We start from the raw sequence: 68,989 nt of genomic DNA on the forward strand, positions 1-68,989 counted from the left end.
CCAGAGAAGTGTTCAACTGGTGCTTTTAGCGTGACAGTCCAGAGACAGTGTTCAACTGGTGCTTTTAGCGTGACAGTCCAGAGACAGTGTTCAACTGGTGCTTTTAGCGTGATAGTCCAGAGACAGTGTTCAACTGGTGCTTTTAGCGTGACAGTCCAGAGACAGTGTTCAACTTGTGCTTTTAGCGTGACAGTCCAGAGACAGTGTTCAACTGGTGCTTTTAGCGTGACAGTCCAGAGACAGTGTTCAACTAATGCTTTTAGCGTGACAGTCCAATGACAATATTCAGCTGGTGCTTTTAGCGTGACAGTCCAATGACAGTATTCAACTGGTGCTTTTAGCGTGATAGTCCAAAAACAGTATTCAGCTGGTGTTTTTAGCGTGACAGTCCAGAGACAGCATTCAACTGGTGCTTTTGGCGTGACAGTCCAGAGACAGTGTTAAATTGGTGCTTTTAGCGTGACAGTCCAGAGACAGTGTTCAACTGTGCTTTTAGCGTGACAGTCCAGAGATACCATTCAACTGGTGCTTTTAGCGTGACAACCCAGAGACAGTGTTCAACTGGTGCTTTTAGCGTGACAGTCCAGAGACATTGTTCAACTGGTGCTTTTAGTGTGACAGTCCAGAGACAGTATTCAAATTGTGCTTTTAGCGTGACAGTCCAATGACAGTATTCAGCTGGTGCTTTTAGCGTGACAGTCCAGAGACAGTATTCAACTGATGCTTTTAGCGTGACAGTACAAAGACAGTATTCAAATTGTGCTTTTAGCGTGACAGTCCAATGACAGTATTCAGCTGGTGCTTTTAGCGTGACAGTACAAAGACAGTATTCAGCTGGTGATTTTAGCGTGACAGTCCAGAGACAGCATTCAACTGTGCTTTTAGCGTGACAGTCAAGAAACAGTGTTCAACTGGTGCTCTTAGCGTGACAGTCCATAGACAGTGTTCAACTGTGCTCTTAGCGTCTATTAGTCCAGAGAGAGAGAGAGAAAAAGAGAGTGTTCAAATGCGCTCTTAGCGTGACAGTCCAGAGAGAGAGAGAGAGAAAGAGACTGTTTAACTGGTGCTTTTAGCGTGACAGTCCAGAGACAGTGTTCAACTGTGCTCTTAGCGTCTATTAGTCCAGAGAGAGAGAGAGAGAGAAAGAGAGTGTTCAAATGCGCTCTTAGCGTGACAGTCCAGAGAGAGAGAGAGAGAGAGAAAGAGAGTGTTCAAATGTGCTCTTAGCGTGACAGTCTAGAGAGAGAGAGAGAGTGTTCAAATGTGCTCTTAGCGTGACAGTCCAGAGAGAGAGAGAGAGAAAGAGAGTGTTCAAATGTGCTCTTAGCGTGACAGTCCAGAGAGAGAGAGAGAGAAAGAGAGTGTTCAAATGTGCTCTTAGCGTGACAGTCCAGAGAGAGTGTTTAACTTTGCTATTATCGTCTCAGTCTCTTAGCGTGTCAGTATCTAGGTCTAGGTCAAAGGGGAGTCTAAGATATAGCCTCAGACAGGTGTCAATGTATGTTTTAACAGCGGGAGGGCTTGGAGCATCATTTGTTGGAGCAGGAGGGATGGGGGGGGGGATTGAGCCGATTGTTTAGATCTACAGTGGGGAGACGGTTCTGAAATGTCACTTGCATTAGCCATTCTGATGTCCCCCCAGTGTTACACAGCATGTCTCAAGGGCTACAACTCTTGCTTATACTAGTGTGGTAGGGATGTAAATGACCACACACTCACACACACACTCACACACACACACATACACACACTCACATAAATGTAACAGTTGGGGAAGAAGGCACAATTTGCTACACATCGTGTCCAAGTTTAACCCACTCGTGTCATTGCATTTGTCATGTGGCACTGGCGTCTGACAGTGATCTGGCACAGAGCCCAGACACGTAACGTACATGCATGACAATAAACAAGAAACCCCAGGCGGAAACACATACACAAATAGACTGTGTCAACATCTCTGGTCAACTTTGCACTCCAGGCCTGGTGAAGTTTTCAAGCGAAGAAACTCCTCGAATCATGTCTGGCGTATCTCGAATCCTGTTATGTCTTGCGTAGACAGTTCTGAACGCGATCCATTCAATACAGTGAAACCTAAAGCTTAATACGCAATTTTATCAACCTTCGACCGAGAAGAACATTGTGAATGTATAAAGTCCAGATACTAATGACAAGTATGACATCCCACGTGTGTTATTGTTAGAGCATTGCTTGATGAACAAACACAACAACAATAATAAAACAAAGAATAATTTAATTATATCAGAGAATGAAGGGGCTTTGCTGCGTATTACAAATTAGTAACTGCTTGATTAAACAATAGATATAGATATTCACACGAAAGTAAATGGAGATGGTTAGAACCATTTTATGAATGTTATTGTGTTCCTCTGTGATGTGACATTAAATGTCTTGCTTCTAATAGGCAGCAGTAAATGATTACATACGTATCGTTGAGCCCAGTAGCTAGACTTATTCATTGCTGAAAGTTTCTGATGACGTCCCTTTGATGGGATGGTCTCCCCTCTCTATCCAGCCCACACCATTTCCATCCCGTGTGGGCTAACTGTAGTGTCCAGTTTTTAAATCTAGCAGTCCACACCATTTCCATCCCGTGTGGGCTAACTGTAGTGTCCAGTTTTTAAATCTAGCAGTCCACACCATTTCCATCCCGTGTGGGCTAACTGGAGTGTCCAGTTTTGAAATCTAGCAGTCCACACCATTTCCATCCCGTGTGGGCTAACTGTAGTGTCCAGTTTTTAAATCTAGCAGTCCACACCATTTCCATCCCGTGTGGGCTAACTGTAGTGTCCAGTTTTGAAATCTAGCAGTCCACACCATTTCCATCCCGTGTGGGCTAACTGGAGTGTCCAGTTTTGAAATCTAGCAGTCCACACCATTTCCATCCCGTGTGGGCTAACTGGAGTGTCCAGTTTTTAAATCTAGCAGTCCACACCATTTCCATCCCGTGTGGGCTAACTGGAGTGTCCAGTTTTTAAATCTAGCAGTCCACACCATTTCCATCCCGTGTGGGCTAACTGGAGTGTCCAGTTTTTAAATCTAGCAGTCCACACCATTTCCATCCCGTGTGGGCTAACTGTAGTGTCCAGTTTTTAAATCTAGCAGTCCACACCATTTCCATCCCGTGTGGGCTAACTGTAGTGTCCAGTTTTTAAATCTAGCAGTCCACACCATTTCCATCCCGTGTGGGCTAACTGTAGTGTCCAGTTTTTAAATCTAGCAGTCCACACCATTTCCATCCCGTGTGGGCTAACTGTAGTGTCCAGTTTTTAAATCTAGCAGTCCACACCATTTCCATCCCGTGTGGGCTAACTGTAGTGTCCAGTTTTTAAATCTAGCAGTCCACACCATTTCCATCCCGTGTGGGCTAACTGTAGTGTCCAGTTTTTAAATCTAGCAGTCCACACCATTTCCATCCCGTGTGGGCTAACTGTAGTGTCCAGTTTTTAAATCTAGCAGTCCACACCATTTCCATCCCGTGTGGGCTAACTGTAGTGTCCAGTTTTTAAATCTAGCAGTCCACACCATTTCCATCCCGTGTGGGCTAACTGTAGTGTCCAGTTTTTAAATCTAGCAGTCCACACCATTTCCATCCCGTGTGGGCTAACTGTAGTGTCCAGTTTTTAAATCTAGCAGTCCACACCATTTCCATCCCGTGTGGGCTAACTGTAGTGTCCAGTTTTTAAATCTAGCAGTCCACACCATTTCCATCCCGTGTGGGCTAACTGGAGTGTCCAGTTTTTAAATCTAGCAGTCCACACCATTTCCATCCCGTGTGGGCTAACTGTAGTGTCCAGTTTTGAAATCTAGCAGTCCACACCATTTCCATCCCGTGTGGGCTAACTGTAGTGTCCAGTTTTTAAATCTAGCAGTCCACACCATTTCCATCCCGTGTGGGCTAACTGTAGTGTCCAGTTTTTAAATCTAGCAGTCCACATTCTTAGTCATCCTAATACCAACAGGAAACCAGTGCACCGGAAACTGACCTTGAGTCAATATGGACATATTTTTATGTGCAGGACTGCAAGGACTACTGCGCACTGACCTATTTCTATACCACGGTAGGTACAGCAGAAGTCAAGCAGTGCGACCCCCACCCACACACGTACAGCAACCACTTTAACAAAACACCACCTTACCACTTTAACAAAACACCACCTTAGACACACACACACGCACACACACACACACACGCGTGTTTCACCCCCCCCCCCCCAAACACACACACACTTGTGCAATTGTACTTATATCATCGGCATCAATAGTTCCACTCAAGTTCATTCAAATCAAAACAACATAAATCTAGGTATAAAAACACATATACAAAAAAGGCTTTTACGTTATACGCTAGGTGGTGGATTTAGCTTCATTGAAATTTAAGGAAAATGTATAAAGAGTAATGTTTTAACAGAAAACTTTAAAAAAAAAAAAAAAAAAGAAATGTTTAAATAGAAGTTGTAAATAGATCTAGTAGAAAATCCCAAGCAAAAAAAAACTGATCTGTATTCCCCCGAGGCTTTCCATAATTTGTTGCAGTTTCCAAGGTTGTCCAGATATCAACACAGATTTGTTGTTGTTGTCGTTGAGATGTCAAATGAAGGGGCTAGGACGTGTGTGTGTGTGGTGATTACTCAGAGACGGGCATCGGATACACCACAACCTGCCATTAAATCAAAAGGTCTTTTAAAAAATTAACATATTTAATATTTTTGTGCAAATAATTTTTAATTAACCTTTGGAAAAAATACTGTACGCCATAAACCAATGTTGACTGTAAATAAACTGGATGACAGTCAAGCCACGCTGCCATATGGAAACAAACCACTCCTTCGTTATTAGTAGTAACTATAGGATTAGATAGTGTATGGTTGACACTCAGGAGCTGTTAGAGAATTGACGGATGCACTACTGCAAGTATTGACATGCAATGAAAAAAAAAAAAACTATTTAGTTGTTGTGGACGTGACCTCAGCTCAGGGGGAGGGGGCGAGAGAAGCGCTAGAAGGCTGATTCTATTTTTAGGCAAGACGTAAGCAGGCCTGGTAACCCTCCCCTCCCCCCATCCCCTGTTGGCAAGCCTCATTACGTTCAAGGTCGCTCGTTCTAATTATAGCCTGTGACAGGTTAGGTAACTCAGTAGACACAAGAGTTATGTTCTCTTGATGGCCCAATTTATGTAACAGTAGCACTCTTGGAAAACTTTTTAAAAAAAATCTTTTATTCGAAGTCTCCATTGAAAAAAACAGAGTAGATTATATAGATCAGTTCTTTCTGAATTGAGAAGTAGTTACTAGGTGGATATCTGCAAAGTAGTTTTTTTTTATTGTTTAAAATTATATGAAAAAGATATCAACACATGTTATGCCCGCCATGTCTACGGAGCTGTTCAGGTGCTGACAATAAATCGCATCAAAAGTGTTTTGTTTCAATGTTTGATGACCCTAGTCAATGTATTCTAAGTAGTTTTGTTAAGTGAATTGTTTTATTTTCGTCTGACTGGGTAGTGACAGAAGTCTTTACAGCCACATCGTGTAAAGTGCATGTAAATACGCTGTACAAGTGGTAAACATTTAACTTCGTTGCTGTGTCTAAATGGTAAACATTTAACTTTAGTAGCACCTCGACTCTAGATGGTAAACATTTAACTTTAGTAGCACCTTGACTCTAGATGGTAAACATTTAACTTTAGTAGCACCTTGAATCTAGATGGTAAACATTTAACTTTAGTAGCACCTTGAATCTAGATGGTAAACATTTAACTTTAGTAGCACCTTGAATCTAGATGGTAAACATTTAACTTTAGTAGCACCTTGACTCTAGATGGTAAACACCCAATGTCGTCACAGTTCTGAGTAGAGATGATAACGAAGAAAATACATTCCACTTGGTTAGTTAACTAGGTTTAGGGTTAGATAGAGGAAGGCGATCATCACACTAGGTTTAGGGTTAGATAGAGGAAGGCGATCATCACACTAGGTTTAGGGTTAGATAGAGGAAGGCGATGATCACACTAGGTTTAGGGTTAGATAGAGGAAGGCGATCATCACACTAGGTTTAGGGTTAGATAGAGGAAGGCGATCATCACACTAGGTTTAGGGTTAGATAGAGGAAGGCGATGATCACACTAGGTTTAGGGTTAGATAGAGGAAGGCGATGATCACACTAGGTTTAGGGTTAGATAGAGGAAGGCGATCATCACACTAGGTTTAGGGTTAGATAGAGGAAGGCGATGATCAACGCTTAAGAAGGTAGTAGGACCACAGCAACCACTAACAAACAAACCAGGGTCTAAAGATAGGATTACTATCGCTCTCTCTCTCTCTCTCTCTCTCTCTCTGTCTGTCTCTCCCTTCTATTGAATAAAAAGATTTAATAAATTGTTGATATTATGAAATGTATTTCTCAAACCCCCAAAGCAGACGACCAAAACGACGGGTTGATGACGTAGACTCGTAGACGCAGATCTACAACGGCTAAGAGTTCAGGCATCAGTGTTTCCCAAACTTTTTCCTTCAGGGAACACTTCGCACATTCTGAGGTTGCAACAATTTGATGTTGTTTTTTTAGAGAGATTGATTGACGTGGTGGTCTACCAGTTCATTGTTCCAGTAGTTCGTGGAACACCTATTCCGGTCTCGAGGAACACCTATTCCGGTCTCGAGGAACACCTATTCCGGTCTCGAGGAACACCTATTCCGGTCTCGAGGAACACCTATTCCGGTCTCGAGGAACACCTATTCCGGTCTCGAGGAACACCTATTCCGGTCTCGAGGAACACCTATTCCGGTCTCGAGAAAACCTATTCCGGTCTCGATTAACACTAGGGTTCCGCGGAACACGATTTGGGTAACACTAAGGTTAGACGAAAAACCGTGGAGAGATCTGAATGGAAAGGTTATGTTGAAGCAGGCCACGGCACTCCATGGGCTGTAGTGCCACTTGGATATAGAAGCGCGTGGGTGTCAATTACAATCAAGGTCAAAAGAGTGTGCATGCATGAAGCGATATCAAATCGAACCTACTATTGCAATCATTTTATATTGAAATGCATATGACCCATGGGCGTAGCCGGGGGGGTTTGGGGTTCAAACCCCCCCCCAAATGAAATCCCCCCCCCCGCAGGGGGGGGGCGGAATTAAGTGACAGATTTTTGCTTTCATTTTGTTTATTTTAGGTGAGATTTTAATACTAAATCATCACTTACCACAGCACAGACGAGGGGGTTTTGAGTTAAAAATCCTCTACCAGAGGGTTTTGAGTTTAAAACCCCCTACCGGGGGGTTTTGAGATTTAAAAAACCCCTATCAGGGGGTTTTGAGATACAAATCCCTCTACCAGGGGGTTTTGAGTTTAAAACCCCCTACCAGGGGCTTTGAGTTTTAAACCCCCTACCAGAGGTTTTTGCAGTTAAATCCCCCTCTTGTATAAAACAAAACAAACAAATGCAAACAACAATCCCCAAATTCCAACAGCACAGTTAAGGAAGATTTCTATTTTAAACCCCCCTCCAAAATTTTCGATAAACCCCCACTTCAATATAAAAAAAAGCAAATTACACACTCAAAATTCTATGAGCGAAGCCAAAGGGGTTTTGAGTTTAATTTCTCCCCCCCCCTTTTCCAGTTGGGGTTTGAAGCTAAAAAGTACCTATTCAATATTTTAAAAAAAAGCAAATTACACACTATAAAATCTATGAGTGTAGCCAAAGGGGTTTTGAGTTTAAAACCCCCTGCCAGCGGGGTTTGAAGCTGAAAACTACCTCTTCAATATTTAAAAAAAAGCACATTACGCACTCAAAATGCTATCAGCGTAGCCAAAGGGGGTTTTGAGTTTAAATCCCCCTCCTCCAGATGGCTTTTTCTTTAAAGTTTAAAACCCCTCCAGACGGTTTTGAGTTTAAAATTCCCCTACAGAGCGTTTAGAGTTGGAAGCCTCTCTCTTCAATATTATTTTAAAGCAAACTACAGTCACCGAATTCTATGATCGTAGCTAAATGGGGTTTTCAATTAAAACCCTTCAACAGATGATTTTGACGAAAAAACTTTCCTTTTCGATATAAAATCTAAAACGAAATACAGGCATGTAATTCCAAGAACGTAGTCAAGAAAGATTACAAATTTCTACCAGTGGCTTGGGCTCCATTAATAAAGTGTGAATAGTCTTCTGCCGAAATTGAAAAACACTAAATGTGGCTCAACAAAGATGGCTAAGACAGATTTTAGGAGTCAATCATAGAGATCGGGTCTAAATCAAAGAAATCATATGCCGAACTGGGAGTCGAACCCTTAGTAAGGTTGTGACAGAGCGTCGCATGAGGTTTTGCGGGACATGTTCTCCGACAAAATGAATTACGCAAAATAAGAGTTGCGGAAACAGCTTGCCGGAAAATGCGCCGAACGGCGCGAGAGGGTCTAAGTCAGTAAGAATAGCACATTAGGTTTTTGAAATAAAACTTTTTAATAGCAAGATAATGCACTGTAGATACCTCAGAATATGTATTTTGTTGGCTTTCAATACCAGTAATAGTGCTCGCAGCGCTCCCCCAGACCCCCTTGCTTGCAAGGGCGGGGGGTCTACAAGTTTTCCACTAATTCCAGGAAGAATCTATTCTAGGGCACAATAAACGTCTTCCGAAAGAATGAAGGGTCAGAATGTAATAAAGATTAATTATGTACACACACACACACACATATATATAATTTTTTTCCTCGGCGGGGGGGGGGGGCGGTGGCTGTTCCCCCCCCCAAAAAAAAATCCTGGCTACGCCCATGCTTGAATATGACCCATAATGACCCATTGAATTAATTAGCAAATAGGAGTAATACGTTATTCTACAATATAACCTTGCGGTAGAAACCCAACCTAAACTCTAGTGCTCAAGTATATTGCTCAAGTATATTGAACACATTTCGTCAGTTAATTCCTTCCTACAACTAACATTGATACAAAACATCATGCTTGACATTTCACAACCTTCCTTCTGTCATTCATGCAATCATTCCTTCCGGTATGCACAATATCGTTTTCAAAGACCAGCGTACACACAGACACACACATCTCATTGTATCCTACAGCACACAGAACACCATCATACAACTTATCTTGTCTGTAACACATTCTGTCATTTGGTCTATAGCACCGTACTGTAGACACTCGACATATTTCTCACCATCGGGCAGATGACTTTCTACATTAGCAGCATCCTAGACATCAACATTCCTGACACCAGATGACACTTACTTTCTACATCAGCAGCATCCTAGACATCAACATTCCTGACATCAGATGACTTTCTACATCAGCAGCATCCTAGACATCAACATTCCTGACACCAGATTACTTTCTACATCAGCAGCATCCTAGACATCAACATTCCTGACACCAGATGACTTTCTACATCAGCAGCATCCTAGACATCAACATTCCTGACACCAGATTACTTTCTACATCAGCAGCATCCTAGACATCAACATTCCTGACACCAGATGTCACTTACTTTCTAAATCAGCAGCATCCTAGACATCAACATTCCTGACACCAGATGACACTTACTTTCTACATCAGCAGCATCCTAGACATCAACATTCCTGACACCAGATGACTTTCTACATCAGCAGCATCCTAGACATCAACATTCCTGACACCAGATGACTTTCTACATCAGCATCATCCTAGACATCAACGTTCCTGTACCAGATGACACTTACACTTACTTTCTACATCAGCAGCATCCTAGACATCAACATTCCTGACACCAGATGACACTTACTTTCTACATCAGCATCATCCTAGACATCAACATTCCTGACACCAGATGACACTTACTTTCTACATCAGCATCATCCTAGACATCAACATTTCTGACACGAGATGACACTTACTTTCTACATCAGCAGCATCCTAGACATCAACATTCCTGACATCAGATGACTTTCTACATCAGCAGCATCCTAGACATCAACATTCCTGACACCAGATGACACTTACTTTCTACATCAGCAGCATCCTAGACATCAACATTCCTGACACCAGATGACACTTACTTTCTACATCAGCAGCATCCTAGACATCAACATTCCTGACACCAGATGACACTTACTTTCTACATCAGCAGCATCCTAGACATCAACATTCCTGACACCAGATGACACTTACTTTCTACATCAGCAGCATCCTAGACATCAACATTCCTGACATCAGATGACACTTACTTTTTTCAGACAACATATTTTGGCAGCCACTTTAGTTTATGTTCAGGTTTATGTTTATGTTTAGGTTTATGTTTAAGCCAATTTAAAAAAAAAAAAATCTAGACAGATTAACTGGAATCTAGAGATCACATAACAAGAAAAGTTTCACGGAAATATGTCTCTGCCCTCACCCCTTCATTCCGACAATCCGTGGCCTTCCTTCTTGGGACATCACAGGCAACGTTTCTCTGTTGTCAATTGCCTCAACTTATCATTATTAGGCAAAGAAATGTCATTGTTTTAACAAACATCCTTAGGAAAAAAAAAAAAAAATCTGGGTGGTATGACAAAGCAGCTGGGTATAACTACTTCCCTATTTCTTCACACAGTGACGTAGAAAGCAGTTGCAATCAAAAGACATTTTTTTTAAATATAATTCACGATTCTCACGCTTTCGCCTTCTCCAGATCAGTGGGCATCTTATGTGCCGCCCAAGCCTCTCTATGAAGGCAAGAATATGTGCATTTGGGGCAACATTTTGAGTTCTTGCTAAGAGTCCTTTATTAATCCGACCATACTTTTGGCTCCATCAGGGCATCTATTTCAACCCTAACCCTTTCCCCATAAATATAAAAAATATATAATAAAATTATAATAAAAAATATGGTTTAAAATCGTTGATATGTAAATGTATTAACTGAACATAATAAATGGGTATAAGCATACTAAATGAGGTGCAACACGAAACTCCCTCAAACTCTTCCCGTACCCCTGATGGTCTACGTACCACACAGTGGGATAGACAATAAAATGTCTTTGTGCAGCACATTTGTAAGAACTAGCTTAATTGAGGTGACTTGAGTATACAAGTAAATTAGATGAGGTGCCCTGGCCTGCTGGAGTTAGGAAGAGTGTGTAAGAAATAATTGTGTGTCTGTTTAGGTCAGATGGTGTAGGTCTGCTAAGAGCATTTTAGTCATTTGTTTCAATGATATGTAATCACAATCTTTGTATTTAGAGTCGAACAAAATGTTCGCCTACTGAAGTGAAAGCAAAGTGAGTCAACAATTATTCTGCATTCATTCTACAAGTGGCCTAGATACATTGGCAACCCACATTTCAATCATGTAAAGAAGGTTTGCAAAAAATGAATTTAAAAAAGTAAAAAAATTCTCCATTGTAGGATATTCTTGTACATGTTTACAGCGAATGTGGCAAATTGCTAGTGATTGATAACTTTTTAATTGAAGTTGTTCAAAAGTGTGCCATGATTTCGTAAGTCTAATCTCATTGGCTGAATTACATTTCACCAGACGTCTTCCTAATTTGATGGATACCTTGATAACGAATTGATATACTGATGTTAACTAAATTGATGTAATCTAAACACCTTGCTAGACATTTATTATATAAAGTGTTGTGTTTTTTCAGTGTAATGAACTGGTATGAACATCTTAATGTATTTCTAATTGTTTAAAAACATAGGCGTAGCTGCCCGGGTAGGGGGAGTCAGCTCTAAACTTGAGAGTTCTCCTATTTGATCCTAATAATGATTTGAAAATAGGCATTTCTAGTAAGACCATCGACTGAATCTAAGTTAAGTTGAAATATTGATAAATATTGATAAAAACAAATGTACCTCACTTCACCCGCGCAAACCGCTGGTGTAATATCAATATATAGAACTGATTATATTAGACGAGCATTTAATTATAAAAAAAAAACTTTCTGCCGATGGCTATTACTATGTCGCTTTGATCTTTGCACCCGATAACCCAATGTTTGCCCTCACCTGACTCTTATGTTCAACTCTTCTAATAGGTGTCCTAGTTAGATGAAAATCAGCACATTTAATAGAGTTGATAGTTGGCAATAAAGTCATTCTTCGCTGAGTGTGTGTGGTCCGTGCATACATTGTCTTCCTACTCACACATCCATGTAGTCTGGGCATGCTTCACTGCATCCAGTGCTGGATTTACCTACAGGCAACACAGACTATATATATATAATAGAGCTTAGGCAGCCCATTGGCTTGGAGCGAGACCAGTCGTTGTACAAGGCCTGTCAACATAATGGCTCAACTAGCATCTATTCACAAAACGTGAACGCGGTAGTGGCTTATTGTCAGCAATGGCTGAGGGTTACTCTAGAGGTGGGGTGTGCCAATAGATTTTAAGGCATCAACTCATCTTAAACCGGCATTGTTTAAAAGTCTTTTGACAAAAAAAAAGGGAAGGTGCCGAGGAACTCGGTGTTCTGAGACAAAACTTGAAGGCGCCACCAATGGAGTGATGTGTCCTCGATCTCGTTTTGGACTATTTACCAACATTGTGACGACTACCTAATTTTAATGCACCACAAAACATTGAAGTAACAAACTCGACTAGCTTTCTTCTCTATGAATACAGCACTTTATTTCCTCTCTAGTTTCTACCTCACAACCTACACTAACAGCCTAGCCGCTCTACTGACTTCTGCATTCCTGACCTCTCGCTACCCGCTAGGCTGACCCATTCAACCGCTGGACAGGTACAGAACAGGGGCGTAACTTAAGGGTGACACTCATGCTCCGCGACATACACACACACACACACCAAGATCCTTTCACAACATTCCCCCCACCTTTCAGAAGCTGTTGGTACAACAGCACATCAAACTATCCTAAAACTAACATTTTAACTATCCTATGAAAGTGATTTATAAAATAGGAACACATTTCAGATAAAGTATGAATCACACAATAAAAGAGAATAAGGATACAAGACAAGATACGCATAAAAATTAAAGGACATAGAACATAAGGAAGCAATTCATGAAAGAGTAATAAGAAATAAATGTAATAATAAGAATTAGAATAATCATAATAACATCAATGAAATCAGCTCTTGACGACATTCATGTTTTTCGTTCAGAGCAACTTCCATTTGAATATGTGCGGGTCGTCCATGAAAGTTAATGCACATTGAAAATCCCCGTCAATGTTGTTATACACAATGTACCTATGTAGTCTTGAAGTTCAAGTTGGAAGTCATAGAGGTTTCATTTGTTGCTGTCTGGGTTATCAGGAGATACTGTTCAACAATAGTTAAAATGAAATTTGTTGTTGTTAAAGTCATTGTTTATATGTAGAGTTGTGTGTAAGTTGACATGGAATGATATAGCAAAATTAAGCAGTTACCTTTCCTCTTTATAAAAAAAAAAGTGAACTTTTATTTTATTTCTCCCACCCAGAGTTGAACATTCAGACACTTACCGTGGACATCATGAACTTATTTAGTTACACTTAGACTTTGGAGGGTGGAGAAGAACACGAACTTACCGTCCAGGGACTGTTCTAGACATTCCGCGACAATGTGTCCGCAATAACGTTTCCCTTGCCAGGCACCGGTACCACTTGAAACGTAAAGCCCTGAAGACTCAGAGCCCAACGTGTCAGTTTTGCACTGGTCATCTTCTTAGTATTTAATGCTATAAGAGGTGCATGGTCAGTGTGCAGAACAAATGGTGCCCCTGCTAAGTATTTGGAAAACTTATTGATGACCCAAACAATTGCCAAACATTCCCTTTCTATTACTGCATACCTTTTCTCTGTTTCCGACAGTTTTCTGCTGGAATATAATACTGGATGTAAATCACCATGTACTTCCTGCATAAGGCAGGCTCCTAAGCCAACGGATGAGGCATCAGTAAAAAGGGTGAAAGGCTTTGATACATCAGGCAATTTCAGAATAGGTTCCATCTGAAAGGCCTGTCTCAAGTTCTGCAAGGCCTGCTCACATTCATCATTCCATGTGAGCTTCTTGGATGTCCTGAGCTCTGTGTCTGTGTTTCTCCCGTAAGTCTTTGTTCTCGTTAAAGAAGTGATAGGTTCCAACAAAGACGCGAAATTTGGGATAAACTTCCTATAATAGTTGCAAAGACCTATCAAAGCTCGCACTTCTTTAAGTGATGTAGGCGTCTTCAGCTCTAAAATTTTCTGCACCGTTCCATGGACAGGTTTTAATTGACCTTTACCAACGACGTGCCCTAAAAATTGGATTTCGCCCATTCCAACCTCTGTCTTACTGGGTCTGGCCGTCAAACCATGCTGTCTCAATAACAATAGCAGGGATTGTATGCCCTCTACATGCTCCTCCCAACTGTTGTGGAATAAGCAGATGTCATCCAAATAAGCTACAACATCTGTACGACCCTCAAGCACTCTTCGAACTAGTTTGTTGAAGGTGGACGGTGCATTGGAGAGGCCAAAGCTCATGTAGTTCCAATGGTAGAGTCCAAACGGCGTGATGAAGGCGGTGAGTGGCTTCGCTCTTTCTGTAAGGGGTATCTGATAATATCCCCGAGACAAATCTAACTTGCTGAAAATTCTTGCTTGTGCTAACTTAACAAACAAATCTTCTGGATTTGGCATGGGTTCACAATCTGGCACTGTTACTTTGTTGAGGTGACGGTAATCTACGCATAATCTTATCTCGTCCTTATTTTTTTTTCTTACAATAATAATTGGTGCTGAGTAGGGTGAGTCCGATCTCTCGATGATTCCTTCTTCCAGTAGCTCATGTATTTCCTTTAGCACTGCATCTCTGTGATGTAATGGGATGTCATATGGCCGCAACTTAATCGGTTTTGTCGACGTTAACTTTATGTCATGTCTAATTGTCGTTGTTCTTCCTGGTGTAGGAGTTAATATGTCTTTAAAAGACTCTAACACCTCCAGTATTTTCATTCTAACTCCATGTGGTGCCGCTCCTATTTTGACATCATGCCAGTCTTCTTTTTCTCTTGGGAGTAGCGGTAATTCTGGACCTACGTCATCTCCATCATTTTCTTCACAAAGAAATGCACACGCTATTTGAGCTATGCCACTTGTCAATGCCGATTCAGTTGTACCATTGTCGTTGGCCAGTTCTAATTCGCAAGGTCGTAGGTGAAAATCACTAAGAATATTTGAGTGAAAAATTTTTCTTTTCCCTCTAATTTCAACTTCATAATCCACATTGGATATCCTTTTCGTGACTGCAAAAGGCCCTTGCCATGCTAGTTGCAATTTATTTGTTTTTGAAGGGAGAAGAACCCTAACTTGTTGCCCGGCTTTAAAAGGTCTTAATTTTCGACCTCTGTTGACTCTTTGTCTAACTAGTTCCCCCCTTTCTTCTAGGGCCGCTCTCGCTGCCTGACATGCAGTGACGATTCTGCTTCGGAGATCTATCACTTTCTCGTACGTGGTGCGGCTGTCGGGGTCAATGTTCTGTTTGTACACCAAAGTTTTCAGAATGTCTATAGGGCCCCTAGGCTTTGCTCCATATACTAGCTCAAAGGGTGAAAATCCTGTGGAAGTTTGCGGTATTTCTCGATACGCAAACAAAACGCAAGGAAGAAGTAGATCCCAGTTTTCTGGTTTCTCGGACGACACCTTACTCAGTATACTTTTGATTGTTCCATTCAGTCTTTCACAGACCCCATTGCTCTGAGGGCAATATGGTGAGGTAAATACTTGATGAATTCCTAGTGTGCCAGTTATTTGCTTGGTTAGTTCTGCTACGAACTGGGGTCCTCTGTCTGAGAGAATGGTATCTGGGAGCCCCGTTCTAGCGAACAACATAATCAATGCCGACGTGATATCATCAGCAGTTGTGGACTTCAGAGGAATAGCTTCTGGCCACCTGGTAGCGAGATCAACTACTGTGAGAATGTATCGATGGCCCCTGGCTGACATTGGGTTCATTGGTCCCACTATATCAATGGCTATTTTCTCAAAGGGTTTCTCCGCTAGATCTGTTCGCTGTAATGGAGCCTGTCTTGGTGGTCGTTTGTCTTTAAGCATACAAACCTGACATGACCTAACATAATTTGTTACATCCTTAGTCATATTGGGCCAGTAGAAGGCTGTCTGGATTCTTTGTTTTGTCTTTAATATACCCAAATGACCTGCGACTGACAAGTCATGGGCTTGATGCAAAATTTTGGGTCTATATTTTTGTGGCGCCACAAGCTGTATTAGCTCCCCCTTTGTATCTGTATATTTCCGTACCAACGTGTTGTTTTTTATCAGAAACGAATGTTCCGTTGTTTTCGACTTCACCACGGATTTCTCTTTGGCAAATTTAAATATTTTCTCTAGTGACGGATCGGACCTCTGCCCTTCTTGAAACTCCTCTGGCGACCACATTTGACTCTCACTATGAGACTCCCGAATCACACTGCCATTTTCTTCTAGAGACATATCTGTTGCGTTCTCCATTATGCCGTGGTCACTAATCAAAGTTTTTGCTTCAGTCTCCTCTCTCTGTCTTTGTCTAGCTTGTTGTCTGGTCTCCATTAATAGGACTTCTTCTCTGCACCATTTGTTGATTTCACCTTTTCCCAAATGTGGCATTCGTGAATGTATGTTACCTATGATCAAATCATATGGGCCATCTTTAAAAACTACAGCCATCACCTCTCCTTTCACATACGGTGTATTTACAATCACTTTAGCCACCGGCCAGCTGTACCTTTGTCCTCCAAAGACCTCAACCTGCTTCCAGGTCCCTGTATATTGGTCTTTCTCGACAAATGTATCTCTGACTGCGATTAGTGTTGCTCCCGTATCCCTGATAGTCAAGGCTCTCTTCTCTCCTACAAGCGTAGTGAAACAAGTAACTTCCCCATCACCCTTGTTAAGCACTGCAACATAGGCTCTGTTATTGTAATCTGATCTGTACCCCGCTTGTTGATGCAGGCCTCCTCTTCCTCCCCTATTTCTCTGTCGACTATTGTTACAGTTTCTGGCTATATGTCCGTACGTGCCACATTCAAAACAGCGCCTTGATTCTATAGTGGACAGACTCCTAGGCCTCATGCCATCATTCTGTTGCCTAAGTGTGGGTCGAGAACGCTGCCCCACTTGTATATTCGATACATTTCTAGTGGCAAATACAATGTCAGGTTGCTCAGTCTGGCAAGTTACTCGTTTGTCCGGATGAGCAGCCATATACCTTTGACACAGTTCTGTCAAACTTTTGAGATCTCGGGGTTGTCTTTCTTGTATAAATCCAAATAATTGTCCGTCACACAAAGTTAGTACTCTGTCTATTAAGAGGAACTCTTTGAGCTTACTAAAAGTTTTGTCTAGACCGGTCGCGTCAAACCATTTATCGAATGTCGTTGTCAGATCATTAACAAAAACTTTAAAATCCTGTCCGTCTTTGGGTTTCGTAGCGTAGTATCTTCGTCTGTAACCGTCTTCTGTAAAGTCGTAGAATTCCAGTAAAGTCTTTTTTAATGTCTTATAATCTTTCATGCCTGATTCAGTCAGGGTCTGACATGCATCTAGCCCTTTACCCCCTATTAATGTCAGTAGTTGCGGTCCCCAAAGTTCCTGTCGGGTGTCTGTGGATATCGCTATGGTCTCAAATCTACGTATATAAGAATCTAGGTTATCTATTTGTTCGTCAAATTTGGGAATTTTTTCAAATAGTCGGCTACTACGTCCTAGCATGTCCGTCTTATTTCTTTCTTCTCCTGGCATGTCTGTATTACTTCCCTCTTTACTTACTGTTTTTTCACTAGTTCCTTGTTGGCCTTTTAGTTTTTCTAAATTCAGTTTATGCTCATTTTCCAATTTAATTTTTTCTAACTGCTGCTTCCTATCCGCCTCTGCTTCTCTTTCTTTTCTATCCGCCTCTGCTTCTCTTTCTTTTCTTTCCGCCTCTGCTTCTCTTTCTTTTCTATCCGCCTCTGCTTCTCTTTCTTTTCTTTCCGCCTCTGCTTGCTTATCTTTCCTATCTGCCTCACGTTTTGCTCGTTCACTTTCCTGGTCTAGGCAATTCTGCACCCACTGGTCAAGCTCTGTTCCCGATAACCCTCTTCTCTCTCCCAACGCATAATATCTTTCTACTTTCTCAACTTCACTAATAGTTTTCTCCATGTCAACACCGCCAACACCTCAAAGCTAAAATAAAAATGATTGAACTAGTAACCTGGCAATGGAAATACTTACCCACTACAAGGGCTACAGCAATACGTCCTTTACACTACTCTACAGCTAATTGGGAGTTGATTTTTTTTTTGATGAAATAAGGCACGATAAAATAGGTACTGTCAAACTTTCATCCATATAGACACAGGGCAAAAATAAACAGATTTTATGTTAGCGATCTAGAAGATTAGAGTAAACAGAATGTATGCACAACCCTGTCACATCTAATATATAAGTATTTATGATCAAAAGAGAGTCTTGCGCTTGATACGACAATGCGCCCTTTACCCTAGGACACTCTCTACTGACAATAAACACACACTAGAACAAGCTATACAATAAAACAATCAACATCTACACATCATACATTAAAACTATTAGCTGAATGTTCAACTCAATACTCAAAACCCCCAAATATTAACGTTAATTTTGAAAACGAGGAAAGGTAAGCTACTTAGCTGCTGGATGTTTCAATGTTGCTGTCTCTCCTCCTTGAACACACACACACAGTTGTCAATGTGTCCGAGGAACTCACACTGGTCTAAATGGTTGCAGCTTGAATCTGTCTACGTTTCACCCACACGGAAATGGAAATATTGTCTTAGATGTCAGACACTGCTTTAGTTAAAGTGTCTTCTAGGTTGCATTGATGACGTCACTATGCAGTCCAATGGTAAACGATGTACGATGTACTACAATTGCAACTCTAAGAGGTAGACTAATGTAGACTAATGCTTTTCTCTGCTATATATCCTTGGAACTATACAGAACTCCTGCCACAAGATAGGCCTATTTCTAAGTCAGATACGTATGGATATGAGATACAGTGTATTCAAAGTACCGGTATTTCACACGCAGGTATCAAGACTTGCTAGACTGGGTGTGACAACTATCGGTGTAATAAAGCCAGATATTAATTCCTGGCGTGCCGAACAAGGCGACCGTTATACACTATAAATACCAACAGTGGACACTGTAGGGCTGGATCGAACTGCTGCTCCACCAAACATGTGACGACTACCTAATTTTAATGCACCACAAAACATTGAAGTAACAAACTCGACTAGCTTTCTTCTCTATGAATACAGCACTTTATTTCCTCTCTAGTTTCTACCTCACAACCTACACTAACAGCCTAGCCGCTCTACTGACTTCTGCATTCCTGACCTCTCGCTACCCGCTAGGCTGACCCATTCAACCGCTGGACAGGTACAGAACAGGGGCGTAACTTAAGGGTGACACTCATGCTCCGCGACATACACACACACACACACCAAGATCCTTTCACAACAAACATATCAATACATTTGTCCAGTTTTTACAAAGCTTAAATGAACTCACTTCATTATTCTGTCTGGTATAACTTTTGTAAGTTTTGTTTTCTCACTATCAATTCTCGGATCGAGAGGAAATTTTGCACAATTATTCATAGTCAATGACAACACATGAACCAATTAAAAAATTCGCAAGTTAATTAATCAATTAGTGGTAATTAACTAATTTAATTTCATTTTGAAAAAGGGAGTTAAAACTTGCAGTATTAAGAAATATTCCAATGTTCTCTCCGTTTTTTCCCCTTAGATAATCTTTGTTTTTATGATTGTTCTTTAATTTCTCTCCAGGTCCCAAACCTTTCTGCCATCTTTAAAACCTGGACATTATTCCCGGGAATCTAATGACCTAAATATAGACCTTCCAATGAGCAACACGGTAAATAACTAATACAAGGCACACAATACTAAACAGAAGATTGATTGGAAGCCTAGTTTGTTCTCCCCTTATCCAGGTCATTCCAGGTCACAACTTACAAACACAGAACGACTGATCTAGGCTCTGGCTCTTGTCGCTAGGGGAAAACCCAGACCACGAGCAAATGTACTGGATGAACCAAATAAATGCGTTCTGTTTTCTTTTTTTTTTTTTTTTTTAAATCTGCATCAAAATTTTGTCCTCTTGTCTGTAGTGTCGCCCTAATCACTTTGTGTGTCTGTCTGTCTGTCTGTCATACATTGAACATGAACTAAATTATTTTCAAGAAAAATATAGTCTTAAGTCATTTAAGTTTGTTTTTTTTTAATATAGAGAGAGGAAGACCAAAATAAATCTTAACATAAAGTATTTCAGGCTAATAATTGTATCATTAGATATAGCAGTATCAACTCTAAGACTAAAACTGCTTTATTGATCCTTATGAAGATTTGTTGTGATTACATAGACTTTTGTCTCATTTAAAGACAACACAACAGAAACATACACATAAATAGAACAGACACAGCATAAAGAGTTCATTGATCGACTACACACAGGCATCTTGGTCCTTTTCATGTTTCTTAATCAACGAGTGGCGGTGATAGAGTTCTGTATACGTGTGTGTGTGCTTTGATGGCACGGGAAGACATTAATTTACTTTGCATGGTTTAGAAAAACAAACCACTGATAATACGTTGGACAGATCGTTGGGTTCATTTGCCCAGCTCCAAGACACACACCAACCACTTAAAAAACATACATTTGTTTGTGCGTGAGTGTGTGTAATCCTCTTTTTGTTTTTATTGTGATGTACTAGTGTCAGTTGTCAACTCTCTCTGTCAGCTCTATCAATACATATGTAATATACTTGTGTCAGTTGTCAACTCTCTCTGTCAGCTCTATCAATACAGATGTAATATACTAGTGTCAGTTGTCAACTCTCTCTGTCAGCTCTATCAATACAGATGTAATATACTAGTGTCAGTTGTCAACTCTCTCTGTCAGCTCTATCAATACAGATGTAATATACTAGTGTCAGTTGTCAACTCTCTCTGTCAGCTCTATCAATACAGATGTAATATATTAGTGTCAGTTGTCAACTGTCTCTGTCAGCTCTATCAATACAGATGTAATATACTAGTGTCAGTTGTCAACTCTCTCTGTCAGCTCTATCAATACAGATGTAATATACTAGTGTCAGTTGTCAACTCTCTCTGTCAGCTCTATCAATACAGATATAATATACTAGTGTCAGTTGTCAACTCTCTCTGTCAGCTCTATCAATAGATTTTCATTTTTAAACGGTTTCAGCTTTTCGTCCAAAATCAGATTCAAGTCTGACTGACACACAAGAAAAAAGTAAAGAAATAAAAAACAAAAGTTTCGAATGAACTTTTCTGTAAGTTCGGAATAGAAAACTGAACATGTTTTGTATGTGTGGGGTGTGTAGTGGGAGACTGATGCTAATCTACGTGTAGTTTTGTGTCTTGACATTTTAATCCTTCGAGCTGTTGACTGGTCAAAAGCTAAAATGCACTGCATGCCACCGAATGCACCTACAAGGTCACGAAGTCACTGCTTACACCATGTCGGTGTATCAGTGGATCTTGACGAAGCTCAATAACATGTATTGGTGATCCTTGAGGCAGAACAGGATGTGGCTAGACCACACTGTGGAACATTTCAAAGACAATTTGGTTCTGCCACGAACTCAGAGGCGGCCCATGGACACGAAATATTCAAGACATATTCTTGACATTATGTCTTTAATAACGTGTGCCACAATTAGAGTCTAAAAAAAAATTGTGCGTGATATGAACATACAATAAGCCTTTTTAGCCTTTATACAAGAACTTTGATCATTAACTTCTGGACCTACATTAAAAGTAATATCATTCAGAAGTGCGATTTCTAAAAACGGGGCTCCATCATTTGAATGTTCAATAATGCCTATGAACTGTGCTAATAGAAAAGTGACAAATGAATTCAGCAGTTGATCAACCAAAGTTATTTGCTTTATGCTATGAAGCGGATACTCTATTGGTCACATCACCGCTCTCCAGTTTAAAAGATGTTTGGCTTTCTCTCCCCCTCTCCGTCCTATGTGTTTGGCGCTACACTCACTCACACAAACTCTTGGAAAGGGCGGGGGGGGGGGGGGGAGAGAGAATTTGTTGGAACTAAAGTAATGCCTTGTTTCCTGTTCCACTCCTGCGTAATTCCCCCCCCCCCCGTTACTACGAAGTCTCCGCTTAAGAGACTTGACACACACAAACACACTGTACCAAGGTACTTATGTCGTAATTACACTTCCTCTATAAACACTCACGCCTAATACATCACACACCTACACTGACATACACATACATACGCATTTATTCAGCTGAAGGTCGGATGACTTCATACTTTATGAGTTCACCATCCGTGAAAATATTTCCCGCCAAGCCCTCCCCTGGAGACGTTCAGAGACACGCGCCAGCTCTTTGCTTGCAATAGAATTGCGTTTTTTTTTTTTTTCAAAGCGGCGCACGCCGTAACCCTTACCCTCACCCGCAGTAAGGTCACTTGAGTGCACTCTGCAGCCCCTCCTTATATTTTCAGTACTACCCCATGTGGCACAACCTGGCAGTCCCTCCCAGAGCTGATCTAAATTGAAGCCATCTTACTGAGAACTCAATTGAAAACCCTTCCGACTCCCACAAAGATCAACTCCTTGTTCCAAAGTTTGCCACTCGTGTGCAGTTTTTGCTCAAATGTTTAATTCCCAAGACGTAGGAAGTTCATATTTCTAAAAGTTCATATTTCTCAAAGGCACTCCTTCGACCCCGCCCCTTTTCTATTTTTTTTTTATATTTTGAAGGAAGCAGGTAGATCAAAAAGTTGGATTCACAAAAAAATTGTAGAAGTGAGTTGTAGAAGTGAGTTGTAGAAGTGAGTTGTAGGAGTGAGTTGTAGAAGTGAGTTGTAGAAGTGAGTTGTAGAAGTGAGTTGTAAGAGAGAGTTGTAGAAGTGAGTTGTAGAAGTGAGTTGTAGGAGAGAGTTGTAGAAGTGAGTTGTAGAAGTGAGTTGTAGAAGTGAGTTGTAGGAGTGAGTTGTAGGAGTGAGTTGTAGAAGTGAGTTGTAGAAGTGAGTTGTAGGAGAGAGTTGTAGAAGTGAGTTGTAGAAGTGAGTTGTAGGAGTGAGTTGTAGAAGTGAGTTGTAGGAGTGAGTTGTAGAAGTGAGTTGTAGGAGTGAGTTGTAGAAGTGAGTTGTAGGAGTGAGTTGTAGAAGTGAGTTGTAGGAGTGAGTTGTAGAAGTAAGTTGTAGGAGTGAGTTGTAGAAGTGAGTTGTAGGAGAGAGTTGTAGGAGAGAGTTGTAGGAATGAGTTGTAGAAGTGAGTTGTAGAAGTGAGTTGTAGGAGAGAGTTGTAGGAGAGAGTTTTAGAAGTGAGTTGTAGGAGTGAGTTGTAGAAGTGAGTTGTAGAAGTGAGTTGTAGGAGTGAGTTTTAGGAGTGAGTTGTAGAAGTGAGTTGTAGGAGTGAGTTGTAGAAGTGAGTTGTAGGAGTGAGTTGTAGAAGTGAGTTGTAGGAGTGAGTTGTAGAAGTGAGTTGTAGGAGAGAGTTGTAGGAGAGAGTTGTAGGAGTGAGTTGTAGGAGTGAGTTGTAGAAGTGAGTTGTAGAAGTGAGTTGTAGAAGTGAGTTGTAGAAGTGAGTTGTAGGAGAGAGTTGTAGGAGAGAGTTGTAGAAGTGAGTTGTAGAAGTGAGTTGAGTTGTAGAAGTGAGTTGTAGAAGTGAGTTGTAGAAGAGAGTTGTAGGAGAGAGTTGTAGAAGTGAGTTGTAGGAGAGAGTCGTAGACTTCTGTTTATTGTCCTCTCTGACTTGAGGATACATTGTCGAGTCAGTCTACACTATGTGAGTCGTGAAATAGATGTTCTAAATGTATACGTTTCCCAATTTAGTGAAATCTTGTTAAAACAAATATCTAAAGATATTTTACAGCACAAATGAATGAAAGTACTCTCTAAATAGAGGAGGTGCGGTGGATGAGTGATAAAGCGCTTGGCTTCCGAATTGGGGTCCTGGGTTTGAATCGACTGGGTTTTTTTTATCTTGGGATCGTTTGGTGCCCTGAGTGCACCCAGCTCTAATGGGTACCTGACATTAGTTAGAAAAGTAAAGGCGGTTGGTCATTGTGCTGGGCTACTGAAACAGATGACCTTTACTTCATCTGCCCTATAGATCGCATGGTCTGCAAAGGGACTTAACTCTCTAAATAAATGGAAAAAAAGTCATTTGCCTGTCTACGCGACTACATTTTATACTCTCTCTTATTTGATATATCCAGCAGCAGCCACTAGTTATCACACCAGTAGTTCTATCGCGAGATACTTCTCTTGATACCCATTCTGTATTAGCTCTTCGCTAGCAGAGAGGTTACTGTGTTGGCCTGAGAAGGCTTTAACCCACGAGTTCGAATTCAGGTCGATCACTTCTTACCATAATTAAATTTAAAAAGCGATCACCCAGATATCCCATTTTTTCTTCCCCCAACCCCTTTCCAACTGGTCCAGATAGGATCATAGCGTATTGAGAAAGCTAAAAGCATGAACTTGCGCTAAGCAATATGGTTAAAAATATTTCTAGTCGCACAGATTTATTATTATTAGTCTACATCTCACATGACTGTTCCAACTAATTGATACAACTACACTTATAAGTATTTTTTTTTTGTATTTTCCTTTTTGTTTTTAAATTTTGTAGGTGAAGTCCATCTTGGGCGTTTGATTTTCTGGTCATTCTCAGGACACAGCCTAACATAATCTCGTCCATCTTTTATTTTTTGGTGAAACCAAGTGAATTGAAATGAAGCATGGCGTTGAACCGTTCACACATGAACTCATTGCTTCTAGCTGTGAAAATATTGTTCTTTTAAATCCCGATAGGTTTACTAAACATGGGACTTTTTGTAGGCTTAGGATTAGTCACAGGACACTTTAAGTAGGATTTGGCATAGGACCTTTTTGCTGATTGACTTAAGAATTCATAAAGGATTAATCTGTGTAGGACTTGGCGTGGGGCTCTTTTGTAGGACTTTGCATATGATTTTTCATAAGACTTGGTATAGGACATAGGACTTTGTGTAGGAATTGGCATAGGACGTATACTTGATGTAGTATTAGCCCTAGGACTTTATGAAGAACTATTGGCATAGGAGTTTATCTAGGACTTTATGAAGAACTATTGGCATAGGAGTTTATCTAGGACTTACAGTAGACTTGTAAAAGATCATTAGACGATCTGAAAATCCTCTGTTACAAAGAATGGGATCTATAGTCTAATGGTGCCATTCTCTTTTCTTCCCTAAAGTATAGTTTAGTCTAGAATGTATTTTATTGTGCTGGCTATACAATACCATTGGTTGAATTGAAGCTCATCTGTCAAGCATAAGACTTGTCTAGTAAATTAAAGGTAGGTAAAGTATCCGGTCTTTTCAAAAGCCATCAGCACTCAATCCACTCATACATGTATTTACACGCCTTTATTTCAGAGACTATTACGTTACGCGGCGTGAACTTTTAAGCCTTTGGGTGCCACCCTTTCTATCCACAAAAGTCACATCTCGATTTCATTGTTCAGGATTGGGCTCCTTGGTCTCCAATCTGTGAAGTCAGCCGTAGACAGGACAGGAAAGGGGGGGGGGGGGGGAAGGGAGGTTGAAGAACAAGACCAGACATGACCTAGTTCAGCCAATCTAGAGTATAAATAATTGGACGGTCTCAAACAGCAGGGCTTCTCAAAGCAGCGCTCAGTGTGAGAGGAGAAAAAAGTTGAGCCAAGAAAATACTCGCTCCTATTATTATGTCAGTTCAAGCCGAGGCGTTTTTTTTTTTAATTTGCTGTAGGGTGACAACAGCAACAGGTGACATTGGGGGGGGGGGGGCGGCAACAGGTAGGAAAGGGGAAAAAGGAAAGAGAAAAAAAAAAGAAAAAGAAAGGAACAGAAGGAGAGAAATGAAACTGAGATGAAAAGAAAATTAAAAGTGCTAATTATTTCTTTTTTTTTTAGAAGTTGCAAGACATTAAATTCTGGCCTTGGCTGCTGTGGCCCCTACTAGTTGCTATATTTCGACTCAACCACAAAATCAACTCCAATATCAACCACAAAATCAACCCTAATATCAAACACGATATCAACCACAATATCATAAATATGTAACTCAATCCATTCCTCGACTGTGAAGGTCCTATGTGAGATGGCAATATATTATACATGGCTACAAAAAAAAAATAATAGAATAATGTCATGCTAAATACTCTTGTATGACATGAGAAATGCAGCATGCCTGTCAGCTCAAATTAATGACGAATTATGAACGCATATGTCTGTGAAAATATAGAAACAGAGACATATTTGCGAAACAACAAACAAACTAGAAGTCACGTGACCATATTGCAGTCAATGGGCTGTATTGGGTGGATCTCGTTACACCCTGACCCTGTTCCTCAAGTCTTGACTAGGAATGAAGTTTAGTTTGAACCTCTTAATAGTGACACGAGCTAAAGCGTAACATCCAGTGGCAGAGACTACCAGAGAAATAGGCAACGCAGCTGGAGGACAAAGAGCCGACAATGTTGAAGCTTTAACTAAGTAGTAGTTTGAAAGCTTGCACCCTAACTATAAATAGCTCCGATTTATCTAGCCTGGACTAGCCTCAATATCCTAGGCTCTAAGTTCAAATTATAAAAGATGTATTTTGGAACCACTGCAAAAAAATGTTCACCCAAACAATGTAGTACGAGTAGCCCTGGTACTAATAGCTCAGAGCTTTTAAACGGACTCTAAGTATGGAAAAAAATGATCACAAATAGGCCTACTTATGGCAAATCTAAAAATAGATTTATATGCATTTAGGCCTACTTATGGCAAATCTAAAAATAGATTTATATGCATTAAGGCCTACTTATGGCAAATCTAAAAATAGATTTATATGTATGTATGTATGTATGTATGTATGTATGTATGTATGTATGTATGTATGGAATGTATGTATATGTGCAAGTTGTCTATTAAAGTTAAAGCATTCTTCAGAAATATGGGAATAGAAACATTTGAAGGCTTTTAACACCAAAGACTATTAATTAAGTGAAGACTTCACAGAATCATTTTTTTTTTTTTTTTTTGGACTCAACCGAAACATTCAAAGAATAGGAAACTAGAGTATAGCCAGACCTGTAGTGCACCCTAACAGTCAACATTGTAGAAACTAGAGTATAGCCAGACCTGTAGTGCACCCTAACAGTCAACATTGTAGAAACTAGAGTATAGCCAGACCTGTAGTGCACCCTAACAGTCAACATTGTAGAAACTAGAGTATAGCCAGACCTGTAGTGCACCCGAAAAGTCAACATTGTAGAAACTAGAGTATAGCCAGACCTGTAGTGCACCCTAACAGTCAACATTGTAGAAACTAGAGTATAGCCAGACCTGTAGTGCACCCTAACAGTCAACATTGTAGAAACTAGAGTATAGCCAGACCTGTAGTGCACCCTAACAGTCAACATTGTAGAAACTAGAGTATAGCCAGACCTGTAGTGCACCCTAACAGTCAACATTGTAGAAACTAGAAGTGGAAGAATACATATTTAGAAACATAGTCACGGAGAAAAAAAAATTCTCTCAATCAGAACAAGGAGCAGACAGGTGTGTACAGGATTATTAAAGTTAGTTACCGTTATAGTTGTAAATATGGAATTGCTAATGCAGGAGTAAGTGCGGAGTAGGTCTGCTTAATATTGGAAGGGGACTACACCGTCCAGTAAGAAGAGAGCTCTATAGTTGATTGTACAGTTAGGACAGCTCTATAGTTGATTGTACAGTTAGGAGAGCTCTATAGTTGATTGTACAGTTAGGAGAGCTCTATAGTTGATTGTCCAGTTTGGAGAGCTCTATAGTTGACTGTCCAGTTAGGAGAGCTCTATAGTTGATTGTACAGTTAGGAGAGCTCTATAGTTGATTGTACAGTTAGGAAAGCTCTATAGTTGATTGTCCAGTTAGGAGAGCTCTATAGTTGATTGTCCAGTTAGGAGAGCTCTATAGTTGACTGTCCAGTTAGGAGAGCTCTATAGTTGATTGTACAGTTAGGAGAGCTCTATAGTTGATTTTCCAGTTAGGAGAGCTCTATAGTTGATTGTACAGTTAGGAGAGCTCTATAGTTGATTGTACAATTAGGAGAGCTCTATAGTTGATTGTACAGTTAGGAGAGCTCTATAGTTGACTGTCCAGTTAGGAGAGCTCTATAGTTGACTGTCCAGTTAGGAGAGCTCTATAGTTGATTGTCCAGTTAGGAGAGCTCTATAGTTGACTGTCCAGTTAGGAGAGCTCTATAGTTGACTGTACAGTTAGGAGAGCTCTATAGTTCATTGTACAGTTAGGAAAGCTCTATAGTTGATTTTCCAGTTAGGAGAGCTCTATAGTTGATTGTACAGTTAGGAGAGCTCTATAGTTGACTGTACAGTTAGGAGAGCTCTATAGTTCATTGTACAGTTAGGAGAGCTCTATAGTTGTTTGTACAATTAGGAGAGCTCTATAGTTGATTTTCCAGTTAGGAGAGCTCTATAGTTGATTGTACAGTTAGGAGAGCTCTATAGTTGATTGTACAATTAGGAGAGCTCTATAGTTGATTGTACAATTAGGAGAGCTCTATAGTTGATTGTACAGTTAGGAGAGCTCTATAGTTGATTGTACAGTTAGGAGAGCTCTATAGTTGATTGTACAATTAGGAGAGCTCTATAGTTGACTGTCCAGTTAGGAGAGCTCTATAGTTGACTGTCCAGTTAGGAGAGCTCTATAGTTGATTTTCCAGTTAGGAGAGCTCTATAGTTGACTGTCCAGTTAGGAGAGCTCTATAGTTGATTGTACAGTTAGGAGAGCTCTATAGTTGATTGTACAGTTAGGAGAGCTCTATAGTTGATTGTACAATTAGGAGAGCTATATAGTTGATTGTACAGTTAGGAAAGCTCTATAGTTGATTTTCCAGTTAGGAGAGCTCTATAGTTGATTGTGCAATTAGGAGAGCTCTATAGTTGATTGTACAGTTATGAGAGCTCTATAGTTGATTGTAGACCTAGCTTTAGTCCGCAGCTAGAGACAACGCTGTGTTATCAAAAAAAAAAGGTAGGCCTACTTATAGATCTACTATTTTCTTAACTAATTAAATGTTTATTAAAAGACAATGGTGTCAAGGACTGACACCAAAAAGTACATCTGTTTGGAACGTGTCCAGTCGAGCATGAAGGAATCCTTTGATCTTCCGTAGCCTTCCCTAATCAACAAGTCAACGCTATACCACACATAACCACCTCCATACCACACATACTACACATACCACCTCCATACCACTTAGATAAACATGCTTCAATTCTGGACATGTCTCTGCAACAACTTTCTTGGCAGTTTATCAAACATTAAGTGTACTGTTAGGCCCAAGCCTGCAAACACAAACTTGTGTGTAAAATATTTCACATGAACAATCTTTACTCGACAAAATGTTCATAATGTTCTATTTTCTAAACGTTTTCCAAAATGACAGAATTTCTCTGTCTACTGTCTCTGTCTACTGTCTCTGTCTACTGTCTCTGTCTACTGTTTCTGTCTACTGTCTACTGTTTCTGTCTACTGTCTACTGTCTCTGTCTACTGTTTCTGTCTACTGTCTACTGTCTCTGTCTACTGTTTCTGTCTACTGTCTACTGTCTCTGTCTACTGTTTCTGTCTACTATCTACTGTCTCTGTCTACTGTTTCTGTCTACTGTCTACTGTTTCTGTCTACTGTCTACTGTTTCTGTCTACTGTCTACTGTCTCTGTCTACTGTTTCTGTCTACTGTCTCTGTCTACTGTTTCTGTCTACTGTCTACTGTTTCTGTCTACTGTCTCTGTCCACTGTCTCTGTCTACTGTCTCCTGTCTCTGTCTACTGTCTACTATCTACTGTCTACTGTCTACTATCTCCTGTCTCTGTCTCCTGTCTCTTTCTCCTGTCTCTGTCTCCTGTCTCTGTCTCCTGTCTCTGTCTACTGTCTACTGTCTCTGTCTCTGCCTCCTGTCTCTGCCTCCTGTCTCTGCCTATGTCTCCTGTCTATGTCTCCTGTCTATGTCTCCTGTCTATGTCTCCTGTCTCTGTCTCCTGTCTCTGTCTCCTGTCTCCTGTCTCTGTCTCCTGTCTCTGTCTCCTGTCTCTGTCTCATGTCTCTGTCTCATGTCTCTGTCTCATGTCTCTGTCTCATGTCTCTGTCTCCTGTCTACTGTCCACTGTCTCCTGTCTCTGTCTCCTGTCTCCTGTCTCTGTCTCTGTCTCCTGTCTCCTGTCTCCTGTCTCCTGTCTCCTGTCTCCTGTCTCTGTCTCCTGTCTCTGTCTCTGTCTCCTGCCTCTGTCTCCTGTCTCTGTCTCCTGTATACTGTTTCTGTCTATTGTTTCTGTCTACTGTCTATGTCTCCTGTCTCTGTCTCCTGTCTCTGTCTACTGTCTACTGTCTCTGTCTACTGTTTCTGTCTACTGTTTCTGTCTACTGTCTCCTGTCTCTGTCTCCTGTCTACTGTCTCTATCTACTGTCTCTGTCTACTGTCTACTGTCTCTTGTCTACTGTCTCTGTCTACTGTCTCTGTCTACTGTCTCTGTCTACTGTCTTTTGTCTTTGTCTACTGTCTTTTGTCTTTGTCTACTGTCTCTGTCTGCTGTCTCTGTCTACTGTCTTTTGTCTCTGTCTACTGTCTCTTTCTACTGTCTCTGTCTCTATCTACTGTCTACTGTCTCTTGTCTTTGTCTACTGTCTCTGTCTACTGTCTTTTGTCTTTGTCTACTGTCTCTGTCTACTGTCTCTTGTCTTTCTGTTCTGCCTCTTTTGCACTATTTTATTTATTTTTCTTTTATATATACATATATATATATATATATATATATATATATATATATATATATATATATATATATATATATATATATATATATATATATCGTGTTCATTGGAAACAACAACTGTAGTTAAATGTAAATGTCTCTATCCCCAATATTTAGCTATGATAAACAATGTTATTTCCACCAGACGTAATAATTTCCACCAGACGTAATACTTTCCCACAGACGTAATACTTTCCACCAGACGTAATACTTTCCACCAGACGTAATACTTTCCCACAGACGTAATACTTTCCACCAGACGTAATACTTTCCACCAGACGTAATACTTTCCACCAGACGTAATACTTTCCACCAGACGTAATACTTTCCCACAGACGTAATACTTTCCACCAGACGTAATACTTTCCCACAGACGTAATACTTTCCCACAGACGTAATACTTTCCACCAGACGTAATACTTTCCCACAGACGTAATACTTTCCACCAGACGTAATACTTTCCAACAGACGTAATACTTTACACCAGACGTAATACTTTCCACCAGACGTAATAATTTCCACCAGACGTAATACTTTCCCACAGACGTAATACTTTCCCACAGACGTAATACTTTCCACCATACGTAATAATTTCCACCAGACGTAATACTTTCCCACAGACGTAATACTTTTCGATTATGTTTACAGACAGCATGTCTATATGTAAGACATCTCCTAAAAAACTCTCTACGGCACACTCACAAGGAGGTCTACAGAAGCTAGTGAACGCCTTAGCAGCTGCTTGTCAAGAGTTTAGCCTTACTATATGTTACGTTCCTTTCTAGCATGAGACTCTTTAAACAGTACATTAACACTAAAACAACAACGTCATCGCTTAGAACTCATTTTAATTCTCATGAACACTAGAACACTATTTCGTTTCTATTTTCTCCATTTTCTTTTCTCCTCTCCGTTCAACACGCATTCGCACCATTTCACATTTACATTAACATGCGCACGTTGGGCGCCACTTGTTACGTTCCTTTCTAGCATGAGACTCTTTAAACAGTACATTAACACTAAAACAACAACGTCATCGCTTAGAACTCATTTTAATTCTCATGAACACTAGAACACTATTTCGTTTCTATTTTCTCCATTTTCTTTTCTCCTCTCCGTTCAACACGCATTCGCACCATTTCACATTTACATTAACATGCGCACGTAACACTATAAGTCTCTCCAAGACCGAAATCCTGGCACAAGACGTCGCAGAAATACCTATAATACAAATTGGGAACCACACCCTTTCAGTGGTGCAGGAATTTACCTACTTGGGTTCAACAATTGTCAGTAACCTAGACTTAGACATCGAGCTGACAAAAAGGATAGGAAAAGCTACCACAGCATTGGCAAAACTCTCCAAGCGCGTCTGGGAAAATGGTAAATTGACCACAGCGACCAAAATCCTAGTCTACAACGCCTGTGTTGTGAGCACTCTCCTTTATGGCAGTGAAAGCTGGTCAACATACATGTACCAAGAACACAGATTGAATAGTTTCCACTTACGCTGCCTGAGACGCATAATGGGCATCTCTTGGAGGGACAATGTCTCCAATCAGGAAGTTTTGAGATTGGCCAATATGAACAGCATGTATGCTCTCCTGACACAAAGAAGATTACGCTGGCTCGGACATGTCACCCGCATGCCAGATGGTAGAATCCCGAAAGATATCTTATATGCTGAGCTTGTGGAAGGAGTCAGACCCAAAGGCCGCCCAAGACTAACATATAGAGATGTCTGCAAGCGAGACATGAGAGCCACAGGCATCAGCGAAAGTATGTGGGAAAACATAGCCAAAGACCGGAGTGCATGGAGACAGACTGTGCGTGCTGGGACAACCCTTGCTGAGAACAAAAGAATTGAAGCGGCCTTAATCAAGAGGGAAACTGCACTGTCCACTAGCCCTAAATCAGAGGCATACACAAGTACGAATTGTGGCAAAGTCTGCCGTTCTAGAATTGGCTTGATTAGCCACACCAGATTCTGCCCCGTCTCAAGATTAAGCCAAAACCAGAGACTCATTTGGGCGCATCCATTGCCTTTCGAGACAAAATATACAATACTTTCCACCAGACGTAATACTTTCCCACAGACGTAATTTCCCACAGACGTAATACTTTCCACCAGACGTAATACTTTCCATCAGACGTAATACTTTCCACCAGACGTAATACTTTCCACCAGACGTAATACTTTCCCACAGACGTAATACTTTCCACCAGACGTAATACTTTCCCACAGACGTAATACTTTCCACCAGAAGTAATACTTTCCCACAGACGTAATACTTTCCACCAGACGTAATACTTTCCACCAGACGTAATACTTTCCACCAGACGTAATACTTTCCACCAGACGTAATACTTTCCCACAGACGTAATACTTTCCACCAGACGTAATACTTTCCACCAGACGTAATACTTTCCACCAGACGTAATACTTTCCACCAGACGTAATACTTTCCCACAGACGTAATACTTTCCCACAGACGTAATACTTTCCACCAGACGTAATACTTTCCACCAGACGTAATACTTTCCACCAGACGTAATACTTTCCACCAGACGTAATACTTTCCCACAGACGTAATACTTTCCACCAGACGTAATACTTTCCACCAGACGTAATACTTTCCACCAGACGAAATACTTTCCACCAGACGTAATACTTTCCACCAGACGTAATACTTTCCCACAGACGTAATACTTTCCCACAGACGTAATACTTTCCACCAGACGTAATACTTTCCACCAGACGTAATACTTTCCCACAGACGTAATACTTTCCACCAGACGTAATACTTTCCACCAGACGTAATACTTTCCCACAGACGTAATACTTTCCACCAGACGTAATACTTTCCCACAGACGTAATACTTTCCACCAGACGTAATACTTTCCCACAGACGTAATACTTTCCACCAGACGTAATACTTTCCCACAGACGTAATACTTTCCACCAGACGTAATACTTTCCCACAGACGTAATACTTTCCACCAGACGTAATACTTTCCACCAGACGTAATACTTTCCCACAGACGTAATACTTTCCACCAGACGTAATACTTTCCACCAGACGTAATACTTTCCCACAGACGTAATACTTTCCCACCAGACGTAATACTTTCCCACAGACTTAATACTATCCCCCAGACGTAATACTTTCCACCAGACGTAATACTTTCCAACAGACGTAATACTTTCCCACAGACGTAATACTTTTCGATTATGTTTACAGACAGCATGTCTATATGTAAGACATCTCCTAAAAAACTCTCTACGGCACACCTCGGTTAAGCAGCATTGATTAGTGGAAGTCTGTTATTTGTTTCCTCATTGCCAGGGGTAGCCAGACTTAACAGTCAAGACACATGCTAATTTGGGGGGAAACCCCCTACTTAACTACGCGTTTGGCAGCAGTTGGGCCGTGGTTATTAATAGATTTGTTTACAGTTTGCACGCATGAAGTGGTGATATCTGCACTTAACGACATCAAAGTTATCATCGTTACAGTATCAGAATGTTGGAGTGTATTGATAGCTGTCAGTGTCGTGCGTGCGTCAAAGAGCGAGAGAGTCAGAAAACATGAACTTAAAAAAAAAAATTCCAATATAAGTATGGAGTGTGTATTTGATTCTTGAAAGACAAAAATATCAAACTTTTGTTATAAATAGAATCTCAACAACAGGTACTACACTTGAATGTGTTTGTAGAGAAACAAACAGACAAACCTCTGCTGGGTACATTCAGAAAATACCCAATACAGACACGTTTGAATTCAATGGGCCGAGACAAAGCATCAAGCAAGCCTGTTGGTGTCCGTGTCGACAGAAGTTGGACAACCTCTAACTGAACTCTTGGACTGTTCCCATTTCAAGACAGTACACAAAAGATTTCTGTCTGGATATATTCATATTTTTACATTCTATTTTCTAAACATTGTCCAAAAGACCTAGTGAACTATAAATATCTGCAGATATTTTACTCTGTAGTAGAAAAAAAAGGGGGGAGGTCGCGGTGCTCGAATGGTTAAGCGCTTGGCTTTTAAACCTGAGGTCCTGGGATTTTGAATTTCAGGATTTTTAGGGCGTCCTGACTCCACCCAACTCTAGTGGGTACCTGACTTTTAGTTGGGGAAAGTAAAGGCGGTTGGTCGTTGTGCTGGCCACATAACACCCTGCTCGTTAACCGTTGGCCAAAAAAACAGATGACCTTAACATCATCTTCCCCATAGATCGCAAGGTCTGAAGGGGGAACCTCTTTACTTTACTCTATAATAAAACAACTGGCTTCGGTTAGGTATTGGCTTGAATCAATCAATGCTAGGGCCAGAGCCTGAGTCTGATGTGACACAAACATACGCACTGTGTATGTGGCAACAAGAGCTCATCCATAGTCTTGAAAATTTCACCCCCCCCCCTTTCCTGGTTAGTAGTGAGTAGCCATAAGCGTTTTCTTGCTTTTTTCACTGCAGAAACGCATTCTCCTGACAAGTACAGCTCATTATTCATCAATGGAGTTCGGGGCGAAGCCCCGACCCCATAAGCGTTTTCTTGCTTTTTTGACTGCAGATACGCATTCTCCTGACAAGTACAGCTCACTCTTCACAATGTAGTTCGGGGCGAAGCCCCGACGCCAAAAGCGTTTTCTTGCTTTTTTCACTGCAGAAACGCATTCTCCTGACAAGTACAGCTCATTATTCATCAATGGAGTACGGAGCGAAGCCCCGACGCCAAAAGCGTTTTCTTGCATTCTTCTCTGCAGAAACGCATTCTCCTGACATCTACAACTCATTACCCATAAATGAAGTTCGGGGCGAAGCCCCGACGCCAAAAGCGTTTTCTTGCATTCTTCACTGCAGAAACGCATTCTCCTGACCTGAAGCTCATTATTCATACTATTAAAAAACGACCTTTCGAATAATGTTGTACTTGAAAAATATTCTAATTTGAATTTATAGGCCCATAATACATTGCAAATAAAACCGATTTGTTCCTTGAAAAGATAGGATACCCCACGTATTTAGATTTTTGCTTTGAGGATCGCCGCCGAAAAAAAAACTTATTCGATAAATATTTTTCAAGAAAACTCGAGTATAAATCGTGAGTTATAGTCCCAAATTTATTTAGCTAGAAAAATATCAGATTGAAAAGGTTGGGAAAAGGTGACATATTTAAAGGTACGACATATTTACAATGGGTCACATATCAATACGTAGTTTATATTATATAGATATTCAACTAATTTTATTCACAAAATATGATTCTCCACAAAAATAGGACCGCCCCCCCAGCACTCAGAGAACTAGAGTGGGGAGGGCCGTACATTCAATCGCCCCCCCCCCCTCACCCCACCGAATCGGCCAAAATACCAGAAAGGGAGAAACATAATATAAAATTTATATATTAATTCAACTAATTTTGTTCACAAACTATGATTTCTCCATGAAAACGGACCGCCCCCCCACTCAAGGGGTTTAGGTGGGAAGGGCAGAAGAGGTATTCGTCCCCCCCCCCCCACCAATCGGCAAACAGGGAACGACATAATATAAAGATCGGTTAAAATATCAATAACAAGTTACAAGGATATAGATATTTAATTGATTTGTTAGCAGGCTGTGATTTCTACCAATAAATTGGACCGCCCCTGCCCAATCGAAAGTGTAGGGGGGGGGCGGGATTGATACCATCGCCCCCTCCCGACCCCACCAAATCGGCCAACATACTAGAGGGGGGGGGGGCGAAATAATCTAAAAATAAGTTGAAATATAAATAATTAGTATATATTTTTAACATAAGTAATAAATTCGTATACAAATTGTGTGAATCCTATACTAAAGTTCGTCCGCCCCCCCCCCCCCGAAGGGGGGGGGGTGTCGGCCGAGTGGGGGGGGGGGGGCGATCGCCCCTACCGCCCCCCCCCCCCCTGGATCCGCCAGTGCCTTGACTTGAGTGTTCTTATGTCACATTGCCTATAGTTGACATTTCGTTCATTGCCTAATGTGTCCCAATTCTTGAGTTGCATTTCATGTCTGTTAAATCAATATCTGTTCACGTCCTCCAATGACGTTCCCACTGGAGGGGGGTTTGAACTAAAAAACCCTTTGGCTATGCTCATAGCATTTTGAATGCGTAATTTGCTTTTTTTTTATATTGATGAGGTATTTTTAGCTTCAAACCCAGCTAAAGAGGGGTTTAAACTCAAAACCCCTTTGGCTACGCTAATACAATTTTGAGTGTGTAATTTGCTTTTGTATGTTGAAGAGGGGTTTATCGTAAATTTTGGAGATGGGTTTAAAATCAAAATCTTTCTTAGGTGTGCTCTTGGAATTTTGGGATTGTCGTTTGCATTTAGTTTTTGTTTTATAGAAGAGGGGGATTTAAATGCAAAACTCCCTTGTAAGGGATTTCAAACTTAAAACCCCCTGGTAGCGGTTTTCAAACTCAAAACCACCTGGTAAGAGTTTTAAACTCAAAACGCCCATGCTGTGAGTATTTGACTTAAAAAACTGTTTAGGTTTAATGCAGGATTAGTACAATGTCATTAAATCAAGCATTTCAATTTTTTAAGCTTGTAGTCTTATAATCCAGCAACAGTAAAAATATAATTTCACATTTGTATTCACCTTCAACTTTTATGATTGGTTTAGAGATTGTTGATTTAAAAACAAAATAAACACTTACATGTCACATACTGTTTTATTGTTTTTTAAATGTCTAGTTCGTATACACGTAAAGAGTCTGTGTACAACGTCATCAGTGGCCATAGCTGCTGTAAAGTGTCTGCTTCATCTATGTTGGTAATGTCTGTATTCGATGCTTCATTAAACAAAAGATTTAATTTACAAACCACAAAATAAAATATTTAAATAAGTAATATAAAAATAAAATTAAATATATTGCAAATAGTAATAGAAAAATGAATTAAAAATTTAATGACATAATGTCATTGAGAAAAAAAAATTAAGAAAAAAAAATCATTTCTCTTAATAAAGTTACAAGAAATATTTTTTTATTGAAATCTTATTCACTAAAAAGACCACAAAAACCCAAACTCAATGTGAAATAGGATGAGAGAAATGGGTTATTGAGGTTTAAAAATAATTAAACAGTAAATACAATGGAAACTTTGTACAACTATTCTATTTATAGTAACGAATGTTTAAATTGGAATCAACTAGAAATAATAAGTTCCTAGAAACATGTTTCACATCTTTAGGGAGAAAACAAAAGAATTCAGCTCGTCATAAAGGATTAGTTTCAATTAATAACCTCCAGTAGACAAGTTTAATTATAAATTGATCCGGACAGCAGAAAATTAGAAATAATATATGTAACTCACTCATCATATTGACACACTCACTAGAGAATAAACAATGCATAATAAACACAAGCACATGATTTTAAAAAAACTTGAAAAGCTAGCATATATCAAACATACACTATAGATGATCAACCGATTGAATCATGCGTACACTCAAAACACAACAAACGCAACAAAAAAAAAACACACACACACACAGTTCAATTAGTCAAATCACTTTTTATCCAGTAATTGTCTACAAATAAATCTAAAAATGTAAAAGGTTACAAAGACAGTTTGTGTGGAAACACAAACTCAAAATCGGCCCCCAAAAAGTTCTGCATAGGCAATTAAAAAGGCAGGTTTCAAAATTTTCAGAAAGAATTTCAGAAACTAGGAACTACAAACTATTGAAACTATCAACAACTACAAACTATCAACAACTACAAACTATCAACAACTACAAACTATCAACAACTACAAACTATCAACAACTACAAACTATCAACAACTACAAAAAGATACAAAAAGAAGAGACGTGCTCGTTTCAAAGTACTTTCGATACAGTTGTGTTGTTCGACTAACATACGGAGATTTATTAATGCTATCTTTAGTGCATTGTTAATATATAATGTATTCAATGAACTGATGGTTATGAAGATATAGTTAAATCATAGGTGTCACTTACAAAGATAAGAATCAGATTAGAATCAGGATAAATACAGCAATTTGACCCCACAATGACCGGCTAACACCACTGTCAAAAAACGTAAACTCAAACTCTATGGCCACATCACAAGGTCCTTAGGGCTCGAAAAGACCTTCCCTCAGGGAACAGTACCATGGGGAAGAGGAAGTCAGAAAAAGCGATGGGACGACAAGATCAAAGAATTAGCAGGCCTGTCAGTGAATGGAATTCTATCAAATGCAAAGGAAGGAGAGGAATGGAGAAAGACGGTTGACAGATCTTGTGTGGTGCCCCAACGGTCCAACAGATAAAGGGATAGGAGAAGGTGAAGTTGAAGTTCAATGTGAACCTGGCCAAATTGATGTTATTGAATTTTTATCTAATTGATCTAATTGTTTTGTAAAGGGTCAACCTCTCATGAGAAAGAAGTCTCAACAAATAAAACTTTTCCCATTAGATGAGTATTCTAGGTGTACTGCATTGGGCTATAGTGCACGTCTACAATATGAAACACTGCTTGTTAATTGTTGCTTTAAATTGAGTTCCACTTGTATGCATACTAAATAGATTTTTTCTCTTTAAAAATAAAAGTAAACACTTTTTAGCGGCCCCCGAAAGGGGAAAAAACGCTATTAGTTTTGTGTGAAATGTCTGTATGTCTGTCTCCAGTGTTTGTTACTATTAATAGTGAATAGTTGTAAAATGTCGTATTTTTATGTAAAAACTACTTGTATAAATTAAAGTTTTCGCTATCAGAAAAGAAAAAAGTAAGCCTTTGTAAAAATGGTGTATTAAACTGTTTGCAAAGTTGATTTTAAAAACTATTTTTTTTTCGCTTTCAGAGAAGAAAAAAGTAGCCGTTGTATCAGAACTTTGAATGGTCGAAAATATCAAGATGTTGAATGTTCAATATCATTTCTAGTTTACGAGAACTAAACGGGACGGACGGACAGACACAACCATAATAGCGTCTATTCCCCTTTGGGGGGGGGGGGGGGGGGGGGCGCTAAAACAGAGAACGGTAATTCAATAGTATGAACATATTTCCTATGTGCAGGATTTACCTATAGTCAACTTGAGCTCTAGCTTAGAGATAAAAAAAAAAAAAAATTTAGTCGTGTCAAGGTCTCAAGGTTTAAAAAAAATAAAAGTTTTATAACACATCAACTTCGAGAAGATAAGGAAATTACGCATCAATGTCCTATTAGTTACTTAAATATGCTGATTACAATTAATGTAGCTTCGATCAAATACGATAACTTATTCATAGTATAAATTAGAATTTCCATATTTCTAAAAATAGATTTCGAGTTATATCTTAGGAAGTTTATAAATAAACTAGGGAAGACAACAATCGGGGTCGTTCTTTTGTCAAATAAGTTTCTTGTCTTTCAACTGTGAATCTACTAGTGAAATAAAAAACTAAATTGTAGTGTGTGTTGAATATTTTCATGATTTCAATTGTAGGAATCAAAGTGTTTTATTTCCAATCAGGATATCTGTTACATCACTTAAATAAGTATCTCCTGGAGTTTGGTTGATCAGACGTAGTTTTGATGGACCAAATGCTGTTTCTGGACTACACCACTACTACACCACACTACACCACTACACCACTACTACACCACTACACCGTTCACCCTCAAAGGTCTCTCCACTCCTTAACCGTTGTATATGTTCTGTTAGACAACAATGTTCCAACGCCAATAGTTTACAATGCCACCCCCTTCCTTCCCAGATCCTGAATCGCGTGCCAAGATTTGATTGGGTACCCTAAATCCTCGAAGCCAGCTTGCTGTAGTTGATCTACCTGTGAACAAGACCAAGTCTTCCAATATCCAACAATTTCTACATTAGATTTAAACAAAAAAAAAAATCCTTCAAAAAACGTGTGTGTGTGTGTGTGAGCGAGCAAGGGAAAGGGGAGATAAGTAGCGGAAGAAGAGCTGACGAATGTTGTCTGATAAATTCAATGGGACACTTGGCTGAAAAACAACAACAAAAAAACTATTATTCTCAGTGGTCAGTAAGCAGCGATTCTCAGATTGTCAACAATCTAGCGTCAACCTTTGACAACCAATTCACCACGGCCCTTGAAGTGCTGAGAGGTTATCGTTTGAAAACCTAGCTCTTTGGATGCTGTATTAAAGCTTGGCTAAGCTGAACACTTTACGGTGTCTGCCGAGGAGAAACTTCACGTGTGAATAGTGACTTAAGGATCCAGCACAAAATCGTTATCAAAAGGAATATAAGATAGGAAAGAAAACGTGTATTCACACTATTACATTCATATATATTTTATAATAGTTACATGTCTGGTTGTTTTTTTTATGTTATCTCACAGTTAGGGAGGCGCGGTTGCTGAGCGGTAAGGCGCTTGGCTTCCGAACCGAGGTCATGGGTTCAAATCCTGGTGAATACTAGGATTTTTAACTTTGGGATATTTGGGCGCCTTTGAGTCCACCTATCTCTAATGGGTACCTGACATTAGGTGGAAAAAAAGTAAAGGCGGTTGGTCGTTGTGCTGGCTACATGACACCCTCATTAACCGTCTGCCACAGAAACAGATGACCTTTACATCATCTGCCCTATAGACCACCAGGTCTGAAAGGGGGTAACTTTACTTTGACTTTTTACATCACAGTAACATGACATGTTTAATATATTACTTACCGAGTATATTTATCAGTTATTGTTAAGTGCAAGCCAGTAAATATTTAACTTTCATTTGTATTTTTCTTCTATTCCTTACAATGCAATTAGCCATTTTAAAAAAAGCCCTCTGACCCACACTATCTGAATAATCCTAGGGACCACTCAAGATTACCCAGTCACCGACTGTTACTATATCTACATGGTACTATCTATCAACATTACACTTATAAAACATTCACTCGCTTCATTCTTTCCCGCCATGTTAATAGCACAATTACAAACACCAATTATACTTCAATTCTGAAGATCAAGGGAAGACAATCGTAAGGCTATTCAGGGTGAGTAACCCATATGAATGTTTTCCGTCCGTTCGTCATCCTCTACTCTGACACATCGGATGACTGTCCGGGAAATCCCGACACCCCGACAACACAAAGACAATTGACGCTTTATAAGTGTTCCTTTAAATATTCATTTTTCAGTAAGAAAATATCACAACAGTACAGATCTTTACGTTCCTGTAATCACTAGCGGATCCAGAACTTTGGAGGGGTGGGGGCGATTTTTTTTCCAAACCCTAACCCTAACGCCAAGCAAACCCTAACCCTTTGCATAAACACGCCTACAGCATATATATATTCTCCTGACATCTACAGCTCATTATTCATCGTATTAAAAAAAAAGGACCTTTTGAATAATGCTGTACTTGAAAACTATTCTAATATAAATGTACAGGCCCTTACTACACTGGAAATACAACCAATTTGTTCCTTGAAAAGATAAAATACCCCACACATATAGATTAAGGCTTTGAGGATCGCCGCCGAAAAAAAAATATTCGAAAAAAAATAATTTTTTAAAAAGCTCATTTGTAAGTGATACATTTTGTTCAATAGGCATGTTCGTGACTTTTTTTTTTACTACAAGACTCTAATCCAAAGCTCTAAACAAAAAATTTAGGAAGTGGGAGGTGAAATTAAGTGGACCAATTAGATACCTTTTTTTTTTTTTTTTGCATTTTTATGATGGCAGTATATATATTGTGAGTTATAGTCCCAAATGTATGTATAGAATAGAACAATCAGATTGAGTAAAGGTTGGACAACGACGCCTAGGGCTAGAATAGTTGGGTCCAGAACTCATCGCAATTGTTACTCTCATACCGAAACATTTCCAATAAATTCTTAACTGTCCAAAATTACCGCCCCCCCCCCCCCCCCGCGTGGATCCGCCAATGTTTTTTTTTTTTTTAATTTTGCATTTTATTTGATAATCTTTTTTTTTTTACAGTGAATAGTTAAAATATTACTAAAATGATTTCAAATTAATGATTACACAAATTTTTACAAGAAAAAAAATATTTTGTATTTATTGTAATAAAATAATATATTATATTTCTAATCTAAACCAATAATACTTTTAATATTTTATTTATATGAATAGAAAAGGTACAATTTGCGTAATGTGCACATTTCATTATCGTATCACGTAACCTATTATAAAACGCAGAATTGAATTGATAGAATTTTTTTTTTAATTGAATGATCCAAAGTATACACTCTTCACGGCAGTTTGGAACACAACTTCTACATTATATTTTGTGGTCCCTAGAACGCCCCTGAGTCCACCCAACTCTAACGGGTACCTGACCTTAGTTGGGGTAAGCTAAGGTGGTTGGTCGTTGTGCTGCTCGTTAACCATTGACCAAAGAAACAGATGACCTGAACATCATTTGCCCTATAGACCGCAAGGCCCGAAAGGGGAATGTTATTTTACTGACAAGGTCAAACACTGCCTTCACAATAACTTGGAAACCTAGCTTGATTGTCTGCATCTGAGAGTTGGCTCCACACACACAACAGAACATCAAGTCCACTTGCTTTACGTTCAGTACAACTAATGCTGTCAAGATTTTTTCATATTTTAGCAAAGCCTCTATGTATTTCAATCTAAAGATATATATTAGTCGTCTTATGGCGTTGAGACTGTTCGGACAGAAATGTTGACGTCATAACGTTTGGTGAATCTCTAGTGCTTGTGAGAAAATAGTCAAAGTTTTACTACATTTTTTGCAAAGGACTCCACAAAAGTTGCTTTGTATGTTACTTATTATCTGTTCCCTCTTTTCGATTCTTTTTGTATTTTGATCCTAATTAACATATTTCTACACTATCCAAGATAATAATTATGATTTGTGAATTTTCTGGCGGGAAAATGTAACGTATCAGTTTGAGCAGAACTGAATGTTTTCTTTTCTATAGCACACGAAGATAAAGTTTATCATTTGTAGCCACTAATGTCATGTGACAGGCGACACTATCTACAAATAGTATGCCTGTAAAATCATCATCAAAATTTAAAGGGAGGCAAATACTAATGATATAATTACTTTTAAGGAATAGAGAATTTGTGTTAAAATCAATTGTATAATTTTTATAAAGTATTAAGTTTAAAAATGAAATGAAACTTTTCCATGTTTCTAAACTTACAAATATTGAACTTCTTACTTCTATTTGATGACCTACTAGGCTGTTCACTTATGTTGGGATGTTATAGGCTCAAAATACTCACGGTGACTACAGGTAAATTCTGCACATATAAAATTTTGTAATATAAATACACATTCACATATATATTTGAGTGAATCAAAAGTAGTTTTAAAAATTCAATTAAACTGTGTGTGTCTTTGAGCGAGCAAGTGTGTGTTGCGTTTGTTGTAGTTTTTTTAACACGCGCTGATTGATTCGGTTTATCCTCTCTTGTGTGTGTTTGATATATGCTAGTCTATTTATTATTTTTTTTAATCATTTGTTTGTGTTATGCATTGTTTATTCTCTGACTCTAGTGGGTGGGTGTGTCAATATGATGAGTGAGTTACATATATTGTTTCTAATTTTCTGCTGTCCAGACCAATTTATAATTAAACTTGTTTACTGGAGGATATTAATTCAACCTTATCCTTTATGACGTGCTGAATTCTTTTGTTTTCTCTCTAAAGATGTGGAAACCTGTTTCTACGAGCTTGTTATTTCTAGTTGATTTAAATCTGAACATTCTTTACTATAAATAGAACCGTCATTATCAGTTATACAAAGTTTCCATTTGATTTACTTTTTATTTATTTAAAGTTAATTACCACTTCCTCTCATCTTATTTCAGATTGAGTTCAGATTTTTAAAGTCTTTTTAGTGAACTAGACTTCAATTTTTTTAAATGTTCATGTTACTTAATAATTAAGAGAAATGATTTTTTTTCTCAATAACATTATATGTCATTTAAATGTTGAATTCATTTTTCTGTTACTATTTGCAATATATTTTATTGCTTAAAATATTTTATCTTGTAGTTTGTAAATTATATGTTATGTTTAATGCAGCATCGAATAGAGACATTGCAAACATAGAACAAGCAGACGTTGTACAGCAGCTATGGCCACTTATGACGTTGTACACACAGACTCGTGACGTGTATACGAACTAGACATAAAAAAACACAATAAGTAGATGACATGCAAGTGTTTATTTAAAAAAAAACAAAAAAAAAACATAAAATGATCATAGAAGCTTAAGAAGAATACAAATGTGAAGTTTTATTTTTTACTGTTGCTGGGCTATACAGAAACTGGCTCTATAAGTTGAAATGCTTGATTTGATGACATTGTACTAATCCTGCATGTATATCTCAACCTAAACAGTTTTTTTTGAAGTCAAATACTCACAGGATATTGTAGGTCCTAATGCATGAACAATATAATTACATTATAAAAACAAAACTTAAACTTAAAGAAATGAGTCTCCTTGAGATTTATACTCATACAAATTGAAATAAATAAATTGCCTGTTCCTGTTACATAGAAAAGAAAACATTATTGCCTATTCGAGATTAAAAAAAAACAAAAAAAAAACTTACATTTCAGTGAAAACTGCAAGCTATATAAATATAAAACACATTTTTTCCTCATATTTCCAAACCATTGTACCTTGGTAATAGTAACTTTTCAACTGGTAGATGCTAACCAATGTGCCAGGTTGGTTCAACGTATGACATAGTACGCGTTGCTCTACTTGGCAATTGACAACAGTTTGCTACTCGCGAGGTGAAGTAGCCACTCTTGATCGAAGGAGGGTCATCTCTTCGATGTGTATGTCAGGTAGATATTCTGTGATCATAAGCTCCAGGTCGAATGTACGAAGGTTACAGATACATACAGAGAGGTCAGGACGACTCTGACTGAGCTCTTCTGATATGTAAGCCATTAGGTTGAAGCACTTCCTCTCGGAAGCATGAGAAAAAAGCTGAAAGTTCACCAATCTTGGAACGTTAGTTAAAAGTTGCTTGATGGCGAAGCTGTCGATGTTTTCGATGTGGGAGATAATGCAGGCTCTCTCAAGTTTCGGACACTGGGCTATGGATGAGAGCATATCTTCGTCCACCGGAAAGTACGGATGTTCCAGTCGCAAGTCCTTCAATTTTGGAAAGCATGGTAATCGTTTCAACTTTAGCGATTTTCTAGAGCAGGTGCTTGAGATGGACAAGCTTTCAAGGGATACACACCCTCCAGCGATTGCTTTGAAAAAATCTGCAAGCTTGTTGCCTTTGAGACCCGTAAGCCGTAGTGTTTTCAGTTTATTCCAAAGACCCACGTACCTCAGCTCATCATAAGGCACAATCACAGCGGCTAGACACTGGGACACATTGCGGGGATGTCGAAGCAACCCAGAAGGATGGTTGAAATTAGACTGGTGATAAGCTGCATAGAGTTCAAAGTGTTCCATTTCTGGGGTAGCTCTGATGAGCTTTTGAATGTCAAACTTATCTGGCGTGGCTTTGTATGTGCACTTGGGAGAGCCCGAACCACCTATTACAGGTAAGTAGCACGAACTGCATCTTGTGTTGAATTTTGGATTACGTAAGCCTGAGCTTGGGCAGTTGTCTCCAGTGTACAGGCAGCAGTGTGATAAGGAAAGGCTTATTAAGTTAGGTTTTAAAGACAGGAGCGCTGTTATACTGCTGAAGGATGGTGAGTTCAAGTCTGTTAGATGAATGTGATAGCCACTAATGTTTAAGTGAACTAATTTCACACACTGGACTAGTAAACTCTGAAAGCCGGTCAGGTCTTTGACCAATGGATCGTTGTTAAAGTCTCGGCCCAAATAACCAAATGCATGTCTCAGAAATATACTGGGGCAACTGTGGAGATTGATACTGACTAGCTGTGGGCAGCAACGTGACAGAAATAACAGACTTTCAGAATCTACTGTATTATTCCCTGACAGGTTTAGATACTGGAGATGAGTGGCTGATGTAAAGTTGAAAATGCCGTTATAGATACGCTGTTGTGATCCAGAAATGTCCAAGTGAACAAGTGTTTTCATGTCATCCATCGTATCCAGGTAATCACGCTCCTTCCACTCTAGATTGAAATCGTACGTTGGTTGGAGCAATGTTCTCAGTTGGACTCCCACCATGCAGACAGAGCGTAAAAGACTGTAAAAAAGTATTGTCGAAGCGTCATCATACGATTTGTTAAGGGACATCACCTTCATGTTTTTCAGACTGCTGACATTCTCCACTGCAGGACTGAAGTAATACAAGGGGAAGCACCTGACGTTGTTGGCGCAGCCGTAGACGTAGAGTTCCTCCAGGCTGTGGAAGTAATCCACAAAACTAGATCCGCTGCTAAATCTGACTAACTGTTCAAAATTGTCCTCTGTGTACTTTTTATGGTTCCAGAAGTGAATGCTCAGCTTGCGGATCCGAGACAAACACTCCTGGACTGCCTTGCAGCCGTTCACTTCTTGATTAAACTTTTCAATGTCACGGATAGAAATAGACAAGCTGGTCAGGTGAGGTAGCTGGGATAACATTTTACAAAGAGAGGCCTCGTCTATTTTCACTTGCATTAGATGCAGCGCGCGGAGATTTGTGCATCTCAGTAAAGAGGTCAGCTCCTCTAGATTTATCCAATAACAATAGTTGAGATCAAGAGTATGCATCTTATCAAGGATAGGTTCAATATATTTTTTCAACATACCTGTCTTCAGCCAATATTGTCTAGTGCAGATGACAGTATGAGCCACTGACATGTCCTGGGCAACAGCAGCGATACGTTCACTCAGCAGACGTAAAGTAAACAAATCCTTTAAATCTGTGATGTATTTGAATATCTTCAGTAGCACTTCATCGGACAGACAGTCTAAGTAGAGTGTATTGAAAGTAGACGCCATTTCTGAACGAAGAATATCAAATCACTAATCACTTATTTCTATACACCATTAATCCAAAAAATGAATTGCACAAAACCATTTAAAGTTGGAGAGAAATTGGACCAGTGTTAAGACTTCTGCCACTTTTATACAAGGGACCCTGGTCTACAGATGCCTGGTATTCTGACCAATAATAATCTTTCCACGTGTAGTATTTTTGTTTCTCACTGGTCACCCCTTTCCACTTGACCACTTCCCCTGATTAAATCATTGTTCCGCGACATTCTATTATCACCCTTTGTATGTTTTCTTTTGAGTAGATCAATCTAGTTGGAACATTTGTATGAATTGTTTTTTAGCCTAACTTTTGTATTCACGCGAGGCAGTGATCTGTACACGGGGTCAGGGGGGGGGGGGTAGATAGTCGTACCCAGCCCAGGTAAGTGCTTGATGACAAAACATTGAAATCAATGGGCACGTCCCGTCTTGGCTATTGTTCTGACCAGCCAGACTTCATGTAATACGTAGACAGTCAAGTTGTAGGTTTTTATCACGGCCTTGACTTGCTTTCAGTCACACACACACACACACAATTAGTACTTAGCGTTGTCCAAACATTTTATCTAAACAAGATTCAATAGAAGATATCTGGACTGGCATCTTATCTTATATAATACAGACGTTATTTAAAAAAAGAAGATGATTACGTCCTACGCGTCATGCATTTAGTCATGCATATTAATCAATGACTTAAATTTTGCCAAGTCACTGGTTTTCCTGGCTAGATCAGGCAACCCATTGCATGCTCTAATAGCACTAGGGAAGAAGGAGTATTTGTACAAATTCGTCCTAGCATATGGGACGAGGAATGAGCCTTTATCTTTGTGTCTTCCAGAGTATTTTATTAAATTTTGTATTTGAAGATTAACTATCTATCTATCTATTTATCTAACTATCTATCTAACTATCTATTTATCTATCTCTCTCTCTCTCTCTCTCTCTCTATATATATATATATATATATATATATATATATATATATATATATATATATGTGTGTGTGTATATATATATTCGCACCAGATTCAATAAGATATTTATATATATATATATATATATATATATATATATATATATATATATATATATATATATATATATATATATATATATATATATATATATATATATATATATATATATTATGATTGAATCTGGTGTGAATGTATATATTGGTTTTATTACCGTTTTATATAGTTATAATGTTTTGCTATGTGTAATGCACAAATTGTAAGACAAATTTCCTTAACGATAATATATAATGTCTGTGCAAGAGAGAGACAGGGTGAAAGATAGACTGAGAGTCCTAAAGGGAATCTTTAAATAGAGTTGTTGTTCTTTTGTCCTGTTTAGTGTGTGTGTGAGAGAGAAACTAAAGAGAGGACGCAGAATGTCCTGAATCCATATTTTACTTTTGCTACAAATTTACATTATGTCCAATTGACCTTGAATCTCTCCCGAGGCAAAGTCTTAATCTCGATAGACCTATATTTCACACATTGGATGGTCAACAAAAGACAGTTGTGTCTGAGGTCTGTGTTTGCAACCTTGAACCATGACATCGACTTCAAAGATGGTAAGGTCAAGTAGGACCACTGGAAAAAGTCAATTTTTCGAACATATTGAATATTGAACTAGTCATACCTTTCCCCTCTCCAACACACACACACACCTACCTGGACTATTGACCAAATGGGTCTGGACAGTGGTTTATGTCAATGAAGCTTGAATGTTTGCTTGTTAGTTTGACTTGGGAATTCATTGGAGAGGGGAATAACGAGATACATTAGTCCATCGCTTGACCACTAGTGTAGGACAATGAACAAAAAGTAGAACAAATACTTTTGTTCCGTAAAACAAGAGCAGTACAATTGGGTAGCAGACACACAGATATTGTGTTTGCACTGATAGATGCATATGTGTCAGATCGCCTACAGTTAATTTGCATTTTCACATTGCCTTGACTTGAGCGTTCTTATGTCACATTGCCTTGACTTGAGATTGTCACATTGCCTTGACTTGAGCGTTCTTATGTCACATTGCCCTGACTTGAGCTTGTCACATTGCCTTGACTTGAGCTTGTCACATTGCCTTGACTTGAGCGTGTCACATTGCCTTGACTTGAGCTTGTCACATTGCCTTGACTTGAGCTTGTCACATTGCCTTGACTTGAGCGTTCTTATGTCACATTGCCTTGACATGAGCTTGTCACATTGCCTTGACTTGAGCTTTTCACATTGCCTTGACTTGAGCGTTCTTATGTCACATTGCCTTGACTTGAGCTTGTCACATTGCCTTGACTTGAGCGTTCTTATGTCACATTGCCTTGACTTGAGCGTTCTTATGTCACATTGCCATGACTTGAGCGTTCTTATGTCACATTGCCTTGACTTGAGCTTGTCACATTGCCTTGACTTGAGCTTGTCACATTGCCTTGACTTGAGCTTGTCACATTGCCTTGACTTGAGCGTGTCACATTGCCTTGACTTGAGCTTGTCACATTGCCTTGACTTGAGCGTGTCACATTGCCTTGACTTGAGCGTGTCACATTGCCTTGACTTGAGCTTGTCACATTGACTTGACTTGAGCGTTCTTATGTCACATTGCCTTGACTTGAGCGTGTCACATTGCCTTGACTTGAGCGTGTCACATTGCCTTGACTTGAGCGTGTCACATTGCCTTGACTTGAGCGTGTCACATTGCCTTGACTTGAGCGTGTCACATTGCCTTGACTTGAGCGTTCTTATGTCACATTGCCTTGACTTGAGCGTGTCACATTGCCTTGACTTGAGCTTGTCACATTGCCTTGACTTGAGCGTTTCACATTGCCTTGACTTGAGCTTGTCACATTGCCTTGACTTGAGCTTGTCACATTGCCTTGACTTGAGCGTGTCACATTGCCTTGACTTGAGCGTGTCACATTGCCTTGACTTGAGCGTGTCACATTGCCTTGACTTGAGCGTGTCACATTGCCTTGACTTGAGCGTGTCACATTGCCTTGACTTGAGCGTGTCACATTGCCTTGACTTGAGCTTGTCACATTGCCTTGACTTGAGAGTGTCACATTGCCTTGACTTGAGCGTGTCACATTCCCTTGACTTGAGCGTGTCACATTGCCTTGACTTGAGCTTGTCACATTGCCTTGACTTGAGCTTATCACATTGCCTTGACTTGAGCGTGTCACATTGCCTTGACTTGAGCGTGTCACATTGCCTTGACTTGAGCTTGTCACATTGCCTTGACTTGAGAGTGTCACATTGCCTTGACTTGAGCGTGTCACATTGCCTTGACTTGAGCTTGTCACATTGCCTTGACTTGAGCTTGTCACATTGCCTTGACTTGAGCTTATCACATTGCCTTGACTTGAGCTTGTCACATTGCCTTGACTTGAGCTTGTCACATTGCCTTGACTTGAGCTTGTCACATTGCCTTGACTTGAGCGTGTCACATTGCCTTGACTTGAGCTTGTCACATTGCCTTGACTTGAGCGTGTCACATTGCCTTGACTTGAGAGTTCTTATGTCACATTGCCTTGACTTGAGCGTGTCACATTGCCTTGACTTGAGCGTTCTTATGTCACATTGCCTTGACTTGAGCGTGTCACATTGCCTTGACTTGAGCGTGTCACATTGCCTTGACTTGAGCGTGTCACATTGCCTTGACTTGAGCTTGTCACATTGCCTTGACTTGAGCTTGTCACATTGCCTTGACTTGAGCTTGTCACATTGCCTTGACTTGAGCTTGTCACATTGCCTTGACTTGAGCTTGTCACATTGCCTTGACTTGAGCTTGTCACATTGCCTTGACTTGAGCGTGTCACATTGCCTTGACTTGAGAGTTCTTATGTCACATTGCCTTGACTTGAGCGTGTCACATTGCCTTGACTTGAGCGTTCTTATGTCACATTGCCTTGACTTGAGAGTTCTTATGTCACATTGCCTTGACTTGAGAGTTCTTATGTCACATTGCCTTGACTTGAGCGTTCTTATGTCACATTGCCTTGACTTGAGCTTGTCACATTGCCTTGACTTGAGAGTTCTTATGTCACATTGCCTTGACTTGAGCGTGTCACATTGCCTTGACTTGAGAGTTCTTATGTCACATTGCCTTGACTTGAGAGTTCTTATGTCACATTGCCTTGACTTGAGAGTTCTTATGTCACATTGCCTTGACTTGAGAGTTCTTATGTCACATTGCCTTGACTTGAGCTTGTCACATTGCCTTGACTTGAGCTTGTCACATTGCCTTGACTTGAGAGTTCTTATGTCACATTGCCTTGACTTGAGCTTGTCACATTGCCTTGACTTGAGCGTGTCACATTGCCTTGACTTGAGCGTGTCACGTTGCCTTGACTTGAGCGTGTCACATTGCCTTGACTTGAGCTTGTCACATTGCCTTGACTTGAGCGTGTCACATTGCCTTGACTTGAGCGTGTCACATTGCCTTGACTTGAGCGTGTCACATTGCCTTGACTTGAGCTTGTCACATTGCCTTGACTTGAGCGTTCTTATGTCACATTGCCTTGACTTGAGCGTGTCACATTGCCTTGACTTGAGCGTGTCACATTGCCTTGACTTGAGCGTGTCACATTGCCTTGACTTGAGCGTGTCACATTGCCTTGACTTGAGCGTGTCACATTGCCTTGACTTGAGCGTTCTTATGTCACATTGCCTTGACTTGAGCGTGTCACATTGCCTTGACTTTAGCTTGTCACATTGCCTTGACTTGAGCTTGTCACATTGCCTTGACTTGAGCGTGTCACATTGCCTTGACTTGAGCGTGTCACATTGCCTTGACTTGAGCGTGTCACATTGCCTTGACTTGAGCGTGTCACATTGCCTTGACTTGAGCTTGTCACATTGCCTTGACTTGAGAGTTCTTATGTCACATTGCCTTGACTTGAGCTTGTCACATTGCCTTGACTTGAGTTACAAGAGTTTAAAACAAAAAACTTGTGTATTACGTGCTCAACTATCAAGTTAAAAAGTTTTTGTTTTTGTTTTGTTTTGTTTTGCAATCTAACATCCATGGCCTGAATTGTGGCAAGGCAGGCGGAGCTAGTGCCTTAATATGCCCCCCCTACCCAAGATATATATATCATCGAAATATCAGCCTGAGCCAGCCAGGAACACCAATGACCTGTCAGAATTGAAGTTATTGGTTAACAACCTTGACGAAATCATCTTGTTTTCAAGTATAGTCTGCATTTAATAGGATAAGATAAATCATAAACGACTTTTCGCTGAAAAAAAAAGTTTGCAAAGTTCCATTCGTTAACGTGGTATTTAGTTTTTAATTGTTTTTGACTGTAACAAATGACCACATTCTTTGTTGAACTACTTGTAGGTGCTGCCAAGACAATTTAGAAAGATGGAACCAACAAAATACTGTCATTTATTCGGAAACAAATTTAAAGGGCCTCCAGCTCATTACCACAGGGCTTCCGCTCGTTACCACAGGGCCTCCACCTCATTACCACAGGGCTTCTGCTCGTTACCACAGGGCCTCCAGCTCATTACCACAGTGCTTCCGCTCGTTACCACAGGGCCTCCAGCTCATTACTACAGGGCTTCCGCTCGATACCCACGGGGCCTCCAGTTCTTTACCACGGGCCTCCAGCTCATTACCACAGGGCTTCCGCTCGTTACCACAGGGCCTCCAGCTCATTACCACAGGGCCTCTAGCTCATTACCACAGAGCCTCTAGCTCATTACCACAGGGCCTCCAGCTCATTACCACAGGGCTTCCGCTCGTTACCACAGGGCCTCCAGCTCATTACCACAGGGCTTCCGCTCGTTACCACAGGGCCTCCAGCTCTTTACCACAGGGCCTCTAGCTCATTACCACAGGGCCTCCAGCTCCTTACCACAGGGCTTCCGTTCGTTACTACAGGGCCTCGAATACCTCCAAATGTTGCCCTGGTATCACCTAATCATGGCGCGTACTTCGTTTAAAACGTAACTATGATCCAAACAACTTTAATTAATTGAGTTCATTGTACTATTATTAAATCCATCTAATAACTTATTAATGTCAATGACCTTATAGTCTTTACAAAACTAGGCATATAGTGAAATCATCGGTGACTGCCCTGGCATTGACCCACTTCAAGCTCAAAGCCACCCGAAACCATGTACAAATCGTGCTTATAAATAGACTTCGATGCAAGAATCTAGATTAGCTGCCATAAATAGCTTAGCCAAGTTAATTTTGGCATTATCATTGAATAATTTTAGAAAAAAAAATGATTAGAGGGCGCAGGAAGGGGAGGGGTGGCGCTATTAAACGGGCAAGGGAGTACGTCTCCCTGTCACAAATGTGACACACGCGTGCGTCACTGCATGACGAATGCGACAGAAGCAACAATACATGTCACAGGGAATAAACATAGTGCACTGCGTTTTATAAGTTACAAATATTAAATAGAATTCTCGACGGCCGAAATGAGCGATTACCATAGCTTCAAAAATACACCAAAAAAGAAAAAAAATAGAAGACAAATTAATTTACCTAGAACCGTAACTACTGAAATGGCTAAGCGTTTTATTATCTAATGTTTCAGAAAGAATGGACTTTAAATTAGATTTTAAAATGATGAGTGTGTACGGGGGGGGGGGGGGTGAGGAGCTAAAGTGGGCAGGAGTAAATAACAAATAAAAAGCTGAATTGAAAAAAAGGAAAACAGAAATATATCTCCATAAAATAGTTGTTTACAAAGGGGCTGACTTCATCGTTAGATACAAATCTCTGGAAGATCTCTTGGAGAAGTGCATAGAAAGGTCAGAGGTGATGATGTAGAGAACTACAAAGTTAGTGGGAGGAGAAAGACCTACATGTTTCGTTGTTAGGTTCAGACCTCCTTGGTCTAGAAATGGATAGACAGTCACTCAAATCAACTATACAACATTACTAAAAGTCAAAGATAGATAGTCACTCAAATCAACTATAAAACATTACTAAAAGTCAAAGATAGATAGTCACTCAAATCAACTATAAAACATTACTAAAAGTCAAAGAAATCAGATGTGCAGTTGACGCCATATTTTACAGGTAAAACAAGCTCAGGTGGCTACAAGTGTTGTATCATTCCTAAATATAGGGTTTGGACCAGCACATCTTTGGGATGGGTGAACTGTGGAGCCCTTGGTAGCCTGCACAGCAGAGTACTGTTGAAAGTGTTTTTTTGTTGTTGTTGAGGCCTAATAAGGCTTAAAGAGGGCGCGGTGGCTTAGTGGTTAAGACTTTGGCTTCCAAATTTGAGGTCCTGTGTCGGAATCTCTGTGAAGACTGGGATTGTGAATTTCTGGATTTTTAGAGCGCCCCTGAGTTCACCCAACTCTAATGGGTACCTGACTTTAGTTGGGAAAAGTAAAGGCGGTTGGTCGTTGTGCTGGCCACATGACACCCTGCTCGATAACGGATGGCCCAAAAAAACAAACAAATTATGACTTTACATCATCTGCCAGATAGATCACCAGGTCTAAATGGGGTAATTTACCTATCTTTCTAGAAGGTTTAAAACGCGTAATCAAGGGCCCTCTTTAAAAAAAAATCGCTGATAGAATTCTCCACAGTTCTACGTGCCTCACCAAATCCAAGTGCCGCCCCTGTAAAGTACATTGAATGACTTGTTGAGCTAAAGGTCAAATGTAGATGATGAGCCTCGTGTCTCGAGACATTAATATATATGTCAGTGACACGCTGTATGGGGCACTCATTAATATATATGTCAGTGACACGCTGTATGGGGCACTCATTAATATATATGTCAGTGACACGCTGTATGGGGCACTCATTAATATATATGTCAGTGACACGCTATATGGGGCACTCATTAAAAGCCCAGCTACAAGAAGAGAACAAAACGAAAAAAAAAAACTAGACTCGAAGGGGAGGGTAATGTGTTTGAGATAATGGGCAATATGGTTCGGATAAACTTCTTTCATGTGACGCGACCCCCCTGAACAAAGGCCCGGATGTAAGGCGCAGGTCCATGTTTCGAGAAAGATCAAAGGAAAAAAACGGTTTCATTTCTCTCTAGACCACGATGGCTATATTTTACGCACGTGTTTCGCGGTCACGGGTCAGTTAAAAGAAAATGATTCACTCGAGAAAATCTTGTGCGCTATTTGTAGATTTTTAATAAACTGACTATATGTAGCCTACAGAGGTTTGGCAGCATAGAAAACAAGGGGGGGGGGGGAACGGGGTGATAGGACTGCACCATGTATCGGTCCACCTGTGACCTGGCCTATACGCCTGCTTACATTAACGTCATAAAAGCCTATAAAGTGAGAGGCGATCAAACTGACAGGGATCGCTGTTTAAATCATGTCAGCATTTCTCACATGTTCAATTATCTGTTTTTTCATGGCGTGTCGGCGCCTCGATAGTATTTCTTAAAACTGGCCTTAATCTTGTATGGTTTATTCCAGTCAGTAGACACCCTAACGAGGGGGCTGCAAACAAAGGCGGGGCTGTGGAGAACTGGACATGTCTCGTGTCACTTTCAGTCACGTCCATTTAGTTTTGAATGAAGCAAACACTAACCAATTGGTTGTTTCTACGGAGTGTTATTTCAATGCTTTAAATATTTAATTTAATCTGACAAACTAATACTAGATCTAGAAAATAGTTTCATAGAAACTTTAAGAAGAAAGCATCAACCCATAGAGCAGAGTTTGAAATCTATTTAGTAGGATACTAAGGATACTCGTCCATTCTTGAGGACTACATTCAAAACTACTCGTCCGATATGATGTGAAAAGAAAATGACTGGTGACAAAGCTTTGAAATGACTTTCTAAATAATTGTTCATTTTTTTTTAAAAAAACTATACTAGACGAGTATTATCATTAGCAGTGGCGAATTTAGACTTAAAAAGGCCTCTAAGCTATTTGAGATATGGGTCTATTTTAGGAACCTTTGTAAGTCCATATCTTAGACATATATGGCAGTGCTTTAGAGGGCCTTAGTTATAGTTTACTTTGTTGTTGGACATTAATCCGACCCTGATCATTATCCAATATTAAAATGTACTTACAACGAGTCGGGTCATCAAGCGCTTCCTTTTGGTGAGTTCAGGACTTGTGATCGTTTAGCAAAATGTGGTCGCTGATCACACTGGAGCTTGTAGACAACTGTTGTTTCTGCTTGTGATAGTATGGAACTCAAGTTGATTAGATTTTATTACATCTCTTCTAGCATTCACTCATAAACCTGTTTATTCCATTGGACTCAAAGAGAAAGAGGTTTCAATCAACACTGGAAAAAAAAGTGAGAGATCAAGAAAAAGAAAGAGAGAGGAGTAGGGGAGTGCTAATAGTTCATTGGGAAGTTAAAAAAAAAGAAAAAAAAAACAATAAAAGGGGCGGGTCACTGGTGTGTGTGTGTGTGTGTGTGTGTGTGTGTGTGTGTGTGTGTGTGTGTGTGTGTGTGTGTGTGTGTGTGTGTGTGTGTGTGTGTGTGTGTGTGTGTATATATATATATATATATATATATATATATATATATATATATATATATATATAAAACTAGATGAATACTTCCCTCCTAATCACTGACATTATTGCAGAGCACGTGAGCAGCAGAAGGACATTGGAAGTCTCTGAACACAAAGTTTCAGATAATCTCATTCCCAGGAATGACTTCCGGGACACGTGTTCAAGGCTCTTCTCTTTTGTTCAAGGAACGACCATAAATTATAAGATAAGAAGATAATTGGCTTGGTAAAACCATACAAATAATTACAGCTTATTTCTTATTATAAAGAATAAAAAAAAATATTTTGACAACATCGGGTTGTGCTTATTTTATTTCTAGTCGTCTAAATCTTAAAGCTATCTGGAACTTATCTCAATAAGTTATTCGACAAAATTAAAATTTCATTTATACATAATAGACCTCCCTCCTTCTTTCCCGATTTACATACATAATTACATACATACATACATACATGCATGCATACATACATACATACATACATACATACATACATACATACATAAATACATATGCATACATGTATGCATACATACATACATAAATACATACAAACATGCATGCATACATACATACATACATACATACATGCATGCATACATACATACATACATACATGCATGCATGCATACATACATACATACATACATACATACATACATGCATACATACATACATACATATAGGGCCGCCGCTACCTATTGTGCATTGCACGCAGGCGGCCGAATGTAGGGGGCGACCAAATCATTATTCCGGGGTTACCTTTTTTTAACATTTTTAGTTTAATAAAAAATATTACTCGTATATTTTATTAATATTTTATATAAATTCTAATAATTTCATAATCATTTGAAAACTATTTTAAAACAAGGTTACAAAAGACAGTTGGTGTGGAAACACAAACTCAAAATCGGCCCCCGAAGAGGTCCACCCAGGCAGGCTTCAATATTTTCAGAAAGAACATCCAAATAAAATTATATCAAAGACAAATGAGAGATAAGAATGGAGAAAGAAGGTTAACAGATCTTATGTAGTGCCCCAACGGTCCCGCAGATCAAAGCATAGGTGTAAGTGAATTTAAAGTTAGTTGTAAACCTGGCCTAACAAGTTCCCCTTTCAGACCTTGTGGTCTATAGGGCAGATGATGTAAAGTTCATCTGTTTTTGTGGCCTACGGTTAGCGAGGGTGTCATGTAGCCAGCACAACGACCAACCGCCTTTACTTTTCCCCATCTAATGTCAGGTACCCATTAGAGCTGAGTGGACTCGGAGGCGCCCAAAGATTCCAAAGTTGAAAATCCCAGTCTTCACCAGGATTCGAACCCGGGACCCCCGGTTCGGAAGCTAAGCGCTTTACCGCTCAGCCCTGGCCTAAATGATGTCTTATAATTGATCTAATTGTTTTGAAAAGTCTCAATCTCTTATTCGAATTCTCAAAAAAAAAATATAAAAAAAAATTTCCGCAAAAAAAAAAAATGTTCAGAAAAATGGAATTTATAAGATTACTATTCAATTTAAATTAGGTCTAACTTATAATGCATACTAATTAGCTTTTTCTCTTTAAAAAACTGCTTGCATAACTGATTTTAAAAATTAGATTTTTCGTTTTAAGAAAAAAAAAAAGTAGCCGTTGCATCAGAACTTTGAATGGTCTAAAATATTGTGATGTCGGATTTTCAATATCTTTTCTAGTTTACGAGATCTAAACGGGACGGACGGACAGACGGTCAGACGGACAGACATTTCGCACAAAACTAATAGCGTCTTTTCCCCTTTCGCGGGCCGCTAAAAAAACGATATTCGTACAAAAGAAGCTATTTAGGAAATTTTTAATATGAAAAATCGAACGGCGCACGAGGGATTCCCACGGGTTTTTCCATATGCACCTATTCATTTCTGACCTTGAATTTTCGCGGGTTGTCTGTAATATTTGTTTCGAATGACGCTTACAGACACTTACTACATATGAATATTGTTTTTTAGTCAACACCCCGCCCTGTAAATATATCTAGTAATTAGAAACTCAATATTAAAAACATTTTTACTTTCATGTTAAATGGCTGTTAGTTAAGCGTAGAATTTTTGGGGTTATTATCAATAAAGATCTACATTAAGATGTAAGCTACTAGCTGTTTGGAGCAACAAGCCAACGTAAAAAGTTCTTACAACTTTTTTTTATCGGATTAGGCTGAAATTTTGCACAATTATTTCTTTTACCTGACAACACGAGAATCAACACAAAAAGAAAATACAAAATCAAACACAAAAATTAGTTAAATAACAATTATTTTGTTACTTGAACAAGGGAAATAAATCGTACTTGACAAATGTGGTAGTATAAGTTGAATGAGTCTCCATGAGGACACCTGAGCCCTGAGTGAATTTTTAATGGAAATAAAAAGACGATCATGTACACATTGACTTAGATACCCCCCCCCCCTTCTTCCCTTCCCCTTTCACAACTAGTCCAGACAAAAGGATCATGATGCATTGAGAAAACAAAAACAATTGGTAAAAATATTTCTAATCTCACAGATTTATTATGTAAAGGCTTGTCATGCTTATGACTGATGGAAACTAATTGATACAATTACACTTAATATAAAATTTTATTAAAAAAAAAAAACAAATTTGTATTTGTTTCTTTGTTATCATCGCAGAATTTAAAACACTGGTCTGTAGTTCCAAATGAGGTCAGAAATACCCTTCATGTTTCCACTGTCCTGGCGCTGACTCAGCTCTTCAAACTACATTGCACAGGCAGATTGGAGTTGGATAACCTGCAGCAAGGTTCTTACCTATACGAAGATCTTGGATTTCAATCTGACGGGGATTATAGTTTGGATTGGAATCTCTAGATTCAAGCAAACACAGGTCAAAGGTTATGGCTTAGGGTTCTTGGTGACTGGTGTTCGTGCTGTCCACTCGTTAAGCCGCCATTTTACATTGTCAACAGAAGGAAATGTTCTTTACGTTCGTTGGAAGAGAAAAAAAATCTCAGAGCATGACCGACTCAGAGGCAAACACAGTTTTAGGTTTCACTTCAAATACATCGTCTAGATGACATTGCTTAGATGACATCGCCTAGATGACATCGCTGAGAGAAAATGCAAGCGTAAAAGGTTTGGAGCGAGGGAAGCTTTCCTTAGACTTGAATGGTATCGAGTTCTGAAAGTACGTGTTCTGGCCCTAGGTTTGTGTAGCGTGAACAAGAATTGATAGCACTCTCTGTGTGTGTCGTTGTGGTTTTGAAGAGAATATTTGCTCTCGAGTCTTAGTGTTGTCCAAGTTCAAGGGATGACATAGTTTAAAGTTGGGTCTGCTGGGGCCGGAGCGGTCCTTGGGTGGGTTGGGTTTGAGGGAGGCGCACTGACAACATTGCAGAAAACATGTTCAACGATGGTTGGAGCAGAGCAGCTACCTAATTGGTAAGTGGACGGGAACAAGGCTTTGGGACGTCTGCTCTGGGTCACGTGATATTCTTTCTTTTCCTTCAATGGGCTGTAATACTTTTCCTCCTTCTCTGCACATTCTTTTGTTTACGACAGGGAGGAACTGATACAGGGAGGATCTGATACAGAGAGGAACTGATACAGGGAGGAACTGATACAGGGAGGAACTGATACAGGGAGGAACTGATATAGAGAGGAACTGATACAGGGAGGAACTGATACAGAGAGGAACTGATACAGGGAGGAACTGATACAGGGAGGAACTGATACAGGGAGGAACTGATACAGGGAGGAACTGATACAGGGAGGAACTGATACAGGGAGGAACTGATACAAGGAGGAACTGATACAGGGAGGAACTGATACAGGGAGTATTAGAATTTTAATGTAAAACATATTAGCTTGCCAAAATCCGATGGTTAGCGATCGTGCTAATATACTGTTAGAAAATCTGTTCAGTGTACACAATCATAAGTGTACACAATCATTAGTCTACATACTACATAGTAAATTTGTTTACATTTCCACGTAAAGGAGACTGATGTATTTGATCTGTACATTAATACAATAAACTTGAATTGATCTTTACCTTGAATACAAGGACGAACACATTCCCTGTAGATACTTACTGGATGGTAAGTAAATGGTTGCGAAGTAAATAAACATCAAGACAAATGACAAATGACATTGACCAATGAACTCTTTTGAACTGAAGACTAGAACATAAGCACAGATACTTGTCAACGAGTTGAGCTGACCTCTGGTGTATACACTTCAGATTAACCTGAGTACAATTGAACACTTAAGGACATCAGAAGCCATTGTTTAGAGTGTGTTTTTCTTAATACACCATTCCTCTTGCAAATTCTTGGGTGGGCGGACACTAATTTCGAAGACGATTTTCCAAGGAATTTGACAGTTTTTGTATATCTTTGGATAAATCAATTAGCTCATTGACTACACAGTGAAAACTATAATTTGACCGATATAATTTTTGAGAATATAATCATCTTAAAATTGAATTAGGTCACTTTGAACCTACTTCCAGCAGTTATTCCCGCTAAGGAGTTGAATAAATACATACGTTTTGAGCACCGTGTTGTGTAGAACTCAGGATTGGGACTGCTGATCAGAAAAGTGTCTATGTGCCAGCTGAGAGACGTCCATTGCCATCGATTGAAACATGACCAGAGAAAGAAAGTCAGAAAGTACAGGCTTCACAAAGGAGGAAGGGATACAAAAAAAGTCTTTTTTTGGGGGGGAGTTTGTTTGTTTGCTTGTTTGTTTTTGTTTGTTTGTTTAGTTATTATATAACTACAATGCAAGTGAAGTTCTTTGTTCTCTTAGACTTTCTCTGTGTTGTCTTTAAAGAGTTGACATGACTTCTCTCACAATCCAATCTTGTCTTTAAAGAGTTGACATGACTTCCTGGATCTACATCTCTCACAATCCAATCTTGTCTTTAAAGAGTTGATATGACTTCCTGGATCTACATCTCTCACAATCCAATCTTGTCTTTAAAGAGTTGACATGACTTCCAGGATCTACATCTCTCACAATCCAATCTTGTCTTTAAAGAGTTGACATGACTTCCAGGATCTACATCTCTCACAATCCAATCTTGTCTTTAAAGAGTTGACATGACTTCCAGGATCTACATCTCTCACAATCCAATCTTGTCTTTAAAGAGTTGACATGACTTCTCTCACAATCCAATCTTGTCTTTAAAGAGTTGACATGACTTCCAGGATCTACATCTCTCACAATCCAATCTTGTCTTTAAAGAGTTGACATGACTTCCAGGATCTACATCTCTCACAATCCAATCTTGTCTTTAAAGAGTTGACATGACTTCCAGGATCTACATCTCTCACAATCCAATCTTGTCTTTAAAGAGTTGACATGACTTCCAGGATCTACATCTCTCACAATCCAATCTTGTCTTTAAAGAGTTGACATGACTTCCAGGATCTACATCTCTCACAATCCAATCTTGTCTTTAAAGAGTTGACATGACGTCCTGGATCTACATCTCTCACAATCCAATCTTGTCTTTAAAGAGTTGACATGACTTCCAGGATCTACATCTCTCACAATCCAATCTTGTCTTTAAAGAGTTGACATGACTTCCAGGATCTACATCTCTCACAATCCAATCTTGTCTTTAAAGAGTTGACATGACTTCTCTCACAATCCAATCTTGTCTTTAAAGAGTTGACATGACTTCCAGGATCTACATCTCTCACAATCCAATCTTGTCTTTAAAGAGTTGACATGACTTCCAGGATCTACATCTCTCACAATCCAATCTTGTCTTTAAAGAGTTGACATGACTTCCAGGATCTACATCTCTCACAATCCAATCTTGTCTTTAAAGAGTTGACATGACTTCCAGGATCTACATCTCTCACAATCCAATCTTGTCTTTAAAGAGTTGACATGACTTCCTGGATCTACATCTCTCACAATCCAATCTTGTCTTTAAAGAGTTGACATGACTTCCAGGATCTACATCTCTCACAATCCAATCTTGTCTTTAAAGAGTTGACATGACTTCCAGGATCTACATCTCTCACAATCCAATCTTGTCTTTACTGCTCCTGGTATAACAACAATAAAATATAAATAATGAATGAGAAATATTAACCCGACACCAAAGATGAATGGTCTATCGTTAAATGTTTAGGTCAGCATTTTAATTGTAAAGAAATAAAAGGGCAGGGCTGGTTTGTTTTATTGAAAAGGTTAGTTTTTTGTTTTTTTTAAATATTTATTAACATTTTCTATTGGGTTCTTTTTTTTTTCGTTTACCTCCTTGCTCTCTCACTCATTGGTCACTCACTCATTGGTCACTCAATCCTTGGTCACTCACTCCTTGGTCACTCACTCATTGGTCACTCACTCATTGGTCACTCACTCATTGGTCACTCAATCCTTGGTCACTCACTCATTGGTCACTCAATCCTTGGTCACTCACTCATTGGTCACTCACTCATTGGTCACTCACTCATTGGTCACTCAATCCTTGTAATCACCTGACCAGCTCACTGAAAGCCACTGGTGATATAACTTGTGATCGATCTGTTTGAAGTCGGTCATCAAAGTCTAGTCAGTCAATTCATCTTGTCCTTATTTAATGATGCGACTCTTAATAGAGAACTGTGTTAATAGGTCAACAGGAAACCGCGTCGTCGTGTTTCCCCCCCCCCCCTTTTTTCACCATTTCTTCGTCTGCGCATCATATTCCTGTTGATTAATTTCAATGGAACATGTCTTACCGCCAGACTTCAACGTCTGTGCGTGTGTGTGTGTGGTGTTTGTGATATGGTTCTTATATCACGTGGCTGTCTGTTATGTTAGCCCCTTCAAAATACATGGGTTTCATTAGTTAATATAACTCTAGATCTCGAGAATAATTATAAAAGCTAGACGGTCTTAAGTTCAGATACTTCATGTTTTGGCCACACTTTCTCTCCAAGCCTACAGCCAGTAGAAGTAAAAGTAAAACCTTTACAGTGACCTACACACTAACAATAACGTGCCTAAACACTAACAATAATGTGCCTACACACTAACAACAATGTGCCTACATACTAACAACAATGTGCCTACACACTAACAACAATGTGCCTACACACTAACAACAATGTGCCTACACACTAACAACAACGTGCCTACACACTAACAATAACGTGCATACACCCTAACAATAATGTGCCTACACACTAACAACAATGTGCCTACACACTAACAATAATGTGCCTACACACTAACAATAATGTGCCTACACACTAACAACAATGTGCCTACACCCTAACAATAATGTGCCTACACACTAACAACAATGTGCCTACACCCTAACAATAATGTGCCTACACACTAACAATAATGTGCCTACATTTCTCAATCAAGATCTAAATGTCGAGATGGAGTTTATTTCTCTCGTTTCTTATACGTCTCACTGGCTAGTAGCACGACTAATGGTTCACACACAGCTGTTTCACAGAGAACTGGTTCACACACAGCTGATTCACAGAGAACTGGTTCACACACAGTTGATTCACAGAGAACTGGTTCACACACAGCTGATTCACAGAGAACTGGTTCACACACAGCTGATTCACAGAGAACTGGTTCACACACAGCTGATTCACAGAGAACTGGTTCACACACAGCTGATTCACAGACAGCTGGTTCACACACAGCTGATTCACAGACAACTGGTTCACACACAGCTGATTCACAGACAACTGGTTCACACACAGTTGATTCACAGACAACTGGTTCACACACAGCTGATTCACAGACAACTGGTTCACACAGAGCTGATTCACATACAACTGGTTCACACACAGCTGTTTCACAGACAACTGGTTCACAGACAGCTGATTCACAGACAACTGGTTCACAGACAGCTGATTCACAGACAACTGGTTCAGAGACAGATGGTTCCAAGACAAACTAGTTTACAGACAGATGGTTCCAAGACAAACTAGTTTACAGACAAACAAGTGGTTCACAGACAAACTGGTTTACAGACAAACAAATGTTTCACAGACAAACTGGTTTACAGTACTTTACATGCACTTTATTTCTCTAGCTTATGTCATGAAATTTATTTCTCTAGTTAATGTCATTTACTTTATTTCTCTAGTTGATGTCATGTACTTTATTTCTCTAGTTGATGTCATGTACTTTATTTCACTAGTTGATGTCATGTACTTTATTTCTTTAGCTGATGTCATGTACTTTATTTCTCTAGTTGATGTCATGTACTTTATTTCTTTAACAGATGTCATGTACTTTATTTCTCTAGTTGATGTCATGTAATTTATTTCTCCATATGATGTCATGTACTTTATTTCTCCATATGAAGTCATGTATTTTATTTCTCCATATGAAGTCATGTACCTTATATATGATGTCATGCACTTTATTTCTCTAGTTGATGTCATGTACTTTATTTCTCCATATGATGTCATGTACTTTATTTCTCTATATGAAGTCATGTACTTTATTTCTCCATATGAAGTCATGTACCTTATATATGATGTCATGCACTTTATCTCTCCATATGATGTCATGTACCTTATATATGATGTCATGCACTTTATTTTTCCATATGATGTCATGTACCTTATATATGATGTCATGCACTTTATTTCTCCATATGAAGTCATGTACCTTATATATGATGTCATGCACTTTATTTCTCCATATGAAGTAATGTACCTTATATATGATGTCATGCACTTTATTTCTCCATATGAAGTCATGTACCTTATATATGATGTCATGCACTTTATTTCTCCATATGAAGTCATGTACCTTATATATGATGTCATGCACTTTATTTCTCCATATGAAGTCATGTACTTTATTTCTCCATATGAAGTCATGTACCTTATATATGATGTCATGCACTTTATTTCTCCATATGATGTCATGTACCTTATATATGATGTCATGCACTTTATTTCTCCATATGAAGTCATGTACCTTATATATGATGTCATGCACTTTATTTCTCCATATGATGTCATGTACTTTATTTCTCCATATGAAGTCATGTACCTTATATGTGATGTCATGCACTTTATTTATCCATATGAAGTCATGTACTTTATTTATTTATCCTAGCTGAAAAAATGTCATTATTTGTTTCCAGCTGATCTCATGCACCTTATTTATCTTTAATGTCATGTACTTTAGTTCTCCAGCTGATGTCATGTATTTTACACCCCCATTTGATGATGTCATGATCTTTACTTTCCACAACTGATGTCATGTACATCTCAGTCATCCCCATCAACCCAAATCTTAATCAGCATTCTGGTTTGAGTGTTGGCTTCTCCGGCGGAACCAAGTTCTTCCATTTCTCGGACTGACTAATGTAGTTATTAGACCTAGACCTGATTGTACAAATACTCCTTCTTCCCTAGTGCTATTAGAGCATGGAATGGGTTGCCTGAGCTAGCCAGGAAAACCAGTGACTTGCCAGAATTTAAGTCATTGGTAAATATGCATGACTAAATGCATGACGCGTAGGACGTAATCATCTTTTTTGAAGTAACGTCTGTATTACATAAGATAAGATAAGATAAGATTGGACTGACTAATGTAGTTATTAGACCTAGACCTGATTGGACTGACTACTGTAGTTATTAGACCTAGACCTGATTGGACTGACTAATGTATTTATTAGACCTAGACCTGATTGGACTGACTAATGTAGTTATTAGACCTAGACCTGATTGGACTGACTAATGTAGTTATTAGACCTAGACCTGATTGGACTGACTAATGTAGTTAATTGACCTAGACCTGATTGGACTGACTAATGTAGTTAATTGACCTAGACCTGTTTGGACTGACTAATGTTGTTATTAGACCTAGACCTGATTGGACTGACTAATGTAGTTAATTGACCTAGACCTGATTGGACTGACTAATGTAGTTATTAGACCTAGACCTGATTGGACTGACTAATGTAGTTAATTGACCTAGACCTGATTGGACTGAAAAATGTAGTTAATTGACCTAGACCTGATTGGACTGACTAATGTAGTTAATTGACCTAGACCTGATTGGACTGACATATGTAGTTATTAGACCTAGACCTGATTGGACTGACTAATGTAGTTATTAGGCCTAGACCTGATTGGACTGACTAATGTAGTTAATTGACCTAGACCTGATTGGACTGACTAATGTAGTTATTAGACCTAGACCTAATGGACCTCATTCACCAATCGTAAACAAACAACATTTAGCCACGTGGTGCTTTATCTCTTCTATATAATTTACGATCTCATGTTTAATTCATGATGGTTGTCACGTGACAGTTTTTTTTCATTGTTTTATCAATAAGATCACGTGACTAAATGTTGTTTGTTTACGATTGGTGAATGAGGTCCATTGGACTGACTAATGTAGTTATTAGACCTAGACCTGATTGGACTGACTAATGTAGTTATTAGACCTAAACCTGATTGGACTGACTAATGTAGTTATTAGACCTAGACCTGATTGGACTGACTAATGTAGTTATTAGACCTAGACCTGATTGGACTGACTAATGTAGTTATTAGACCTAGACCTGATTGGACTGACTAATGTAGTTATTAGACCTAGACCTGATTGGACTGACTAATGTAGTTATTAGACCTAGACCTGATTGGACTGACTAATGTAGTTATTAGACCTAGACCTGATTGGACTGAACCAACAACATATTTAGTTAGTACATAAAGATTGAATGCCGGGTAGCTGGACTGAAGGACGTTAGCAGAAGTCAATTTATTTCTTCGGACACATGCTAGCAGTCTGTCACAATATAATTAGTTTGGGTCAGGTCAAAAGTTCATGATCCGGCTTGACTGTTGACAGCCTTTTATAGCCTCAGTGACCTTGAACTCGTGTATCCAATACATCTATGGAGTTGATCTCTGTCTGATTAATATCGATCTAAATATTGCTTAGTTTCATGACCTAAAAAAACAACAACAACTTGACTGATCCATGAGAAAAAAAACAAATTGAATATCGGCATGTAGAGCTGGACTATATCTAGTGATGGGAACTAAACTAAATTTTTTTAGTTAAACTAAAACTAAGTTTGAACTAAAAAAAAGTAATTAAACTTTTAGTTAACCACAAATTGAAAAAATTAGTTAAACTAAACTAAAAAACTTTAGTTAAACTTTTACTAACTATTTTGACCTTTTTTAAGGACGAAACAGCCAAAAATGAAAAATATAAACAACAACCAATCTCTTTAGCAAAATGTAATAAACATTTATTTGTGCACATGAAAAAATATTGAAATGTCTTTATGGGATAGATGTAGATCTTAATAGAATCACTAGAATGATACTATTATAGAAAGAAATTAGAAGTAAGTGTCCAAGTTCTAATATAAGTATTATAAGTTACCTTTTAGAAGTAATGATAAAACTGCATGTTGACTCTCTAACTAACTCTAGATTCTAGAATATTCTGGATCTAATATCTTCTACAAACGAAATGATCAGAAATATAATCTTGATCTAGAATTAGATCTAGCTACTAGATCTAGACCTAGATCAAATAATTAATATTTTAATCTAAAAATAATCTAAAAAATACTAGTTACTACTACTACTAGATCTAAAATCTAGATAGAGTCTAGTAGATATCTTAGTAACTCTAGATCTAGACATTTTAGATTATTATAATAATGATTATAACTAGGTATGGATATTTAAATCTATATACTCTAGTATACTTGATCT

General features: G+C 39.2%; 3 protein-coding genes across 3 annotated transcripts; all 3 read right to left on the reverse strand.

Moving 5' to 3' along the window:
* Positions 1-13,542: 13,542 nt before the first annotated feature.
* LOC106058286 (uncharacterized) lies at positions 13,543-17,718 on the reverse strand. Its single transcript, XM_013215678.2, has one exon. It carries the CDS (start codon positions 17,716-17,718, stop codon positions 13,543-13,545), a length of 4,176 nt encoding a protein of 1,391 aa, XP_013071132.2.
* A 27,284-nt stretch (positions 17,719-45,002) lies between these two features.
* On the reverse strand, positions 45,003-47,885 carry LOC106058335 (F-box/LRR-repeat protein 18-like). Its single transcript, XM_013215743.2, has one exon. It carries the CDS (start codon positions 47,723-47,725, stop codon positions 45,584-45,586), a length of 2,142 nt encoding a protein of 713 aa, XP_013071197.2. The 5' UTR covers positions 47,726-47,885; the 3' UTR covers positions 45,003-45,583.
* A 1,816-nt stretch (positions 47,886-49,701) lies between these two features.
* On the reverse strand, positions 49,702-52,793 carry LOC129926317 (axoneme-associated protein mst101(2)-like). The gene is made up of 2 exons (XM_056029634.1): positions 52,788-52,793; positions 49,702-52,686 (listed from the first exon to the last, which is right to left on the reverse strand). The coding sequence occupies exons 1-2, from the start codon at positions 52,791-52,793 to the stop codon at positions 49,702-49,704; spliced, it is 2,991 nt and encodes a 996-aa protein (XP_055885609.1).
* Between the last annotated feature and the right edge of the window lie 16,196 nt (positions 52,794-68,989).

This window comes from Biomphalaria glabrata, chromosome 5, assembly GCF_947242115.1.
Source record: "Biomphalaria glabrata chromosome 5, xgBioGlab47.1, whole genome shotgun sequence".
Lineage (NCBI taxonomy): Eukaryota > Metazoa > Mollusca > Gastropoda > Planorbidae > Biomphalaria > Biomphalaria glabrata.

Excerpts from the sequence above, each read along its gene's own strand:
- LOC106058335 (XM_013215743.2), bottom strand. The coding sequence starts at position 47,725 with ATGGCGTCTACTTTCAATACACTCTACTTAGACTGTCTGTCCGATGAA.
- LOC106058286 (XM_013215678.2), bottom strand. The coding sequence starts at position 17,718 with ATGCCAGGAGAAGAAAGAAATAAGACGGACATGCTAGGACGTAGTAGC.